Raw genomic sequence first — 60,948 nt, 5'->3', positions numbered from 1 at the left:
ATTATTTTATATTCCATTTGAATCTCATCGACTAATATTTTTGGCTCAAACTAATGTGAATTTAATTATAATACAAAAAATATTTATGCAAGTTCGGTTATTAACACGACAACACCGATATATTAAATTTGCGTGGTAAGTGTTAGTTACAAATATAACTGTCTAGAAAAAAAAAACCTGTGTTATCATTTTCTGAATGTCCAAAATATTATTTAAAATGCAATTTCGTTTCATGTGTACAATATTGGACAAAAACACAACTTTAAATTATGATCTCAGCTGAAAATATAACTTGAAGTTGTGATTTCCGGTTGAAAATACAACTTTTAAGTTGTATTATTATCAGAAATTAAAACACAACACGAAATCGTCGGGTTACGTTTTTTTTTTTTTTTTTTCGGTAAACAGGGGTTACCTTTTTAAGTGTTATTTGAGACAATTTTTTAGAAAAAAACTTTGAAACTTATTTGTCTCGAATAATTACATTCGGGACGTTTTCTTGCCATGCTGTTGGCTGTTGGTAGGGACGAAAGGACAGAGGAAAAAACAGTGAGGGGTAGTGCCTGTAAATTTTAAAGTAAAGCGAAGCGGCTGAGAATCAACGAGAACGGAGAGATGTCTCTGGAACCACCACCGTTTCAGGAAGCTTCCAGATGCGACGTCTGCAAATGCAGTTTCAACACTTTCCGTCGTCGGGTACTTTTCTCGATCCGACCCGATCGCGATTCATTCACATATATAATCATCTGATCTATTTTTTCTAGCTTACTCTTTTTTAATTCTGCGATTATGATAATAATCATGATTTTAGTGCTCCCTGTTAACAATTTAGCTAGTAAGTTGCTCGACTCAACTGTATTTGTTCCAAGTAGCTAGTTGACTTTGAACAATTATTCGGTTTTAGTGTTACTTTGGTAGTAAGGTAGGATCAGTAGTTTAGCATATTAAACACTTGCATCGTAATTACCAACCATGACTACTCAATTGCAAAGTGCTTCTGCAAGTCCCGTGCTGCCATTGCTCAACTTCTCGAAACCACCTACTTCCGACCTCCCATGATGCTACACAACGCCCCCTTCTGACAACTGCATAATTCTTGTTATGGATCCAATTTCTTAAATTCAGTATCACTGTTAGACAACCCCCCCCCCCCCCCCCCCCCCCCTCCCCCGAAAAAAAAAATCCTTAATATTTTAAATTTTTTTTTTTTTTTAATATTTTAAATATTAAAATGCCAAAATGTGAATAATCGAGGTGTCACTGGTATTCAATAACTGAAAGTGTACTTTGATAAGCATGCTTGTAACTCTTTGCATTTCCATGTATATTTTTACCTTCATAAGCTTGCAAGTTCATTTTCTTTATCTGGCTATTGCCTTTGGTACAATACTGAAATTGAAGCAATCCTGATTCCTGATAACTTTTGTAGCTCATTTGATAGTCTGTTTCGTATATTTATTCTGCAAACTTCTGATCCCATTCGTCACCTCTTTATCTGTTCTCAACTCATATATTTTGCAGCATCACTGTAGATGTTGTGGCCGAACTTTATGTGCTGAGCACTCATCAACTCAAATGGTATTCCCTCCCTCCCTCTCGAAAAACACCCACATTATATAGCTGTTTCTTGCTGTTATTACTTTTATTTCTATCTTCACGTGCTATTTTTCAGGCCTTACCACAATCTGGACTTAATCACTCCTTCCCTCTCTCCCTCTTAAAACACAATCACATTGCACATAGCTGTTTCTTGTTATTACTTCTATTTCTTTCTTTCACGTGCTATTTTTCAGGCCTTGCCACAATTTGGTCTTCAATCACTGGTTAGAGTTTGTTCTGATTGTTATAATGATGCATCTAGGTAATTTCTCGCAGTTAAGCGTTTTCTTTTTTGTAAATTCAGTTTTGGCTTTATACTTAAAAGAGAACCAATGAATTATGAATTTTAGGTATTATGTAGATTGATTAGATATAATTTGAACCTAATCTTCAGAAGGACGGATAAATTAATATACATAAATTTGCTAAGTGGGTTATTGCTTGTTTCCTGTATAAGGGCATCGTATAGAAAATATATGTCATTTTTTGTATCTTAGGCTTTTGGAATGATAACTGGATGAAAGTATACATGTGCATAGTCATGGGTGTACACACTTCTAGAACACCTCTTGATTGTATGGCAATTAAGCTTAGAAAAGATGTAAAACAAGATAAACTATTATTTTATAAAACAAAATAAACAATTTTCTTTTTTGGCCTCATCAATGAAGGAGCTTAAGGCAGGTCTAATCAATAGTGATTATTTATTACTGGACTTGAGATCATAGGAGGTTGGATCTTTCTCAACGTGGTGTGTAGTATGAATATACATGAATTGACAACTTCCTATTTGTTGGGATTTGTGTACAAGTTCACATTAATCATGTCTATTAAAATCCTATTACCTTTATATAGTTTGTCACTGTTTTGAAGTTTAAATACCTGTAGTCATTGCAGAACCCCAGCAAAATAGAGGCAGGGGGTGTGAGACTTAGTTCATATGGAGTCTGTGTCTACAACACTAGGAGCACCGGAAAATAAATTGTGGAGCAGCCTTGATTTTGGGCTTTATCATGTCTAATTGTATCTTCGATCTCATTTCGACTGTGAAGTATTCTGTTAACTTTGGTTACCAATGAACTTTTTCCAGACGAGGTTGCTTGTACTTGGCGGTACATTTTACTTAAAAATTAATATATCTACTACTTAACAAAATGTAAAAATAAATCTGTAGCCAGTTATTCATCCTGAATTCTTCATTAAGCACAACTTTGGCACACAGGGACAAGAGGGAATTGTTTAATATTTTTCAAATAAGTTAAATTTTGAAAGGGAACCATAAAAAACATCATATTCCGTTCAAAGATGTGGCCCCTTATTTGTACATCTCAATCATAATTTATATGCACGTCTCTTTCCAGCTGAAGCATTTAAGTAAAAGAATCAGTACTTTCTTTTCTGTGTTTACAGGTGTCCTGGGCTGTCTTCAAATATTTTAGTTATGTACTGCACTCTTTTTTACAAAATTATTAATATTTCTCGCTCTCCCTGTACGGCTTTACCACATTATGCTCAAAGAATAATTAATCAAAATTAGATGTTTACAATTATGTTTTCTGTTGTAGGAAGAAAGATGATACTCAGGCTTCTTTAAGTACTGTCAACAATGTCAGTGATTCAATTTCAAGATTAGATATCAGAGCAGTTGCAGAGCCCGAAAGCAAACTTCCTATCAAGCAATTAGATGTTTTAGAATGCACGTGTGGAATGCCTCTATGCATTTGTGAAGCTCCAGCTCCAGCTCCAGTTCCAATTCCAGCAAGAGATGTGGTATTCAAGCTTTTAACAAGCATTCATCTCTTCTAGTTGTATCTCAAGTTAACTCATAACACTTGTGGACTTGATTTTATTTTTTATTTTTTAACTTGCAGAGTGGAGTCACGTCCAGTTCTACATTTCAGTCAAACACAAAGCCCAAAAAGTCTGACTCAAAGCCAAGGAGTAGAGGTTCTGCATCAAATAGCAAGTAGGTTACATCTGGCCTTATTTATTAGTGCTATGTGGTGAACTTTATCAATTTATAGGGCTCAACATGTGATAGACAAATTAGATAACAGCTCCGAGCACGACACTGGTTTCAATTATTACGACTTAGATCTCTTTTCCCCTAGGAAGCATGAGTGCGGGTGCGGGTACGGGGGTGCGCGATACGGGGATACGGGAATTCGGCAAATCTAAAATTATGGGGATTCGGGTGCGGGGGGATTCGGCAAATATTAATATATTAAAAATATATTTTATATATGTATTTGAAGAGTTATATTCATATTTAAACCAAATAATTGAATAAATAAGTTCAATATCCTTAACAATATACAATATAATTATTTAATAACACAATTATCACATTATAAGGTAGTTAAGTGATAGATTATTCAACTAATTACAGAATTAATCATATAAAAAGAATCCCCAAGAATCCCCGAGTATCGAAGAATCCCCAAGAATCGAGTGCGCGGTGCGGCGGGTGAGTGAAGTATATTAATATAGTATTTGAGAAGGAACCAGGACACTTATTTTTTTGGGTTAAAATTTATATAATGGGGGTAAGCTAAAGTATTTAAGTATATACAAACACATCACGACAACATAAAGCGGATTGAGGCTGCTTGGTGTCCCATACAGGTGCTTAATATTGCTAAATATCTAATTAATTATTTTAATTGCTAGATCATAATCTGCAATATTTTGTTAATTTTCATTATATTCTTCTGCCGCATCATTCTCTTATTTGAAGAAGAACTTTTTAAATAAAAACAAATTCATAATCTTGGAACGAGGTTCCACATGAGCAAGACATGAAGTTTTGGAAGCCCCCGGAGATCTGAGTGTATGAGCGGCATATTTGAATTTACAATAATAAACTCATTGTAAACTGTTTGAGAATTTCTTTAACATCTTAAAGGCGCGACAGTAAATTTTTGGCATCCTCATGGGCGATTTTCATATCATTAACTTGTACTTTTCACGTATAGGAAGAACCAAAACATCAGTTTGAGATTTTAACAGTCTCTGCATCATTAATTTAAGTATCCGAATCATCTTCGTGATTGTTATCACTTGTAATATTATTCAAAGCTGTCACGTGTGATTCCTCCACAATACAAGGTTTTACGGGCTTTATCAACTTCATGCACAACTCTCCAAACAGCTTAATCTTGTTCATATGCTTTGCATAAATGTTAATTTTATATCTTCATTTCATCATATTTAGACCATGAGGATATGATTATCTAATGACGCCTTCAAAAGTAATAGGTAATCCCTCAAAGTTGCGTAATTTGAACCTCATTGACGGATTTGTATAAAAAGACACGTAGGTTTGAGATTAGACAAATCCAGGTTCTGCTGCAATTGTGCTTTCATCTCGATTGCTTGTTGATTTGTAATGAACTTTGACAAATGGTGAGGGTAGAATAGAGGTTGGAAAAAATTAGGTAAATCAGGAAGTACTCAGAACCTGGGCTCCTGATACCACTTAATGTAGGACAGGGTTAATAATTTGGTATCTAAATAATGTACTTAGATAAAATGGAATACATAACAAATTACAATTTTTCCTGAGTAATAATATAAATCAAAAGTAATTGATCTTCTAAATCCTTCACATAAAAAACTAAGTAATCTTTGATTTTGAACCGTATCCCTGCTCCAACTTTGTGTCCCTTAATTGTTTAGTTGTGCACGGCACAAGAATATATGTAGTAATAGAAAATCTGAATACTGATAAGTCATAAATAAAAAAGACACCTTTAGAATAGTCCAAAGCAAAAGGCTATCATTGAGAATGTCCCTTTATTAATTTACAACTCTTTTTCTTCAGCTTCCATGTTTTCTCGTGAGTATTAGTGCCCTCTTATTTAAGAATGATCATGAAATACTTTAGTTGGTAGGTTTGGTTTGCACTACTGTACTTGCTATGCTTCAAAATGTTATCTTCCCCACATCAGCACATCATATATAAATTTGTATGGTTTCTTCTTAGCACAAAGATTCCCTATAAGTTGATTTCCCAATTTGTATTTCAGTCTTGGTCCTGCAAGCAACAGTAGCTCAAATAGCTTGGAGTCGAATAAACTTTACGAAGTTAATGGAGAGGTATAGAAGTATATTTAAGATCTTAGGACAGATACTAGTTGGAATATGTTTGAAGAAGGGAATAAGCATTGCTAGTAAGTTACTGATACTTAGGAAGTTGTTTATTCGAATTGTTTATTAGGGATTAAGAGAGGCTATAAAGAATGGTGACACAGTTGCTGTCAGGAAGCTTTTAAGTGAGGTATTCTAATTGCCATTTCTTTTATACCTTTTAAACATGCCAACCGGTTCCCTTTCTGACTGTTATTTACTACAAGGGAGTAGATGCAAATTACCGTGACAAGCAAGGGTTGTCTCTATTACATCTGGTACCTTTCTCGCTCAATTTTGAAGCAGAAGTATCAAGTAAATTGTTTGACTTAACATCATATGACTGGTTTATTGTATACAGGCTGCAGTTTTTAATCAGAGTGACATTGCTTTCGTCCTCATGGACCATGGAGCGAGTATTACGTGCAAGAACTCACAGGGTAAAATCCTGACTTCATTTTTTATAGAGGTGTTTGCTTGGATGACTGGTTGTTGGGTTGGTCCTTAGGTGGCTGTTGCTAGTCTTGTTAGTTGTCACTTTATGTACCGGAAATATTTATTATAACTTAAATACTTAAAATAAATTAAAAAAATAAGATTCATCCTGAGCAAACCAGTAACGTAGTTTGCAAGATGTGATTCAGGGTTCTGGATAACAGTATGTGGGGAATTATTTTCTTTTTCATCGTTGGTGTGAGCTGCAGTAATGTCTAATAAACCAATATTTTTTTTTCAGGGGAAACGCCACTGGATTGTGCTCCAATTACACTCCAAAACAAAATGAAGAAGAAGATAGAACAGGGGATGTAACTTATATTCAACACTATTTAAGAAACCTAAACTTATAAGCCCCTTTAATGAAAGGGGACTTTATATCTGGATAGCTATGCAAGCATTCTGACGTCTGTCTATCGATTTTGCCAACGAGAACATATTGTATTCCTTCGTTTTCTTCCCTTGGAAAAGGTTGTTCCTTGTTGACATTGGTTATGAAATGAGTAGACTGCACGTTTATCATAAAAAAAGTATGATGCCAAGCTAATTATTAGGAAAATGTTTTACCAGACATTACACAAATACGCAGCATAGATTCTTTTCTAAATTAACCAACATTCTATGATTTTGAAACAGTGAAGTAACAGAACTTTATTAATATAATTCAGATTGATTTAACTATCTAGAATTACACATGATCAAATATTCTAAATAAACTCTGCTTCATGGTGTTACCTAGACCCGGCAATTTTTCATACGACACGAAAACACGACATGAAAACGACACAAAAATTTAGTGTTTGTGTTTGCATTTTGAGTACACGACACGAAAAATACACGAACACGAAGTACACGACTGAGATGTCGTGTCAGTTTTGTGTTTATCTTCGGATACACGACACGACACGAGGTACACGAAATAAATATAATTTTATAATTAAATATTAAAATTTAATTATAAATATGTATATTTATAATAAATATATATATATTTTCTTTTAAAATAATGCATAGTTTATAATATTGCAAGTATAAATGATTTATATATATATATATATATATATATATATATATATATATATATTTCATACTAATTTGTAATTTTTTTGCCTAGAAATCTAATATTTACATTAATTTATATATTTATTTATATTTATATTTGATTTTACACGAAACACGACACGAGAACGACACGAAAACGGAGGTACACGCACGAAAATACACGAACGTTAAACGGGTCGGTTTTGTGTTTAGTTTTTAAGTACACGACACGAAAGTACACGATCTGCACGAATTGCCAGGTCTAGTGTTACCTCCCAACATGTTCCAAAACTTGACGCAGATAGCTAAAGAAACCTCCACGGGTAGAAGATTATCAGGGTGACATTCTACTGGGAGTGGAGTAACACACACATATATAAGTTTGATTAAATTTTTGGATTAATGTATGCCAAAATAACAATTTTCAGCATTTGACCAAAATATGAATATTTTGTAAGGTGCCCTAAATATCCAAAAGATACTCTCCAGTATCGCGGAGTGATTTAGGATGATACGCAATAAAATTAAAAATCAACATGATACTGGGATATGTTTGAAATGGGATCACAAATTATTGGCTAAAATAATTTGGTTGACAGTGATATGTAACATAATTATGATATTATTAGTTCGGTACATGTTTAAAGCTATAAGATTAGATAATTAGATGCTTGAAGTAATCAAATTAGGTGTTTTCACATATCCAATCACAAATATTTTTTACAAATATAGATTCTTGTAGGAAGGATGATAACAAATAAAATCAATATTATTTTTCACTACATTATGCCCCTCGAGAACAACCTTCTCGAACAGGGAAATCCAGCATTGGTATTTTCATCGAGTTAGACAAACATAACACTTTACACATAATATTTTATGAAAGTCTATTTCCAACTCAAATTAATGATAAGTGAAACGCTTAAATAATAAAAAAAATGTTTGTATCTCACTACAACAAGACCTAAACTTAACACAACAATAAACTTAAACCTAACACAACAATAAACTCTCTATCATTTGTATCGTCGGATAGTGACAAAACTAGAAACATTCATTCACGCATATGAGAACATGTCCGCGCCCTCCACAAGCTATAATGCTAGTTATTAATTACTAGTTAAAATTAATTTAGTTTTTGTAGACATGCGATCATATTTCCGACCTTCCGGATTTGTTCCTAAATTCCAGCTATCAGATATATAAGACGAGATACCGATCAATTTAGGGACTTCCTGAATAGTACCAAACAAACGACCCCTTAAAATATTTCCGCATAAATGTCAGTGAATCCGCTACACTGCATTTAGCAATATATAGGATACATCATCATCTATGCTGCATTATGTAAAGCGCATCTTTAACTTTAGTTAAAAACATATACACACTCATCTTGTTATTCTAGGCATTTAGAATTCAAGTTCTGCCAAAAGGGTAATATCCCTTCACTTTGTAATGTTTGGAACACACAGCAACACCTCAAAGAGCTAATGGAAACATCTATTATGAATCATGCAGAGGTGAGGTATAAATAATGGTACAACAATCATTTATCCGCCAACCACATTTGTTTAGACTATAGAGTGTTGAGATACTGTTTGAGGAGTAAAAATGAAGAGCTCACAGCCGTGTGCATCTACTTGGGCAGTAAATGATGCCGTCACGCCTTCCATGATATCCTGATGCTGAAACCAAACTAAATAGTATTAGGCCACATCTTATTAGCTCGAATGAGTACAACAGTGACTACGTACACAATCTTATGTAAATATAATAATTGACGCCAAGTTCCACACTGTATACTTCCGAAATCATACAGATTCAGATTTCAGAAATCTATCTATACAAGACTAAAACCTAAAGAGTGATATATCGAGATGTCTTTCATATGCCAGAAAAAAAAAATCCTCCAAGTTGGGCATAAAATCAAATGATCAACAATGACTCATGTTGAGGGAAGTTTAAACACAAAAAGGATGTTAGAATGTATGGTCAACTGGAATCTATTATAAATCGACAAACAAATTTATGATGTGCTTATTTGCAAGTGCTTGTGTGTGTGCGCGCGCGCGCTTTGTGTTTGCGCAGTCGGTGTTACTCACCCTCCACAAGTCCCTTACTGACACGCTGACAAATGACTGTATTCCAAGCACATCCCATGTAACTTTAATTGTAGCAGCTTTCGAGCACCGATTCCAAAAGGCAACCACCACTCGATTACCAGAAAGAGGTCCAGCCCATACCTGAATCATAGACGGTTAGAGAATCTCTAATGGAAGCAACACTTGGACACTATAATGCTGGAAGTTCAACTCTAGTTTGGTGTAAAACGAACTGCAATGCAACACTTTGATGGAGTAAAATTTACACCAAGTGAATAGTTTTGCACCAAATTTGTTGTCAAATATTTCATGTAGTGCAAGTTCTACACCAAATTTGGTGTCTTTCACAATCCTAACTATAACCTCATGTTTATTAATAAAACAAATTTGTTTCTACTATGTCCCATTTATATTGTATTATATATAAACAAAACCACTACTTTCAAAAAAGTTAAAAAAATATTTCTTTTTAAAATCAAAAGATTCCTTTTAGTATAATAGGTTTGTTTTTGTTGTTGCTGTAAATTTTATACCAAAAGGTGTAATTAGTGTAATGGATTGGAGATGTCTTTTGTTTTGACTTAAGTGGGAGGAAGTGCATACAATTCTTGGACTGTTTCTCCAACTAGGAGTTCGCATCACTTTAAGACATATCTCCCTCCCTCCACTCCAACTACTCTAGCTAGTTTCGATTCACAACAGATCTCACAAGCATCTGTATTATCAGTATGACCATTTATTAAAGGTTACAGATTCTATTTTCACTACTTTATATGAATGGTGTCAGAAAAATGCAATGCCACAGCTGATCATATGTGATCTTAAGCCCAGCCTCTTATGTTGTTCATCTGCACCGATCGATATCCTTGTGGATGGGATTACAATGACATAGGATCAGAAAGATCACAGATGATCATGTCCCAATATATGATGCCTTGAAACTTTTACCCAAAATAAACCAAAGCAGTCCCTTATCTATAATCCACCTGTAAGAAGTTATACCGTGATCTTTATTTTCTTTTTTATATTCTGTTTTAATATTCAAGCAGAGAAAACAATAGTTGCGTTCTCTATTTATATTGCCAATTCCCTTTCTGACTCGTGTTTACTATTATTATTTATTTAATTATTTTTGGAAAAGTACCCTTTCTTTTTGTCTCTTGAATTTTTTTTTTTTATGGAGCTAGCTCATCAAATTTAAATTTGAGAGAGAGAGAGATGGGCAACACATACTTTATTTAAAGTAACAAACTTATACATAGTAGAAATTTTGCTGAAATAGAAATTGAACTGGTATAAAAAGATCACAAAAGCAGAACCTGTTGGCAACCATCTATTCCAGTAACATTAACTTTCCTTCCTTGAACCCCAAGTTCATCTGGAACATACATATTTCATTTAGTAAGCAGACATGCTAATAATCAATAACACACATATAATAAGCATAGTAGACTCCTAACTCCTAATATTTTTAGCAGAGTGTGTAAACTAAACTGATATCAGACTCAAAATTAAAATCGTGTAACCACTCTCTTATCTAAATGTATGTCATGCTCCACTTAAAATCAGCAATCAACTTCTGAATGAAGAGGCATATCAAATCACATAATATACACATTAGGCCTTGCTCCTGAAATCTGTTCTTCAGTTGTTAGAGAATTGGTCACCTAACAGTTGCAAACTACACGGACAATATGGGAAAGGAAAGACTACACAAAAAATGCATGCACACTGATAGTATAATACATTGAAATATGTCGGCAATCTTGTTACCTTGGTTTATTTCAATGACTTCCCTGTTTGATAATATTTCTAATGTTTCTGTACCCATGTTTCTTACATCACAGCCAATCAGAAGCGGAGCCTGCAAAGTTGGGCAATACAATACCATAACTTGGAATGTCTATATTTAATGCAAAGAAACTATCTTGGTCAACCAATAGATATATTTGGAAACCAGACATAATACAACAGTTTATGCTCAACCTACAAAACCTGAAAACTGCCTGAGCATGAGAAATTTGTGATAAAGAGAGATGGTTTGGCAAAAAACACATATAAAACAAATAAGGCTGAGCATGTATTAGATGAATATGTTAAAAGGACATAAGATAACTAGAATAAGGTGCCAAATAACTTAATTCCTTTCTATTTAATTGATCATACATATTCAATTTTGTTATTATACTCCCTCCGTCCCATTTTAACTCATGTTTGACTTTTTGACACGCATATTAAGTTGTAAAATACTGACAACAATGTTTCAGTAAAAGATTAAAAATTCAATACTGACAACAATGTTTCAAGCAAATATCGATGAATAGTTTAAAAAAAATGATAACAACATATAATATTGTAACATGTAATCAGAGAGGTGAAGATTTCAAAATCTCATCAGTTACACTACTATAAGAGAAAACTGATACACGATACAAAAGTCCCGTTTTTTTTTTTTTTGCTAACTCAAGTCTCATAATTTTAACAATGAGCTTGTAATTTTTATGGAAAAAATTTAGTAGAAGAGTTGAGGTGATAAAAAAATAGAAAGAAGCTATCTTTCTTTGTCAAGGGTTACGTATTCGTAGATGAATTGCAACAGGATGCAATTGCCAGACTGCCGGAGCAAGAGCTCCTTGGCTATTTCATATTACTAATAAATGGAATCTATCATTTTATCAGATCCGTGACACTTCAGCAACTTTCCACTATGAAAGAAATTTAGAATAGTCAGCAAGTTGGGAACTATTCCTACTCTGCTAATGTGTATGTAGTATAGAAAAACTATAAAAAAAAGTCAGTGGTTATTAACAACTAATAAATATATATAGAGCACAGCTGTTACAGGAGATTAAGAGTGAACACCTTCATCAAAGCCCAAATGCTAAAATGAGCTCGATATTCCTGAAAAGTCATCCCACCATTACCAACTTCTAGCATATCTGGATCTGTCAGAACAATACATATTAAGAAGATTCAGAAATCCTTAAAAAGATAACATATATGGGTTAAATATCAAAGTGGCAACTGAAGTGGACGTCATATATAACTTTGCTCACCGATCTTAACGGGATATCATTTGTATCATTAAAGTCATAATAAAAATCAACAAGTACCTCTAAATATGGGCCCGGGAAGTAAATATATTTTTTTATAAAGTTTCACATTATACTTGAATGTTACGCCAACCAAGTAGAAGGTTATGGCTTCTAGTATTTATAATAATATATTTAGATTTTATCAAGTTTATTTACTATTTATTTTTTAATTTTATAGTTATTTTCTTTTTTTAATTAAAAATAAATAGTAAATAAACTTGATAAAAACTAAATATGTTATCAGAAATACTAGAATTCATAACCTTGTACTTGGTTGTGGTAACATTCAAGAAAAATGTTTATTCATATGATACCTCGTAAAGATCGGTGGGCAAAGTGATATATGACTTCCACTTCAGTGATCACTTTGATATTTAACCTCAAGATATACATACATGAGTTACGTATCCTTATTTAGTTAGTAGACATCCCTACCATTCCATCCTCCGGGTCCCGCATACCCAGCCCACTTGTCATTCAAATCAGCAATAGCAGTCATGCTACATATGAATAACCGTAAGACAACTACATAATCGGAAAATTAAAAACTCCAGCCTAGACAAATAAAAAATGACAAAAGCAAAAACCTATCAAACATGTATCTAATACTAATTTTTTGTGGTGCCTTGTTAGGTGTAAGGCGCTTAGGATTAGCACCTGATTAGACCCAATCTCTACCTGATCCGGTCAAACCTCGACAAATAACAAAACACTTGAGATCTTAAACTCAGCCCTATTTGCAATTCACTACGTAGTTGAACTCTTGAGTTTTACTTGAAATTAGTCTCGTTGGAGACTTTGATTTACAGATTTTGGTGGATTCAAAGCTGCTTGCATTAATTGTGTGTACTTTTGAATCTAAAACCTCTATGCTAGTTGGTTATTAAGCATAATTATATATTTTCAGTAGGGTCATGTTCAAGAGAGAACCATTAGACAGAGAACCGTTACCTTATTTCTAATATTAGTTAGGGTTCTGCAACGGAACTGCGCATGAAAAAATTGTCTTATTTACGTATTATATTTTGAAATTACTTCTGAACACGCACAACGATGCAAAAAAACATGTATTTAGATTTAAATCTTGAAAAACTATGTAAAATATAGGGTTCTGCAGCGGAACCTTAGTGGTTCTACGGTTCTATTTTAAGCATTGGTTCTCTCTTGAGCGCGACCCATTTTGAGTAATTATAATGTTAGTAATATATATTTATGTATACTTATTCTTCTCAAACAGTCTCTTTATGTTAATATAGGTTAGCCTACCCAGCAACCTTGCTGCAGGACTTCCCAAACCTGCTGATGTGGTGCCTTGTACACTAGGTACAACCTGTTTATTCTTTTTTAAAGGGAGCACCATATCGACCAAGTGGGTAGATTCAACCCCATGCGCATAGGGTAGCACTTGCAACCTTGCCAGTCTCCTTGGTCCTACTCAAGTGGACATGGCTGTCACCTTGCGATTAGGCTAGCAGTCTAGCACTTGTCTTCAGAACCATTAAGGGAAGATATAAAATGGTAGATGGATCATATGGCTTAACAGGTTTTGTTGGCTGTCTGATGAACTAGTTAATTGTTAATACCATAAAAGATTAAATAGTAATAAAACATGGAAGGTTTTCCTTATCACATTGATAATCTTCCTTAACACACAGCTGTAGGCTATAAGAGACTGAAGATTCAGTGAGAAAGCAGTAAACCTTTTCCATGAATCGCTAATGTCATCCGTTGTTCGCCAACTATTCCCCACATTACCAGCCCACAGTGCAGGGTCATCAACACCCCTGTCAATGATTAGAATCGAAGCAAGATTTTTAGCAAATAGTGAATTAGATACCTTAGACATTGCAAAGCAGCTGTTTTGGTATTACCATTCACAAATTGAATAGAAAATGGCACGCCCAGTGGCTTGTAGAGCATCGCGCATCACAGGATATCTAGAAATATCCATTATAAATATAATAAGTGTTTTGCCTAAATTTATTAATGCCATTAACATTAGAAAAAGGCTGAAAGTAGAACCTATTCTCTGCTTTGATGCCCAAATTAAAACAGTTGTCATACTTCAGGTAATCCACTCCCTGAATAACACGACATCAAACATGACTGGGCAAGTCTAGGAAGAGTACAATTTAGTTCAGTGTCCCCTCCTATCCCTAGGGGAACTATTTTAAAGAATACTAAGCAAAGTTCAAATGGGCCATAAACTGTCATTAATCTAACAACAATATGTTCTATGATATACAGTACCAGGACATGACATCGATGATTTTATTTTTATTTATTTATTTTATTTATTTATTTATTATTATATTTTTGGTTTTTTTTTTTTTTGCGCGGGGGGGGGGGGGGGGGGGTCGGAGGAATAGGACCAGAAAATTCACTCCTACAGCTATAAATTTCAAATAAAAAATAAATAAAATTGATTCTGATCCTTCTTTTTTAGTTATGCACAATTACATACTAGTTAAGCTACAAATTTTCTTTTGGTAATATGCTTTAGGTTTTAATTTAATTCCCATAAAAAAATTGAGCAACTATGGATATTTGATAACTGTTTAATACATAGTGAAGCTGCTTCTCAAGTGATGTAATCTCCTTGAAACATCCTCTGTATATTTTTGGGGAAAAAATGTTTGTCTTTCATCGGAAAGGAATATGCCAATTTTTTTTATTGCCTATACTTTAAATTTTAATAGAAAACTAAATAAGGATTTATATTAGGATAGAATAAACTCCTTGCTAGTTGTTATGGCTTTATTATACATATCAACAATTATACGGGAATCAGTGTTCAGTACTTCTGTTCTTAGTTGAGTAATATATTTCCTTTTAATAGTTTAACTTTCTTTCCCCAGAGGGATGGTTTGCACAAGTAAATAGACACGCCAAATGAAATCAGATAACGAACTTACCCAAGAAGCAAAAAGCTTTGCATCATCATTTTCATGGAAAAGAGATCCAGGTCGAACTTGACATGTGAATGCCCTGCAAAGTATAACAAGGTGAAATTAAAATAAAATAAAATAGATCCCAGTCGCTGATTCAATGCAGAGATAAAAGATATTCCTACCCAGCATCAGAGTAGATACCAAGTTTGAGACCCTTTTCATGTATATAGTCAGCAAGAACTTTAATTCCAGATGGAAAGGTTCTTGGATCAGGGACTAATAGACCCTGAACAACAAATTAGCCATAAAAGCATTAAGCACAGATACTAATGTAGAAATATGACTTGAGAAGATCAGAAAGAAGAAAAGGAGTAGAAGAAGAAGATACACTATCATTTTAGAGAAACCAAAAAACGTTAGTAACCCCCCAATTTACTCTAAAACGCTCATCAATTCATAATATTCATCTATTAGATCATAAAGATTGCGACTGTTAAAAGAGATCCTGATTCCTAAAAGTTAACAACCTAGTAAAATCTTGACGGTTACAAAACTAGGAAAAAAATAATTGGTTCTGATTTTTCAGTTGTTGACACATATATCCAATGATCTAGTGGTTATTATTTTTCATCCCACAGAAGGATTGTCCTCTGACTGCTGTGCACATGTCTGAGACAGAAATTAGGATTTCAGCCTCCGGAAAAAAATCCAGTACCGTACAAACAGCGTATTAATTGATAAAATTGTGGGAGGGGGAATAAAATTAACTAACCTCCGCGCTCCGTTTAAAAGAAGACCAGCAATCATCTGTGGGCAGAGATATAATAAGTCCTACTTTGAATCTTTCTCGCGAAAAGCAAGGACACTGACAGAATAATACCTATGTTTACGTATACATAGCCAAGCTCCGCCAAACCAGAAGTAACAAGGGCATCAGCTGCAAAACATTAACAAATTAGTTCTTGAAAGGAAGTTGAGTACCTGAGAGAGAGAGAGAGAGAGAAGGAATTTGGAGGGAGGGGGAGAGAGAGGGAGAGGGAGAGAGGGAGAGAGAGAGAGAGAGAGCTAATATAGAATAGAATAGAGAATAGTGATGCAAGAGTGGATATAAAGAGTGGGAAGACTGAATAGTATCCAGTAGTGAAAAGCAAGGCAAGCACCTGTTTCCTTGATAACAGTCTCGTTGATGTTGCAAGCAAAGAAATTCCAGCTATTCCATCTTACTCTCGCAAGTAGACCAACTAAATCAAAACCAAAGAATGGGTGTAGTGTATACAGAGATAGTGTAGTAATTTATACATACCCCATTTGAGGAGTTCGAGCTAGGCCGTTGTTGAGTCCCAACTTTGTGGAGCTTGATGGATCAAACAATGGTGGAGTAATCGGCAACACCCCTGCTCCTGCTGCTGCTGCTGCTACACAACTCATCACCCACACGCTCAATACGTAGATTCCTCTGTTTTCCATACTACTTGTTTCCGGTTTACTCCACCGCACTTCAGTCAACACCACTAGGTCCTTTATCTTCCACCTCTCGTTAGATACAGGTGTGACGTAAATACAGGTGTACATATTTTTTTTTATATAGATAACTTAAATCAGAAACCGCGCGTTGCGGCGGCCTATAAAAATTATATTAATGATTCAAAATTAATATTTGTAGAATAAAATAAATGTGCGGAAACTTATCAAAATTATATTAATGATTCAAAATTAATATTTGTAGAATAAAATAAATTTTATATTATAAACATCTCGATGCAATACCAATATTAATATTTAAATTACAAAATTGGACTACAATTCATGAGTGAAAAATGATAATAAATTTCTACATGTAATTAACACTTTAAAGTACAACAAATTTTAATTTTAATTATATCTTTTAAAAAGTAATCATGTCTTTGATTAAGATTGTCATTAACCTTTTCAAGACATATACATGCCCTCACCATATGTGTAGAACGATCCAAAACCCTACAACCTATAGGAGTATTTATAGGTGCAGACAGACTTGTGTGCTACTCTTTTCCATAATTAAGTAATATGTAACAAATTCAGATTAAAAAACTTGCAAGCTACCATATTCCATAAATAATCTGAAACAGAATCAGATTAATTTATGTCAAGATATATACCATATCAATTAATCTGAAACAAAAAAAGTAGTTTTTATTTTTAATATTTTTCATCCAAAAATTCCAGAAAATTAAAAAATAAAACGGGGTATGTGAGAGGCGTGCACCGTATGTGTAGAACGATCCAAAACCCTACAACTTATAGAGGTATTTATAGGTGTAGAGAGACTTGTGTGCTACTCTTTTCCATAATTAAGTAATATGTAACGGAATCAGATTAAAAAACTTGCAAGCTACAATATTTCATAAATAATCTGAAACAGAATCAGATTAATTTATGCCAAGCTATATACCATATCAATTAATCTGAAACAAAAAAGTAGTTTTTATTTTTGATATTTTTCTTCCAGAAATTACAGAAAATTAGAAAAATAGAACGGAGCTATCTGAAAGGCGCCACCTACACGCCTCTCGCTTCTCCTTTTTGATATTTTCATCCAGAAATTACAAAAAAACAAAAAAATAGAACGGAGCTATCTGAGAGGCGCCACCTACATGCCCCTCGCTTCTCCTTTATATAAGTATATATTGATTAATAATGTCAGAGTCTGGGTGACAATTGATACTGTGTCATTTTAGAGCCGAAAGACGTTTATAATATATTTTGGGAAATATTATAGAGTAAATGACAAAGTGGTGGCTGAGGTTTGTCGAATTTTATAAAACGATGGTTGAACTTCAAAAACTCCGAAATAATGGCTGGAGTTTACTTCTGCCTTTTAAAAACGTGGCTGCCGTCCATTGCCGTTAGTTTTGCTCCGTTAAGTCTAAAACGTCAAATAAAATGAAGGGTATATCAGAATATCAACCGACTATTTATATTATCAAATAAAGTTTGGGTCTTTAAACTATGCACACCAACTGTTTGATGAAATCTGAAACGTTGTCGGCGGTGACTCATGGAGGAAAAAAGAGAGGACGGAGACAGTTGTGGAGGGAAAAGAGAAAGAAAAAGGACGGCCGCACGGGTGTGTGTATTTGTAGATGTAGGCAGGGGATCAGAGGTTGAGTTTGGCGGAGATGATGAAGGATAAAGGGCCTGTGTGGGATAAGATCGTCGAGGAGAAAGGCTTGGTGCCGACAAAATTAGAAGAGGTTGCAACTTAGTGGTTCGCTGATGGTATGTTTAGTGGTCTATGTCCATTGAACTCGATGAACAAGAGTAAGGAGCATGGATTTTTTGGTTTTCGGAATTCAAAATCTTGCTATATTGGATAGATAAGATGAGATCTTATAGAATTGTTCCATAGTTTAATTACCATACTCATCTTCTCTATTCTTATGTTGTTTGTGTCAAATTGTCAATAGTGTAGTGTCTAGGATCTTGGATAACAGTAAGAATAGATACTTTAGAGTTCCAGAACAAAGTTAAAGGTTACAAATCTGGCCGCGAGGTCGGGTAGCGACAAGGCTGAGACTAGTCGTGGTGGTCCTGAGTAGAGAACATAAGGATGAGACAATAGGAGGCAAAAGGAGATTGATGGGTTGTCAATCTGTTTTTACCCTTCTTCTTTTTATTTGTTTTTTTAATTTTTTTAGACTTAATGGCCAGATTTAACGGACCTTGACGGCAGCCACCTTATTAAAAGGCGGAGGTAAAGTCTAGCCACCAATTTGTAGTTTTTGAACTCCAACCAACATTTTGTAAAATTTGAGAAACTACAGCCACCACTTTGTCATTTACTCAAATATTATATCCAGAGCAAAGTTTTAATTTTCAGAGCAAACAAGTATGAAAAGACAAAATTGACCCCGTGCATACACAATAACAGCAAAAGAGAAAAACAATGTGAGGGATAATTTCGTCTTTTCATGGATTTTCAGCTCTGGATATAAAAATTTGCTCTGAATATAACATTTCTCCATGGGTTCATTCATAATTCAAATATTCATTTTAGGATTTTTCTTCTTTCCGGGATAAAAAACCGCATATAGATATTAGGGCACCATCACCCGTCATATAAAATAATATGTAAAAGTATTCGGGTCGCGCTCAAGAGAGAACCAATCCTTAAAATAGAACCATAGAACCACTAAGGTTCTGCTGCAGAATCCTAAATTTTAAATAGATTTTTAGGATCTAAATCTAAATACATGTTTTTTTCTTGTTTTTTCATCGTTGTGTGTGTTCAACAATAATTTTAAAATATAATACATAGATATTGACATTTTTTCGCATGTGAAGTTCTTCTGCAGAACCCTAACTAATACTTAAGTTCTGCTGCAGAACTCTACATAATAAGGTAAGAGCCCTACCTAATAAGGTAAGGATTCTATGGTTCTCTCTCTAACGGTTCTCTCTTGAACATGACCCAAAGTATTCATATTTTCATGTTTACATTCAAAGATATCGTGATAGTGCAATTTCGGTAAATATAGGGCAACAATTGCTTTTAGTCAATACCAGGGGTTGCATTTTCCAATTAACTCATTAATTTATTGTAAGGGATGCACCCCAAACAAGCATGTCTTTTAATAGATTTGGCGAAGTTTTCTCCTATTATTTGCATTAAAATTAGTATAACTCTTATTATTTATTAAGAATATTGATAGATGGTATATTAATGATATTTATAAGAGTGGTTGATTGATGCTGGAGCTAATGTGCATCTTTGTGCTGATATTACTCTGTTTGTATCTTATCAACAGACTAATGGGATGACAATGACGATGTGGAATGCTAGTGTTGATTGAGTTCTTTGAATAAGAAACGTGGACCTGAAATTTGCTTCTGGGCATGTTCAATCCCTTATTAGAGTGCATCATGTTCCCGAGATTCGTAGAAACATTATTGGTGGAGCTGTTTAGTGAAAAATGGCTTTGAACTTTCGATGAAATGTAATAAAGTACTCCCTCCGTCCCAGCCATTTGTATACAAATGGTTGGGACACGGAGACTAAGAATAAGTGTAAAAGATGAGGAAAGTTAGATGAAAAGTGGGTATAGTGGTGGGACCTACTTATATTTAATAATAGATTTGAGATAGTGGAGGAATGTAGTGGGTGTAATAGTGTTTATATTATTATAGAATGGAGATAGTGGAAGAAAGTAGTTGGTGTAATAGTGTTTTATATTATTAAAAGTTACTATTTTTGGAATGTATACAATTGATGGGACGTCCCAAAAAGGAAACTGTATACAAATGAATGGGACAGAGGGAGTAGTTATTACTCATACTGGTTTATTTGTTTTGGCAAAGGTTACTTGTCGAATGGTTTGTTTTTAATAAATATGGAGCCTATTTTGGGCAATTTATTAATGATAATGTTTCTCCTTCTGTTAATAATATTGAATTATCTGGCTTGTGGCACTCTAGACTTAGTCATTTAAATTTTGATGCTCTAAAGAATTTGATGAACTTAGAGTTAATTCCAAAGCATGCCATTAATAAGAGAGCTAAATGCCAAGTATGTGTGACAGCTAAACAAACAAGGAAACTTTTTCATAATGTGGTTAGGGATTCAGACTTGTTAGATTTAGTGCACTCGGACATATGTGAATTTGGTGGTGTGTTGACTAAGGAACACTATATATGGATATTACATTACCTTCATAGATGATTGTAGTAGATATTGCTGTGTTTATTTGCTTAAACATAAAGATGAAGCACTTGAAAAATTCATTATATTTAAAACTGAAGTTGAAACACAAACTGGTAAAGTACTTAAACCTTTGAAATCTGATAGAGGTGATGAATAAACGGGAAACGCCTTTAATGAATTTTGCAAAAGCAATAGTATAATTCATGAGGTGACTCCACCATATACACCTGAGTCTAATGGGGTGGCAGAACGAAAGAACAGAACTTTTAAAGATATGATTAACAGTATGTTGATTAATTCGGGTTGCCTAAGTATATGTGGGGAGAGGCTCTGAATACGGCTTGCCATATTCTGAATAGAGTCCCTCTGAAACATATGGACAAGACACCTTTCGAATTTTGGAAAGGCAACAAAACTAGTTTAAAGTATCTTCGTGTTTGGGGGTGCCTTACTAAGGTACTTGTCCCCAAACACAAGAGAAAGAAACTAGAGCCGAAAACTGTTGATTGCATCTTTTTGGGCTATCATGAAACCCCTACAGCTATGGGATTTTTAGTATTAAAATCTGACATAGATGGTATAGTGGCAAACACGATAGTTGAGTTTCATGATGCAACATTCATTAAGGATGTGTTCCCTATGAAAACTGGTATATCTCAAGGTTCTTCTAATGATGATCCCACTAACACATCTAGTTCCATTTCCGATCATGTGGAAAGGATGACAAATGTGGGGGCAGATCCTGCTAGTAGCTCTACTCCTAATGAAGTAGAGGAACCAAGAAGGAGTAAGCGTGCAAAGATAGTTAAGGACTTTGGAAGTGATTTATCACTTACAATGTCGAAGACGAACCTTTGACTTTCCGACAAGCAATGGATTGTTCGGTGTCTAGGCATTGGAAAGGCAGTGTGAAGAGTGAAATTGATTCAATTGTTTCTAACGGAACATGGGAGTTGGTTGACCTCCCTCCTGGGTGTTCAACTATAGGATGTAAGTGGATTTTCAAAGGGAAGATGGAACCAGATGGCTCAATAGATAAGTATAAGGCTAGATTGGTTGCTAAGGGTTTTAGGCAAAAAGAAGGCATTGACTACTTGATACATACTCTCCTCTTGCAAGATTGACAACAATCCGAATGTTTGTAGCATTGGCTTCTGTACATGGTCTTATCATCCATCAATTAGATGTAAAGACAACTTTTATTCATGGTGATCTTGAAGAATAGATTTATATGGATCAGCCTGAGGGATTTGTTGCATCCTATGGCTTGAAACAAGCACCTAGAGACTGGAACAAGAAGTTTGATGACACTGTTTTGATTTCGGATTATATAGTTAATTAATGATAATGACAAGTATGTATACTATAAGGTTAAAGAAAATGAACATATTGTATTGTGTTGTACTTGTATGTGGATGATATACTATTGTTTGGAACCAATATTGTATATATTGTATTGATGGCACTTTGAAACGAAGGATATGGGTGAGGCTAATGTGATTCTTGGATTCAGATTGACTCAGTCAACTGAGGGAATAACCTTGTCACAATCTCATTATATAGAGATATCTATACTTGAGAAGTATGATTATTCAAATCGTAGAATTGCTAGTACACCATATGATCCTAAAGTTGCTCTTATCAAGAATGCATCAGGTGTGCTTGTGTCTCAGTTAAGATATTCCCAGATTATTGGGAGTTTGCAATATCTTGCTGATAGTACTAGACCAGATATTTCATATTTCATATTTCATGTCTAAGTTAGCAAGATATACCAAATAGAACTCATTGGGATGCTCTAGATAGAGTACTTAGATATTTAAAAGGCGCCATATATCTTGGGTTGCACTACAAGAGATATCCTGATGTGCTTGAGGGATATAGTGATGCAAGTTGGATAGCTAAGAAGTTAGGTTCCAATGAAGTGACTAGATATCTGTTTACCCTTGCGGGTGGAGCAATATCCTGGAAGTCCACTAGACAAACTATAATAACTCGGTCTACGTTTGAGGTTGAGTTGTGTGCATTGGATGCCACGGGGACAGAGGCTGAATGGTTACATGGACTTATGTTTGTGTTACCTATAGTAAGTCATCCGCTACCGGTAATTTCTGTTCATTGTGATAGTCATACAACTATCGACAAGATCAGAAGTTCCAAGTTTAATGCTAAAACAAAGAGACACATCCAAGTTAGACTTAAGTCTATAAGGGGTTTGGTGTCTCATCGGACTATTGCTATTGAGTTCATTGGAACTCCAGATAACATAGCTGATCCCCTGACTAAAGGACTTGAGCATGTTGTCCTTAAGTCGAGGTTGAGGATGGGACTGATAATCCATCATGATTCATCTACAACGCGAACCCAATACACCTGAGAGGAGATCCCTCGAAGTGTATTCAATATGGTGATAACAAGCTGTAAGGATGGATCGATACTCGGTAGTACCTTTAACTACAATTAGATATTGATGTATCTGAGTCTATCCCTAATAAACCTAAAAGGTACTATAACTGCAAGTATAGCAAGAGTTTTTAGAACTCTGAATGGGATTAATTCATTAGACGAGATGGTAGCAGTACATCTCTGGAGATGTCCAGCTAAGCGAATGTAATTATGTGGTCATAATTAGAGGAAAAGGTTATTCCTTGAAACATTCGACGAACAGAATCGAGACACGACCATTAATGTCTCAAAGCCGTCGATCGGCACCATAGCCTTTGACTTGTCATCGTCTATGAAGTGTGGTTACATCCAACAGATAGAGATTTAAGGTGAAACAATCCATCTATATCGGTAGCCACCGAATTAGGGGACTTAGGAGGTTCAAACCCGGAAGGATACCTACTTTGAAAAACAAGTCATGATGAAGACTAATATGCATTTATGTATAGATTTGTGGGGGATTGTTAGAAAATGGAAAGTTTGAGGCATATCTCTAATATGTTCTTGATGTAATTTCCGGAAACTAATAGTTGGAAGTTGTTTCTTGCTACGAGGACTTAGACTTTCATGTTTGGATCTAAGACATCTTCTTAGTGTAATCCATAAATAAATTGAGATGAAAAGGCTAGCTTGAAATAGGTGTGGCAGATTGAGTTTTGTAAAAATTTGAGTACCACATAAATTAGATAATGAGAGGTTGGTTGCTTTATATTACCTTACATACAAGTGTGGTGCACAACTACTAAGGCATGTGAGGGTGCATGTGTTAGTGTGCTCCATGTGGGTGTGCATGATATTATCATGCAGGGGTGTTCATCAAACCGCCCACACCGCATAAACCGCCCGTCCCGCTCCGCACCACACCGCAAAATGCGGTTTTTCTTTTTCGTGGTGCGGTTGCGGGTTGAATTTTTAACAAACCGCGCGGTGCGGTGCGGGTTGCGGTTTGACATTATATAAGCGCGGTTCAAACCGCACCGCACCGCAATCTTCTAATATTAAAAATATATCACATATAATTAACAATATATTTATATTATATAGATAGATTATTTTTTATGATGTTATCTCCTATGTGTGTGTGTATATGTTCAACTTACTCAACTTAATTTTTAAAATTTTAAAATATAAATTATGGTTAGTTCTAGGATGACAAATTAAATATTCAAATGTTTTCAATAAAATAATTCGTTAGTGTTGAAATCTTTTCATCTTCATCATTATCATAATTATATTTTAGTTTGTATTTCTTTTGATGAGTATCGCAACTCTAAAAACATATATATATATATATATATATATATATATATATGTTTATATATATATATGTAAATCTATTATAAAATATATTTTTAAATACATATAATTTGAAATTATATTTATATATCATGCAAAAGTATAAATTTTTTGAACGTATAAACCACACGAACCGCACCGCACCGCAATTACGCGGTGCGGTTTACGTGGTTTTTATATTACACGGTGCGGTTGCGGTTTATGAATTTCTCAAACCGCATGCGCGGGTTGGTTCGCGGTTTTGGGAAAAACCCGCACTGCGAACACCCCTATTATCATGTGCCTCGCACGCACCCAAGCGCGCAGCCTAGCCTCACCATGTCATGACTCAGACTCGGGTAGGGTCGAAGAGCGATTTCGGAGAATGTCTTGGCTTTAAAGGCGAGTAATTTTATTATGGAATAAAATAAAATAATTATTGATTTAATATTATTTTCATGTGAATATACTGATTAATTTATTTTTTGTTTTTATATTCAGAAAAAAAAAGATGTCTATTGTGAGAAATCATAATTGTATATTCTGTGTTTAAAATAATCAAATATTTTATTTTAATTGATTTTTATTCAGTTATGTTTTAGTTATATATTATCTACATATAAAAACATTTTGTTTAGAGAGAACCCTAACCTCTTCAATCTTTTTGTCTGTCTGCCTCTCATATATACATACAGATTGTTCTCAAACAAATTGACATATTGATCATCGTTGATCGTTGCCGTGTCTATGAATGGATCGGTGTGAGCTGTTTATCCTGAAAGCGAAAATTACAGCAATCCATCACAACGTAAGTGGGGCAATATTTACTTCAAGAACAGTCTAGTCTTTATTGTGAGGCTACACGATTCAACTGATTTTCATATCACGATCATATAAGATTTCGTCTTTTCCTATTAAATTTTAGTTTCTGATTTATTTCGTATTTTCATCTTCATGATTTGTTTCATTATTCAGTTTGGCATGTTCTTGTTTATATATATATAACTGCTATTGTTTCTTGTTTTGGTTTTCCAACAACTTCAAGTCCAATTATTTATAATATTTTTAAAAGCGAGCCCGTAAGATTCTTGAAAATTATCATAGATGTCATAAAGTCACCATAGAGCCCTGTAAGTATTCGTTTTCTTTTTTGAATTACATAATGCACCAAATTACACATCTAAACTAATGTCCAACTATTTTCATTGGTTTGACCTCTCGCATCTCAGCCTCTCCAATTCCTTTACCATTTGCCAATGTTCTAACGACAAGCATGTTTCACCAAAGCTCATTGAAACCAGACGCCCCATAGTTAGTAATCTGTATAAACAGATAATAAAATTACCAAAGTATTTCGAAATGGAAATGAAACTCCAGATAGTCTGGCTCGATAGCGTGAAATCAGATGAGACATTAATGCACTAAATAACTAACCTGCTAAAGTCTGAGCTGCCTAAGCTTCGATTTGCTTGCCTAGCTGCAACTAGGTCATCTTCTACCCTCTACAATATATACGGAAAAAAATTGAAATCAATAGATAAACTATATAAAAAAGCCGGCCTACTGCAAATCTATGGGTATGGGGTAATGGGGATAATGAAATGCTCTGTACTGCCACTGAGTCTTTTCTTCGCACATGAGGTCAAATAGTAGAATACAGAATCTATCAGTAAAAAATTTCACATCCCATGAACCAAGAAATGTTTGATAGAATACAAATATTGTAGAGAACTCAGTCGCAAAAAATTGAGACCCAGCATGAGCATTTCAGTTCAAACATATAATCCAGATGTTTTATACATTGGAAAGAATCTTCAGCATAAATCAGATTTACTTATTACTCTCAACAGAAGCAGACTGTCACGACATGCATGCTAGTCTGACAGCAAAACAATTCCCATTAGAAACTTATGGTGAGTACTGAGCTGAAGTGCTTTGTGCTCAAAATTAATAACTGCTAAAGCAAGTACCACAGATAATTGATAGGACTTTCTTTGGCAGTAAAGATGCCAAGCAATAAAAAAAATCAGAGTGCACCATGTAAATCAAAAAAATAACTTTGAAAATGAATGAGCTTTTTTTTCTTTAAAGAAGAGACTGGCCCTAGCGATTCATTCTTAAACATCAAAGCTACAAAACTGTCAGCAAAAAACAAAAATAAAAAATTATCTAATGGAAGCAGATACTCAAGTGTTGATTCTATCAGAAAGATTAGCACATATTGACTCACCAGCTAAAACCACTTCAGTACATAAAATAAAGGGTAACATAACAAAGTAGCTCATACCTTCTGCATTTCTGAGTCGATAGAATGCTGCAACGATCTAAAAGTCGCCAAGTAGCATCTCCAAGCTTTTAGTGCTTCCATGTCCACACAATCAGAAACACGAGGGGGTTGTGGGCGGAAAGGCAGAATGACATCAGCTGGCAAGATGTTTGATTTCCCCTCTGATAGAATCAACACTTGAGTATCTGCTTCCATCTCCATTTTGTAATACTTAAAATCATAGTCCACCTGAAGAGTGTACACAAAATAAAGGGAACATGATTAAAGATACAAATGTTGACATTTCTAAAGATTTGAAATCCATAAATTATATTCTGGTTTGGATGGTAGTTTGAGAGAGTGGAATCAAAGAGGATTTTCCTAGGCATTATGCAAAAAATATATATCAAACTGAATTGGAATGCAGATTTACCTATGTACAGAAAAATAAGTACACCAACGTAGTACATACACACAGATATACTTTGACTCTTACCTTCTGGGACTCTAACAGGATTTTTAGCAATCTTATATTCTCAACCCCAACAGAGTTGAGAGTACCAGTCTGTAACTGAGTCTCATCTACTGTTAAGTGGGTACCTTCAGTTAGCTGCAAAAGCCCGGGCACCAGTCTGAAGAATTCGCCATATAAAATGTAAGAAAGCTATAAAACATGAAGAATTTAATATATAAAAATGAAATAAAGCAATAAAACTTTTTCATGTCATGTAAACAACCACAAGGGATACTACTGTTCTATGCTTGCAAGAGCTTACCTGTTTGTATTGTAATCCTTAGATGGGGCAAGTGACACACTGTTCAAATGATCTATTGTAAGAGGCATACACATAGTAAAGGGAACAAGATTTGCAACTGCAGCTTTGATCCGATTTCCAAACACAGTCAAAATTTCCTTATTAAAGCAAGTAAGATTCAATGACAACTTGCCAACAGCCACCAATCCAACCCTAGTATGCACCTGAGGATTACATTTTTATATATTAAATTCTAAACTTAACTAAAACCGAGTTCCATTGTGTAACAGCATCTATGAGAAATATGAATATTATAGTTATAACCACCCACCCCAGACAAAAGGTGCAGTAACATGAAATGAGCAGCCAGCTCATCATTTCCCAGAACAGAAGTAAGATGGCCCAAAAGTGACTCCCGCACTCCCTTCACCATACTGGATTTTGGCTGAATATTTAACAATTGCAGGACTCATATGACCAAGGTATGCAGAAAGGTCAATTAAACAAAAGAAGACGGATGAAAATATATTACAACTGAAAAAATCTAGTAACCTCCAATATTAGTGAACCAGAAAGGAAGTCATGACTAGTGAGCTTCTGGTGTACAATGCAATGAAGACGAGGTACCTGCAAAATTTAAAAGTCAGATACCATTCTGATATCAATTTTTTCTTTCTTCTATCTGAACTAAAAGCAATTACCAAATGACTAATCCAGTCTGTTCAGTAGACTATATTCAGACTTGATATACAACCATTAAATTAAAACCCAAGAAGGTGTTAATACAAGTTTTCTGATGTAGATATTAGAACCTGAAATTTTGCTACAGATACTTAACATACAGACTGTTCATTTAATTGTAACCATGTATATGATACTCTAGTTAATGTTCGGAAATCTCACATTTTATTTGTTTTAAACAATTAAAAAATATTGAATACATACCCAGGACAAGTTTCAGGTTTAGTTTGAAAAAAGAAGAAGTATATATTCAAATTAGGGTTGTGAGAGAACTCTCTCCTTGTAGCTATTGATTATGGTCCTACTGCTGCAGCAGTTATGTGGTAATATACGAGACTTTCACAGCCATGCTATTTCATAAACAGCCTTTGTGAGTAAATGGAAGCAACTATATTAAGCCAGCAAATTGAGGGTGATGGCCACAGGCAAAAAGCCTCATCTTCATGCCTACGAATATGATAGCGTCAGTGTATACTACTTACCTGTACAATTCAATACAGGGTATAACTTTCCCAGTGATGGTTTCTTAGTTGGTTCAACCTACAATGCCAAGATTCTATGATTTAAATCAAACTCCCTACGAACATATCTAAAAGATCCCTGTATTACCATTCAATCAAATTAGATGATCAAACAACATATAGGAATAAAGACGACCTGATAAGTCCCTTGTTGTCACAAGGCCAAGTTGTGGCAACCACTGATATAACTTCAGGTTATGTTACCAGTAAATAGTTGTTTTCATTTTGTCATTATTTCCATTTAAAGACTAATTCATACACCTCATTCATCTGATTTAATCATTTAGCGCTTTCATTTAGTTTCAACCAGTAGGAAGGCACGGCCTTTAAAATTGGTCAGACTACGTTCACAGAATAGAGGACAGGGCAACACTTTAGATCCTAATATACCTTGCAATTGAAAAATACCATACATCTCATAAAAAACATGATCAATAATAGTATGCACAGATGTTTACTCTAAGAATAAAAACAAGTAAATATTACCAAAAGAAATAAAAAGACAAAGATGGATCAAGACCTTGCTAGGAGGTAGATGAATCAAGGCATCCTCACACAACCCATCCGATAACTCATCAAAAGTATCATCATCTGCGGCAAGCTTCGGATCAAAAGTAAGAAGACCAACAAACTCAATAACGTCATTCAGCTTCAATTCAGACTCCGGAGTGTCATATATCTGCATTTCATATTCGATGCGGAAATATATTACCAGATTTTTTCATCGTTAATGCAAGAAAACTTCAATATAAGTACAATTATCAATATTACTGACCTTAACTACACAAGGCAAAGATTTGATGTCAAAATTAGGCACCATGTCGGAATTAGAAGTAGATCCCTCCGAAATACGCTCTTTCGGACATAACTGGGAAGAGTGCATGTTCTCTCGCTGATAAAAAATATATTTAGGACTACTGTTAATACCAGATTGTACTATACAAATGAAATCTTAGATATTTAATACTTGTTAATGAGCCATTACAATCCAAAACTTTTTCATAGTTGATATAAAGAGCATACATAAAGTATAGAAAGTAAATGTAAATTTAACATTGAGAATACAAATTGTTTATCATAATCAAGGAAAGCATAAGTTCTTACCATCTTTTTCATACAAGTAGAATCCTGAAAGTCTTGATCTGATGCCTAAAAACAAAGAGGTCAGAATTGTGAAGTCGCGTAACAAGAAACCAAAGAGTAAGGCATTATAAATAGTTTGCATTCACACACTTATCAATGGAAATATGGATCAATGACCATAAAAAAGTAGGACCCCGCCACATAGCATGGCTCTGATGTTAAAAAAATAAATGAGATGGAACCACCGTTATCTGGACATAGTAATTGGAACTTTGAGATATTTGGATTACTGAAATTACTTGGATATCCATGTCAGCACAATCTTCCCTCTGACGCTTTTCCCCGTGTGGAGACGTATTATTCAAACAAGGACTCGTCACAAAATCAGAATAGGTTTCGGCCCATATATTCTGACCTGGTACCTACACAATGTGAGTTCAATAAGTGATCCCATTTTTACTAACCAAGTCTGTTTGCCTTGACCTAATTCCAACACTAGAAACTGAAAAAGGACTTCAAAAGTGCGACGTTGCTCGTTCCCAATTTTAGGAACGTTGAAACAAAATTATCAAAACAATTTAAAACCTTCCAAATGCGAGAATCGGACAAAGCCTCTGAAGGATATCTATAATTGTATCATACTAATAAAATGTTCAAACATTTTAATCCATCAAATTGGTAAAAGTGCTGAATAACAATTTCAGTAATCTATATGACTATGACAAGATCTATCATTGTATCATACATAAAAAAACGGAAAAAGAAGAAAACAAGGGAGAAAGTTAGTGGTAGGTTAAGAACTCACGGGAACACAGTAGAGCAATCTACGCTCCCAAATGCGAGAATCAGACAAAGCCTCAGAAGGAAGATGAGAAACGTCAGTGAACTTGTTGGTTGTCCAAGTTCCACCATCCTTCAATCAGAAATCAGATATTATTATTATTATTTAATAGAGTTAAGGTGGAAAAAAATGACAAAGTTAAAAATATCATATACCTTGTGAGCGCCGACATAGAACTCATTACCGAGCATGTCTTGAATCATTCCTCGATAACGAACGAGTGTATTGGGTTGAAGGTGAGGGAGAGTTGTACGGTCAAGTATGGGAATTGAACTCATAGAAGGAGGTGATGGTTGATCAAAGAGGAATTGGCGGAAGAGCTGAGTGGCTCCCCAGTCTTTTCCGTCGACCAGAAATGGGGGCTCCCCCGCTCTCATGGCTTTCTCGAACGTCGACCTCACTGCTCCCACCGGGTTCCCGATCAAATCGTATTCCCTTCCTACCATCTCTCTCTCTCTCAATTCTCTCTCGCTATCTCCGTTGTTCTTTCTCCGTCCCAACCCTAGCTAGCTTTTTATTTCCCCTGCCCCTTTCCCGCCATTTTTTCCACCCCTTTCCCGCCAGATTAAATACATGTATATAAAACCCAACTAATTAGATGTCGAGGATTTGTACGAGATTTTCTTAATCAAATCTCAGAGAGTTTATATTTATATATATTTTAGATGATTATCTATTTCTAATATGATCTACATTTAATTAAATATTTATTGATTAGAGCTTAATATTTTATTGAAAAGGGTAAGAAATCCTAAATTGAAAGGAATTTGGAACAAATTAGTAGAAAATTCGATTTTTTTGTCTAACCACGCAATCATTATTATTTAGGATATATCCAGGGGCAGTTTGGTTCTACTCCGGAAAACGAAATGGGATTCTGAAAAGAAAACGAAGATAAAGAAAATGAATGATACTAAATTGTATTACCTGTTTGGTTTTGATCCAGAAACAGAATGAAAAGTTATATGATTATTTTTTTATCTAATTTGTTAAATATCAGATAACTTGCAAAAAGTTAATGATATTTATGTTTATAATGATATATTTATTTTTATGTTTATAAATTAATATATTTTATTATTTAAAAATATTATTATTTTGAATGGCTTGATTTATAAATTATATCAAAATTATTTTTAATTTATAGAAATTTAATTAAAATTTAATTTTGATTTTCAAAAAAACATTTACATATTATTTTTTATTTTTAATGATTTGTGAAATAAATTATAAATGAAAATGAAAAAAGAATGAAGAAAGGGAAATGAAATACCTAGTGGGGGTGGGGAATAGATAAAGAAAGAAGTTGTAAAGCATAATGTAATATGTAATGTAATGTCGATAACTCAACAGTAGATTAAGAACAGGAAACAATAACTAAGTATCGTACAGGAATCTACAGAGTTGAAGATACGATTCAAGAAGATGAAGGCAATCAAGATATCTGAGACGTACAGCAAATCACTGATAGAAGTTCATTAAAATGTTCAAGCCTCGGTGAAGAATAAAGTCAAAGTGGTTTCTGATGTCAAGGATTGTCCAAAGATCAAGATTCTCAGTTCTAGAAGATTCAAGTACATCCACTCAGATTATTCGTAATCAGAATCACTGAAGCAATACTCAAGTCTAGTGAGACTGATTAAGTATGTTGTCAAGAAAAGAAGACGGAGAATTAATTCTGTATTAGTCGTTCGTGAACCAGACCAGTGCACAGGACGTCAGTACGTGTGAATTGGATTCGAAGGATTCAGTCAAGGATAACTTAATCAAGTCAAGTCAAAGCCTCCTCCAAATTGATTAGTAAATACTTATACGTATATATGTATAAGTGTTCCAACCCGTTCTATTTTTGGAACAAGGAAGATTTAAGTATTTAAATCCTTCCTTGCGCCAAAATGGAACAAGGAAGATCTCTCCTTGCGCCATAATGGAACGAGGAAGGATTTAACATTTAAATCCCTCCTTGCGCCAAAATGGAACAAGGAAGGATTTATATTAAAAATCGTTCCTTGCGCCAATTACAGTATTCCTTGCGCCAATTTAATATTAACAATTCTTTTGAATTGTTTCAACTGGAACGAGGAAGGAATTATTGTTTAATTTATTCCTTGCGCCGGTTGATTCATTTAAACAATTCTCTTGAATTGTTTTGGCGCAAGTTGAAGGAGGAACGAGGAAGGATGGAACGAGGTAGCTCTTTTCTGATTGGTGGAGAGCTTCCTTGCGCCTAGCGCAAGCACAAGCTGAGTTTGTCCCCAAAGTCTATAAATAGAGCTTTGTGTTCTCATTTGAGAACAACTACACACTTTGTAAAGTGCACACAATATACACATTCTCGAGAGCAAGTTAGAATATCATTTTTAGTCGAGAGTTTGTATTAGAGTGCTTGTAGTCTCTGCAGCCGACATTCGTGTTGGAGTTTGTAGCATCCGAGGATTATTTTTAATATAAGAATATTCCCCGACTTGCTGGAGTTGTTTATTTACGATTGATTTAACTGGACTTAAACAGTAATATTCCGCAATCGAATTAATCGAAGAATTTGGTATAGACGTATTCAACCCCCCCCCCTTCTACGTCTGATTGGACCTAACAATTGGTATCAGAGCTTAGCTGATCGATATACAGATCTGAGATCCGTAACCAATCTGAAAAGCTAGCTGTCCGTACAATCGTAATTTTATCTGATAACAATGTCGACACACAAGTTAGGAATCAAAGTACCTCCATTTGACAAGGATGACTACAACAACTGGAAGATGAAGATGCTGCTGTACATCAGAGTTGCTAATCCCATGTACATTGGGATTCTGGAAAATGGCCCGTTTGTGCCAATGAAGATTATTCCTGAATCTGTTGAAAATGGTGTTCGTATTCCACAGAAGTCTGTTCCCAAAGAGAAAAGTGAATACACTGACACTGATAAGGAATACGTTGCACATGACCATAATCTGCAACTCATAATTGTTGAATCAATGACCAAGACTATGACACATCTGATACTAAGTCTGAAAACTTCAAAGCAGATGTGGGACACTGTTGAGGCATTGATGGAGGGATCTGAAGAAGTCAGGGAAAATAGATACGATATGCTAATTGCCAGATATGAAGCATTTCAGGCAATACCTGGAGAGAACATTTCTCAAATCTATGAAAGGTTCATGCTGTTGTTGAATGAACTCACCCTACATGGAAAGACTTATCCACAGAAAGAGATTAACAGAAAGTTCTCATTTGTGATGCCACCCCATCTAGTTGTAAAGACAGAGACCATCCGGGAAAGAAGCGACTTCAGAACCATGACTTTGGAAAAGCTGTTTGGAAAACTGAAGACGTTTGAGATGGAACTTGAACAAAGAAAGATCATATATGGTGGTGGATCAACAGAATCCAAGAGTATGGCCTTACAGAAGACCACTGCACTTATTGCTGATCAACCATACTTTGGTTATCAACAATTAGTTGAATATGGTATCAATGATCACACTGTTGCTCAGAGTGATTGTTCATCCATCAAAGCTGACTATCCTTCTACCAATACTGAGATTGTAGAAGCTGAAATTGATGAAGTTTCTGGAGAACCGGAGGATGAGTTCTACACTCTGGAAGAGCTGGAGCAGCTGGAAGACAAGTCAATGGCTTATATGGCTGCAAGGTTCAAGCATATCAAGTTCAGAAAGAACCCCCGGTACAAGAAAGCTTCAGGGAACAAGTTTCAGGGTAAAGGAGGATACTCAGGGTCAGGGTCAAAGAGTTCTGGCAGTTTCAAATCTAACATGTATGACAAGAGCAAGGTCAGATGCTACAACTGCAATGACTTAGGGCACTTTGCAACAGAGTGCAGGAAACCCAAAGCGGCTCCTGTCAAAGAAAGAAGCAACTCATATGATAAGAAGAATTCTTATGAGGATCTGAAGAAAGAGAATGAGAAGCTAAAAGCTAAGTTGGAAGCAATGGTGGCCAAGCACAAAGGAAGGGCTTACATTGCTGAGGGAAAAAGCTGGGATGACACAGATTCTGATGATGAACCTGTCCAGAGCAATTATGCTTTTGCATTAATGGCTGACACTGTCGAGGAATCTCCATCTCAGGTATCTCTTGAAATTTCTGTTGATGACATGACTACTGCTGATTATAAAAAGACTATAAATGAACTAGGTCAAGAGATGTATAACTTGCACACTAGTTTATTAGCTTCAGAATCAGATAACTGTAGTCTTTCTCTAAAGATAGCTAAACTTGAAGAAAGAGTAGATGAATTAGCTTTAGAGAAACTCATGAACACTAACCTTAAAGATAGAATTGAATATCTAGAGAATAAGGAGAAGTGTAGTGCAGAAATTGAGGAGTCCCTTAGGTCTCAGATTGCTGACCTAGAAACTAAGCTTAGGGCCTATCAGAATTCTGCTTTTCTACAGAAAGAGATCTTGGATAGTCAAAGGGTTGATAAGAAGGTTGCTATTGGCCTTGACTATAGTTCTTTGGAAAGAGCTAAAAGAAAGAAGAGAAAAGAGAATGAAGGCATATTTGTTTCAGCAGGAACTGAGAATGCTCCTGAAGGAACAAATATACCTAAAATTCTGAAGAACACCAAGACCCCTATCTTTAGAATGGCACAAACAGAACCTCTGATAGAAGAAGACCTTGTCATCAAGGAAGAGTTGAAAAATGAGGAAGTTGTTAAGCCTCAAGTAAAACAGGAATCACAAGATGTACCTTCTAATTCCCATGTCAGAGATGACTCAGATAAAACTGGATTAGGAAGTACTAGTTCCAACAAAAAGAATAACAACAGGAATGGCAAGTTAGATCCTAAGAACACCAATTCTAGGAACTCTAATGCTAGAAAGGTTTGTAATAATTGCAATTCTACTAATCATCTTACTCATGCATGTAAAGTGATTAAAGTAGATAATTCTGTCTCTAGCATGCCTAATACTGTTAACATGAATGCTGTTCATTTGCCATGTGGTAGAGTAGGTTGCATGCTATGTGCTATGAATATGATGTCTGCATGTTTTACCATGTTAAATGCATCGTTTTCTGCATCACCTGCCATGAATATGAATATGCCTGCACCTTCTGTTGCCCCTGTGGCAAAGACTGCTTGTCCTTCTAAGAAGAAGGAAACTCCCAACTCCAAGTCTAAAAGCACTTCTGCTAAGACTAAAAAGGAGAAGAGTCCAGTCACCTCTGAACAAGCACATGTTAAACCAGTTTCTGTTGATAATCCTGTTTCTACTAAACCACCTGGACCCAAGAACGTCTGGGTACCAAAGAAAGTTTAATCCATTTGTGATTGCAGGGCACAGGAAGGAAAAGTAAAGTTGTGTGGGTTCTTGATAGTGGTTGTTCAAGACACATGACTGGAGAAAAGTCCCTGCTCACAGATGTGGTGATGAGAACCGGCCCAATTGTAATCTTTGGAGATGACAGCAAAGGATTTACAACGGGATATGGTAAGCTGAAAGTTGGAAATGTCATCATTGAAGATATCTCTCTGGTGGAAGGACTCAAGCACAACTTACTGAGTATCAGTCAGTTCTGTGACAAAGGATACGACGTAATCTTTCAGAAGGAAGTTTGCTTAATCCAGAACCGGAAGAACAAGGATCTTACACTCCGTGGTGTAAGAAAATCAAGTTTGTTTATAGCCGACATAGACTCAGCAAGTAAGGGGGAGGTCAAGTGTTTCTACACCAAAGCCTCTGCTGATGATAGTTGGTTATGGCATCGGAAGCTCTCACACTTAAACTTTAAGACTATGAACTCTTTAGTCAAAAGAGAACTTGTGAGAGGATTGCCACAGAAAGAATTCTGTCAAGAAGGACTCTGTGATGCATGTGAAAAAGGAAAGTCAAAGAAAGCATCACACAGGAGCAAAGGCATGACTGACATTGGTTCACCCCTTCAACTGATTCATATGGATCTGTTTGGACCAGTCAACATTCCTTCTATGTCAAGAAAGAGATATGCTCTTGTGATCGTCGATGACTACTCAAAATACACATGGGTATTATTCTTACATACAAAGGATGAAGCAGCACAAGTCATCATTGATCATATCAAGAAGATTGAAAAGGAAGCAGATTTGCCAGTAAGGGCAATCAGATCAGATAATGGAACAGAATTTCGAAATGTTGTTCTTAATGAATTCTGTACTGATAAGGGTATTTCTCGTCAGTATTCAGCTCCAAGAACTCCACAACAAAATGGTGTCGTAGAAAGGAAGAACAGGACCTTGATTGAAGCAGCAAGGACAATGATTAGTCAATCAAGACTTCCAATCTATTTCTGGGCTGAAGCTGTGAATACTGCTTGCTACACTCAAAATCATACCCTGATTAACAAAGATTTGGATAAGACTCCGTACGAAGTAATGGCCAACAGAAAACCATCACTGAGTTACTTTCATGTGTTTGGTGCAAAATGCTATGTTCTTAAAGAAGAGCATCTGGGTAAATTTGATGCTAAAGCTGAAGAAGGCATCTTTCTGGGTTATTCCTTAGAGTCAAAGGCCTACAGGGTTTATCTGATCAATGACGACAAGCTGATTGAAAGCATCAATGTAAGGTTTGATGATACCAAGCTCCCAAGTCTTCAAAAGGAAAATGAATCTAATTCTCTAGAATTTGAGAACTTAGATGACATCTATATTGGAGAAGATGAACCTGAAGCTGATACTAGAGAACCTAATGCAACTGAAAGAATTGCTGATCCTGAACCATCTGGAGGAAGTGTTGGTAACAATACAAGTGATCATCATGATCACAGTGGTCAAAGTGGAGGATCATCAAATAGGATTAGCATCAGTTCAGGGGGAGCAAGTCACATTAGTGGATCTACTAGTCGTCACACTCAACACAACAGTGATTACGGTGAATCATCAAGATTGAATCTGCCAAGACCAAGGGTATGGAGCAGAGACCATCCCATTGAACAAATCATTGGTGATCCTGACACAGGAGTACAGACTAGAAGAGCAACTCAAAATGAATGCAACTTTGCTGGATTTTTGTCTCAGACAGAACCAAAGAAAGTTGAAGAGGCTCTAAATGATCCAGATTGGGTATCTGCAATGCAGGAAGAACTCAATCAATTTGAAAGGCAGAAAGTTTGGAAGCTGGTGCCAAGACCTAAAGGAAAATCTATAGTTGGCACTAGATGGGTTTTTAGAAACAAGCTGGATGAAGATGGTACTGTTACGAGGAATAAGGCAAGACTGGTAGCCAAGGGTTACTCGCAAGAGGAAGGAATCGATTATGATGAAACCTATGCTCCAGTTGCTAGGCTTGAAGCAATCAGGATGTTCTTAGCATTTGCTGCACATTCCAACTTCAAAGTATATCAGATGGATGTGAAAAGTGCATTCCTGAATGGTGATCTCGAAGAGGAAGTTTATGTTGAACAACCCCCTGGGTTCGAAGACAAAGAATTTGAAGACTTCGTGTATTTTCTCTTCAAAGCTCTTTATGGTCTGAAACAAGCCCCTCGAACCTGGTATGACACTCTTTCCAAGTTTCTACTTGAAAATGGTTTCACCAGAGGTATCATCGATAAAACTCTTTTCCATAAAAAGCATAAGAATGATGTAATTCTGGTACAAGTATATGTCGATGACATTATATTTGGTTCTACTAATGATCTTTTGTGCGAGAGATTTGCTAAACTTATGCAGAGCAAGTACGAGATGAGCATGATGGGAGAATTGTCCTTCTTCCTAGGACTTCAAGTACTTCAGAAGCCTGACGGTATTTTTATCTGTCAATCAAAGTACATCAAGGATCTTCTGAAGAAGTATGGAATGGAAGAGGCATCTTCTGCCAAAACTCCTATGCCAACTGCTGTCAAACTTGATCAGGACAAATCTGGTAAGTCAGTTGACATCACGAGGTATCGAGGTATGATTGGCTCTCTCTTGTACTTAACTGCTAGTAGGCCAGATATCATGTTCGCAACTTGTTTATGTGCTAGATTCCAGGCTGATCCTAAAGAGTCTCATCTTATAGCTGTTAAGCGTATTTTTAGGTATCTTAAGGGAACCCCCAATCTTGGGATATGGTATCCTAAAGATACAGGTTTTGATCTGATTGGCTATACAGATTCTGACTTTGCAGGATGTAAGATTGATAGGAAAAGTACTTCAGGAAGCTGTCAGTTTCTTGGACGAAGGTTGGTGTCATGGTACAGCAAGAAGCAACACTCCGTGTCTACGTCTACAGCGGAAGCTGAATACATAGCTGCTGGGAGTTGCTGTGCTCAAATCTTGTGGCTGAGGAATCAACTACAAGATTATGGATTCATGTTGGATAAAATTCCGATTCTGTGTGATAACACGAGTGCCATTGCCATTGCCAACAATCCTGTTCAACACACAAGGACAAAGCATATTGATATCAGGTATCATTTTCTTCGTGAGCATGTCATGAATGGAACAGTAGAGTTACACTTTGTACCTACTGATCAACAAATTGCAGACATCTTCACTAAACCACTAGACGAATCCACTTTCTCTAGATTGGTTGGTGAACTTGGGATGTTAAATCTGTCTAATTAAATTAGACAATCATTAACTGCAATTTGTTCGTAAGTTCACAAGTATTTAAGTGTCCATATTTCTAGGACTTGTGAATTTACAAGTGCATCCAGTATTTTATGTATTTATCTGCTAATTAGTTCTAATTGATTTGCCATGATATATGTGATTATGTGTTTTAATTGCTTAAATGGTAGATTATTATAATTAATTGCATAAATTGTTTAAGTGTTTTTATTCAATTAATGAATATAAATATTTAAATGATTCAGTTATCTTTAGTTTAAGATTAGTTAATGGACTTGAAGCAATTCAATGATTATTAGTTTCCATTAATTTAATTTAAACTAAAATAAGCAGCATAGTATATTTAAATTAAGTTTACTAAAGTCAATTTAGTTTAATTTAATTTAAATAATAACTGTGATTTTGTTTTTGTTTTAATCGAATGTTGTTGGTGCAACTTGACTTATCATATATATCTTCGTTCATTTTATTGTTTTTTTAAAAAACAAGTTAATGAGTTCCTTGCGCCATACAACTTATTTCTCCGATTAAAATAAATCAAATTCTACCTTGCGCCAGTTTTTCCTTGCGCCAGGGTTTATTTTCTTTTAATCTTTTATTTCCTTGCGCCAACTCCTCCTTGCGCCAGGAAATTCCTTTTATTCTACTTTATTTTTATTATTTTCTCTTCTTTTTGTTTTGTTCCTCGCGCTTTTTCTTCCTTGCGCCTTATCTCTCCTTGCGCCAGGAAGTTATGTTTCTTTTGTATTGTCTTTTATTATTTTAGTTTTCTTTAGTTTCCTTGCGCCACTTCCTCCTTGCGCCAGGAATGTTTACTTCTTTATTATTATTTTCGTTCCTTGCGCTTCTTCCTTGCGCCAGGAACCGTTCAGTGTTTCTTTTCTTTTTCTTTTATTTTTTTTCTTCCTTGCGCCTCTCACGCATGCATTCATATGCACTGTTCTTCTCAAAAATCATACTGTCGCCATTTTCGTTCCACAACTCACGAACTGCTGCCACTTCTTTTACTTAAAATCATATCGAAACTCTGCCCATTTTTAAAACCGATTGTAGTTTTGGAATCCCCTCGCAAAGCCCGTTCTTTTCATATAAAAATCTTTACGATCCGTTATCGTTTTTCGTTGGGGTTTTCAAGACTTTTCAACTTCCGGGCTTAGTTTCTACGTGATTTTGGTGTTAAAAATTTGCGATTCCGATACCATTAGTCTTAGAATTTCGAAAGGAACAACATACTTTAGTTTCATCAGATTTCGAAATTATAAGATTTAGGGTTTTTCGGCTCGTGTTTAAATTATTATTTTCGTACCATTGTGATATATTTGTCTCGTTTCTAAACAAACAAAATTTTCCTTCATTTTTAATTTATTTAAATTAAAAATGGCTGCAAATTTTGTAATTCCAAAGACAAATTACACTATTGTTGCAAATAATGATTTAATCAAACCGCAAAATTTTAAAAGATGGGTTCGTTTCTTGAGTGAAGCTTCACTTACACGTATAGCCATGACTCAACATTCACTGCTGATTAATGATTTACTTCGAGATTTTATGAACACAGCACGTGTTAGCGATGTTGATCAAGTTTTAGGTGTAAGTTGCGTGATTCAAGGTCGGAACATTACTATATCTGAGACATTGCTGAATGAAGTACTGGGACTTCCAACTGCCAATTTTGTCCCAGTACCCACTGAAGAGGAACGAATAGCATTTTTCAATCAGATCAACTGTTCACTTGATGATCAAGGGAGGTTACCTAAAAAGATATATGTCACTCATCTCCCAAAGGAATGGAACTTTTTCTTCTCATGTGTATCCTATGTCTTTGCTCCGAAGGTTGGCGGATTTCATGGTCTCACAACTTTCAATCAGAATTTTGGCATTGCCATTGCTGAAAACCGGCCAATCAACTTTGGACATCTGATCATGGAAGAGTTCCAAAGGACACTGACAGGACCTCGTACTTCAATGTTGTATCCACGATTCTTCCAGCTGGTCCTCAATCATGCATTGTCCACAACGGAGAAAGCTGCATATGCTCGTTGTGTAACTTCTAATAACTCTTATCTTTCTCTCAAACAGCTGATGATTCTCCATAACAAAGCCAATTATCCAAATAATCATCCTGTGGTACTAACCCAAGTACTAAGAAATTTCTTTGAGAATATGGATGTACAGGTACAGGTACCACAAGGACAGGCTGCTCCTGAAATCCAGGATGATGTGAATACTGAAGAAGCTGCTGAAGTTGATCCTGCTGCAGAGCCAGTGACTGAAGCCACTGAGGGACATGCTCCTATGGATGTTGATGCTGATCCAGTAGTCCCTCCATGTGAGTCTGATGTCGTCTCTGAAAGGGCTGTAAACTACGATGATCTATTCACAGACAATTACACTCCGGAGCAACCAACAGGTTCTTCTGAATTTAACCCTGATAATTTATCTTTTCATCCTGATGAATTGTGGATGAATATGCTAGACACAGATGATCCTCTTCTTCTACATGCCAATGCGTTTGCAATCCCACAAACTCATAACCAAGGCATTTCTTCACACACCTCTGAAGCAGAAACCTCACACCCCTCTAGCCATACAGCTACAAATTCTGAGAGAGAGGGAGAAGATCTTCTAAGTGCACCACTAAAAAGTGTTGTTTCCGACACTACCACCTTATCTCTTAGCACTTCAGGAGATCTACAACATGAGGCAACTGTAACACCGCAAATTTCATCACCACTACCAACTCATATCACTACTTCGCACAGCAAGGTGCACACACTTGATGAATTGACGGTTGCAAACACCTTGTCGACCATGTCACGGTCAGACACTGCTGTTTTTGATTCTTTCGAGGATCCAGTGCCTTCACAGGCAAATGTGGGAAACTTGGATGTTCTGCCACCTTCAACATCCTTGTCTACCCTCCTGGGAGGAACATTCCCAGATCCCCCACGGGACCCTTCACCCCTGGAAGGTGAACGGCAATCTGCAATTGTGCCCTTCATATCAAGAAGTGAGCCAATTGTAGAGGACTTGACTACAAGTCATTCGCTGTCAACAGCAGTTGTGGGAAACCAGGGTGCTTCGCCAACTCAAGGATCACATCCTTCGAGCCCTGTGTCTACCCACCTTGGAATTCCAATCCAAGATCCACCTAAGGACTCACTGCCTTCGGGTAGTCGGCAACTTGCTTCTAATGACTCAGATTCGTCTGACGAGGAAACCGAGGACGAGGCCTTACGAATCCTCATTGCACCTCCACTGACCTCTTTAAAAGGGGCTAGGGAGATTTCTTCTGCAGGTACATCTTTATTACTTGGAGCTGGAGCTAGTGTGAGTGTGAGTGATACACCAACAGAACATGTTAAACAGCACACCGCAGCCCAACCGAGTGATCAAAACTTGAGTGAATCGAGAGAAACACCTACAGAACGAATAAGTGAGGACCCTTCAAAAGCCATATCTTCACCTCCACCAACTGTATCACTTGCTCGATTCGAAGCCCTGGAATTTGAAGTTCGTCACTTAAAAGCTGAGAATCTTGTGCTAAGGGAAGAGTTACTGGAAGTCAAGACATTTTCTAGCCAGCTTGAACAAAGATTAGCAACTTTGGAAGCTCGATCTATTGCTTCTCAAATATCTCAGGAGGATAAATCAACTGAGGGGGAGAGAGTGGTAGAAAAAGCAGAAAAAGGCAAAGCCAAAGCTGTGTTGGAAGGCTTAACTGAAGAAGTGTTTGAATCTGCACTTGACGGAGTTCCACTTAATGATGAACCATATATTCCTGAACACGTTGAGACAGAGTTCATTCCTGGAAGTGTGATGAATGAAGAAGATTTGGAAGAAGGAGAAATCCCGCGAGTAGATGAAGTCTTTGTGGACGAGCTTGCATATCATGATGACATGTTTCCAGAAGAAGAGATTCCAATTACTAATCCTCAGGATATTCCTGTTGTCCGACAGCAAAGGCTTGAGAGAAACAGACTAAGGGAAAGGCTTGAAAATCAAAGACGGATACGTAGGGAGAAACTGGAAGCAACAAGGTTGAAACAAGGAGTTGAATGGGATATAGCAAGATCAGTGTTTGAATTTCCTGAAGTGGTAAAGGGTAATCATGATAAAGAAGTTCAAGAAATCTTCGACGTCTTCAAAAGCAACTATGAGAATCTTCATGAGTTTCACGAAGCGTTGGACAAGGCAATCACATCTGTATCTATCATGGTTATTCCTGCACATGGATGGTCCGTGCATATAACATTCATTCTGAATGGTGAAAGTAGAAGATTCAAACATGTGACGTGTGAGCTGCTGAGGAACTTATCTCTGACAGAACTGTTCGTAGTAAAAAACAAGATTATTGCCACTGGTGAGAAGTACAATGAAGTCTTCAGAGATAAGGTAGTGGAATGGCTTACTAACATCAGTGTAGAGATTCATGATAACCCTCCAGTGATCAAGTACTTCAAGGATAAGATGATCCAAAGCATTGGTCTGAAAGATGAAGCATTATCAGGATATCATCCAAGAATACTCAGTTACCTGGAAGGAGAAATCAGAAGAAAGTGTTCGAATACCAAAAAGGGAAGACTCACTGCAGAACTTCTATATGCTTATCGTCTGAACTTTGCGGCTCTGAAGAACAAAAGTCTTGAATCTGTTGAACGTGAACAACCATATCCACTGCCTCCTCTTGATCCTGAAACCCCTGATGTTGTGAAACCTGCTTCTGTGTCATACAATCCAACTTCCATCACCTTCAGAAAGTTCAAGAAATCTGAGCCTGAAAAGCTAACTCTTGAAGAAATTAGTGAGTGCACCTCTAAGTGTATCTCTCGGGCAATTCGACAAGTCAAGTACTCAGTGATCAAAGAGGATAAAGCTGTACTCATCCCTCTACTTGAAATTCTGAGAGTAAAGAAATGTACTGAGACTGCTCAAGACACCGAAAGAGTTCGTGCTCATCCTTCAAGACTGATGATGAAAGTGGAAGGAATGAATTTGAATATTCCATTCAAAAGGCTTAAGAAAATGAGGCACCTAACCTCTCTGGAGAAAATGCAAAGAAGATTTGAAACGACTCCTCCAGTAAATGCTTTAGAGGTTGGAGCTTATAACATCATCACATCCAGGATCAAAGAAATTGAGACGAAGTTAGATCAATTGAAAGCTGAGAAAGCAGCGAAGAAGAAAGCAGAAGAAGCCCTACTAAATGCAACAGCCAAGAAAGCAAGAAAAGATTAGCTCAGTCTAGAGGAGCAATTGGTCACATGTATTTATTGTTGATTTCTGGAAATTGTAATATATAATCCAGATTGTACTTAGTATTATTTCCTGTCTTAAGTTTAATTGCTTTTTCTATATCAGTTGAGTTATCCTCCTAAAGGATTTGCTTGTCGAACTCTAACAAACAAATAGGGGGAGATTGTAAAGCATAATGTAATATGTAATGTAATGTCGATAACTCAACAGTAGATTAAGAACAGGAAACAATAACTAAGTATCGTACAGGAATCTACAGAGTTGAAGATACGATTCAAGAAGATGAAGGCAATCAAGATATCTGAGACGTACAGCAAATCACTGATAGAAGTTCATTAAAATGTTCAAGCCTCGGTGAAGAATAAAGTCAAAGTGGTTTCTGATGTCAAGGATTGTCCAAAGATCAAGATTCTCAGTTCTAGAAGATTCAAGTACATCCACTCAGATTATTCGTAATCAGAATCACTGAAGCAATACTCAAGTCTAGTGAGACTGATTAAGTATGTTGTCAAGAAAAGAAGACGGAGAATTAATTCTGTATTAGTCGTTCGTGAACCAGACCAGTGCACAGGACGTCAGTACGTGTGAATTGGATTCGAAGGATTCAGTCAAGGATAACTTAATCAAGTCAAGTCAAAGCCTCCTCCAAATTGATTAGTAAATACTTATACGTATATATGTATAAGTGTTCCAACCCGTTCTATTTTTGGAACAAGGAAGATTTAAGTATTTAAATCCTTCCTTGCGCCAAAATGGAACAAGGAAGATCTCTCCTTGCGCCATAATGGAACGAGGAAGGATTTAACATTTAAATCCCTCCTTGCGCCAAAATGGAACAAAGAAGGATTTATATTAAAAATCGTTCCTTGCGCCAATTACAGTATTCCTTGCGCCAATTTAATATTAACAATTCTTTTGAATTGTTTCAACTGGAACGAGGAAGGAATTATTGTTTAATTTATTCCTTGCGCCGGTTGATTCATTTAAACAATTCTCTTGAATTGTTTTGGCGCAAGTTGAAGGAGGAACGAGGAAGGATGGAACGAGGTAGCTCTTTTCTGATTGGTGGAGAGCTTCCTTGCGCCTAGCGCAAGCACAAGCTGAGTTTGTCCCCAAAGTCTATAAATAGAGCTTTGTGTTCTCATTTGAGAACAACTACACACTTTGTAAAGTGCACACAATATACACATTCTCGAGAGCAAGTTAGAATATCATTTTTAGTCGAGAGTTTGTATTAGAGTGCTTGTAGTCTCTGCAGCCGACATTCGTGTTGGAGTTTGTAGCATCCGAGGATTATTTTTAATATAAGAATATTCCCCGACTTGCTGGAGTTGTTTATTTACGATTGATTTAACTGGACTTAAACAGTAATATTCCGCAATCGAATTAATCGAAGAATTTGGTATAGACGTATTCAACCCCCACCCTTCTACGTCTGATTGGACCTAACAGAAGTTGGGTAAACCTACAACAAAAGGCCAAAATAAAAGGCGCTAGAGTTTTAGAAGTCGGATTTGGATCTCAAAATCTCACATGAAGATAATTTAATTTTCTATCATTCTAGATGGGTTCGAGTATCAAAAGCCAAGTAAAATCATCCAAAAATAGTAGAGGATGTCAACTATGAATTTTGACTTTCAGAAACCTATTCAGTTTTGAAATTCCCTCGTATATTCCTATTAGAATTAAAGTACTTTTGTACGAAGTTATATAGACTATTACATGCGTATTATTGGGAGACAGTCATTATGAGAAAAAGTCAAAAGGAGGAAAAAACTTATACTTGGAGATTACAAGATCAACAACATAAGGGTAATTGTTACCTACCAATTCAAACAATGAATTTAGATTGTAGAAGGGGGTTAATATTATCTAATCAGTTTTAACAACTTTTCGAGATTAAATAATATACAAATACAAGAATAATAGATAATAAATCCGAAAAAAATTAAGAACAATAGATTTTCAAAATTTTAGGTGGATTAGGAATTTTCTATTAAAGAACTTCCCAAGCAAATTATACCTGACTGCTTACAAAAATATTGAAGAGCTAACTTTACAAAATAACTTACTAATATATCTTAGTTGCTCTTCGGTTCTTGATGTATTTGATACATAAAAATAATATATTACAATGTGTATATAGGTTTATGTTCAAGAGTGAAAGGCATATGTTCAGCCTATTTGTATTTAAAGAGGTACAACTCAACTCAGATAAGAAAGCTCAGTAAATAGCAAGTCATCGGAATCAGTACGAAGAACGTCAAATGATTTATGGAAATCATATGTCAGATAAGTTCCAGGATGCTGCTGCACGCCACTGAAAGAAGTTCATTAATATGTTCAAGCCTCAGTGCACAAATAATCTTTTGTGGCACGTCCAGGAGTTCAGAAGATATAAAGTTTCTATACTTTATTTTATCAGAAGATTCCATTTAATGAAGAAGTACGTACAAGACGAAGACTCGACGAACTAACCAAATTCTTATTGTTTATTTGACGAAGAATATTTGATTTAACTAGATACAGATGAACCAGACAGTACATCTATGTATCAGTTATCCAAATTAAATATTTGAAGTCAAGCAGAAGTGGTAGTTCGCTCGTTCGACAAATCAAGAAGAAATTATTCAAGTTTAAAGAAGACCGGAAGTTGTTCCACTGAAGATTGTGTGATTAAATATTTTAATAGACTATTATTTCACTTCTCAAATAATTATATTAATTATGTAATTTATTTATTAAATTAATTCACTCTCGAATTAATTTAATTTATGAATTTATATGATTAAATTAATTAAGTGAATAATTTTCTATTTTAATATACTATTTTATTTCTTTATTTAATCACAAAAACCACCTCAGCAAGACAATTCTGGATTGTCTTGCCGAGTGGATTCATCAAGCTTCCAAGACAATTCTTCATTGTCTGCCTTAGCCTTGATTGAATCAGCAAGACAATCTCTAATTGTCTTGCCGATTCATTTCAATGGTGTGCAAGACAATTCTTGAGAATTGTCTTGCCGAAGGCATGTGTAAGTCTGCAAGACAACCTCTTTGTCTTGTCTTGCCGAGAGACACAATTCCAGCAAGACAATCTGTTTGTCTTGTCTTGCCGAAGGCTTAAAGGTGTGCAAGACAATCCTCCATTGTCTTGCCGTTTGTAGTGTTTGTCTTTCTGACAAAGGAATTGTCTTCCCTTCCCTTTCGATTGTCTTTCTGACTTGGTTGAAGCTTGGTAGACAATCTGAGATTGTCTTCCCTTGCCTCTTATTGTCTTGCCCAAGCCTAGATTGTCTTACCCTTCTTGTAATTGTCTTTGCTAGCTTGTAATTGTCTTGTCTAGTGATTGTCTTGCATGTACAAAGCTTTGCCTATAAATATGGCTTAGTTTCTTCATTTGAAAGTGTTCATTCACTTTGTATTCAAAGCATTTGTAAAGCTTTCAAGTTGTTAGTAACTTGCTTGTTCGTTATATCCACAGTTTTCTGTGCTTTGATAACCCGGTTGTTTTAATCACTAAATCTAGAATATACCCTGTCAAATTTATTCTACGAACTTTAGTGGACATTAAAACTGAACCATTTTAATTATATAACGACTTCAAACATTGTTATATTAATTAATTATAATCTGATTAACAAATCATATTCAATCAGATTCACTTCCGCGACGATTTGGTACTGATTGTATTCAACCCCCCCCCCTTCTACAATCATATCTGGACCTAACAATTGGCATCAGAGAGGTTGATACCATTTTTCCGTATCAGATCCTATACACACTCTGTAACGTCCAAATATTTTTTATTCGGATTAATTTTATTCCAAAAATTAATTTTGATCTAAAATATTTTTCTTTCAAAAATCTAAATCTCTCCAAACACTATTCACTTTAAATTCCTAAAAAATGAGTACGCAAAAGATCAGTAGCATTAAAATTCCACCGTTCAGCCAGGAACACTTTGGCCTATGGAAAAGGCACATGTTTCTATTCCTCCGCACTGCGAACAGAAAATACATCGGGATTTTGGACAAAGGTGTTACTACTCCGATGAAGGTCATATTAGCACACGAAGAGGATGGTGTGTTGATACCTCATCAGGTCATTCCGAAAGAACTTTCTGAGTACACCGATGAAGAGAGTGATCAGATGAATTTAGATGATGCTCTTCAACTAATCTTGGTTGAATCTCTAAATCCAGTGATGTACAATGCTGTTGTTAATTGTACGAACGCCAAGCAAATCTGGGATACATTAGAGATTATCAACGAAGGCTCAGAGGAAGTTAGGGAAAACAAGAAAGAAATACTGATGGCTCAGTATGAACAGTTTGGTTCCCATCCCGGTGAAGGGATTTCAGAAGTATTTATCAGACTTAATAATTTGATAAATAATTTAAATCTGAATGGGAAATTCTACGACAAGAAAGAGGTCAACATGAAGTTTCTCTTAACCCTTCCTGAACATCTGGAACACAGAATCACTGCCATCAGGGAAAGCAGAGATCTGAATGAGATTTCTCTGGAAAGACTCTACGGAGTTTTGAAAACTTATGAACTGGAGCAAGTTCAGAGTAAACAGAGATATGGCTGGGGTAAAACACAGAACCATTCGAGAGCTCTAGTTGTTGAGTCACCTGTACTGGAAGAAAAGAAGAAGGATGTTGTTGTTCCTTCTGAGACTACTCAGGAATTTGTTGTACCTGAGATGGGTCAGACTGCTTCTACCAGTGGTGACGAAGAGTTCTATACAATGGAAGAGCTTGAACAGTTAGAAGATCAATCTCTATCACTGTTTGCCAAGAAGTTTGGAAACATGAGATTCCGGAAGAACCCTTCCTATAAATACAAACCTACTGTTAGTAAGTTTCAGAAGGGAGGCTATTCATCTTCTACAAGCAAAGGAGGATACAAGACTGGGATGGTGGACAGAAGCAAGTTTAAATGCTTCAATTGTGGTGAACCTGGACACTTTGCAACTGAATGCAAACAGCCCAAGGTTCAAGGAAAAAGAAAAGATTCGTATGATGAGCTGAAGCAGAAGTATGATGCACTGGTTAGAAAGCATCATGGTACTTCTGGAAGTCAAGGTTTCAAAAGCAAGTCTTATCTGGCAGAAGGCAAAAGCTGGGATGATACAGATAGTGATGAAGAGGAGCAGCTAGGGAATGTTGCTTTCATGGCTAACACTGGATCATCCTCACTTCCTCCTGCTGGAAGCTTTCAGGTAGATCCTACATGCCCTAAACTGTTTATGCAATTAGGACTTGAAAGAGATGATGCTATTAAAAGGATGAAAGCTGCTAATCTTAAAATTGATACTTTAGTCTTAGAAATTCATGATTATAAAATGAATGAGATGAAAGTATTAAAACCTAAAATAGAACAATTGACTATGGATTTAGGATTACAATGTGCTAAAGTCAAAGTTCTAGAGAAAGGTGAGATTGCCTTAAGACTTCAGCTAGACGAAGAGAAAGTGAAATGTAAAGCCTTTAAGGATGCCTCCTTAATAGTCAAAGAACTTAATGATAAACAAGAGATCAAGAGAACTGTTGGAATAGGCTTTGACTATAACAAATCTGTAGGTAAGGCTAGTAACATTACTCCTTTTAAGAAGAGTGCTGAAGAGAGAGGGATTCCTTTTGTTTTGAAAGATTCCCTTAAACCTTTGTTTAAAACCTCAGAAGCTGAACCTCTTTTAGAGACTCCTGTTGTCATTAGATATGAACTAAAACAGGAAGACCTTAAAATGAAAGAGAGTAATGAGATGAGAGATGAGATTCTGACAAACCTAAAACCAATTAAAGTGAAAGGCAATGTTAGGTTGCCTAAAGCTGGTTTAGGTGTCAACTCTGAGAGAACTAAATTCAACAAGCCCAATAATTTTGTTAATAGTATGAACAAGAACAATAGGTGTCATTCTACTGAGAACTTTAAATCTGATAACAAGGTTAGAGTAGAATCTATTGATGTTCCTACTGCTATGACTGATACTTCTGCTGTTCCTGCTTTTGATGCATGTCATAAATCTTGTAGTGTTGATAACTGTATGACTTGTGCTTTCAATTTGATGTCTGCTTATTTTAAAAATTTGCATGCTAAAAATGAAAACACATCACCTAGACAACACACAAACAACAAGCATGCTAGATCAAAGACTGCTAGTCCTACTCATGTTAGGAAGGAGACTTATGTTCCAAAGCCTAAAACTAAGGTTTATAAGGCTGTTGTTAAGGAAGTAAGTTCAGTCAAGTCTGAACCAAGTATCAGTCCAAGAGGCTCTGTTGTATTACCTAATAGAAATCAGTTCTTTAAGACTGCCGGACCCAATCAAGTGTGGGTCCCAAAGACTGTCTAATCAAGTTGTCTTTTGCAGGGTGCCAGTGGAGTTGTTCGTGTTACCTGGGTGCTTGACAGTGGAGCGTCAATGCACATGACTGGCAACAAATCCCTGCTGGAGGACATAAGAGAAGGAGCTGGCCCTACAGTCAGTTTTGCTGATAATAGCAAAGGTCGTACTGTGGGATATGGCAAGTACAAAATTGGAAGGATCATCATAGAAGATATTGCAATAGTTGAAGGACTTCAACATAATCTCCTGAGTGTCAGTCAATTCTGTGACAAAGGAAACGAAGTTCACTGTTTCTACGCCAAAGCGTCTGCTGAAGATAGTTGGTTATGGCATAAGAAGCTCTCACACCTCAACTTCAAAACCATGAACTCTCTAGTCAAGAGAGATCTGGTGAGAGGGTTGCCTTCCCTGGAATTCTCAACTGATGATCTTTGTGAAGCTTGTCAGAAAGGAAAAGCGAAGAGAGCATCTCACAAAGGCAAAACCATCAATACCATTACAGATCCACTTCATTTGTTGCATATGGATTTGTTTGGCCCCGTAAATGTTGCATCTATTGATGGAGGAAGATATGCCTTAGTCATTGTGGATGACTTCTCGAAATTTACTTGGGTTTACTTCCTGTCTTCCAAGGATGAAACTCCCCTGACAGTAATTGATCATATCAAGTTGGTTGAGTTGGAAAAAGGTGTTCCTGTAAAAGCTGTAAGATCAGACAATGGAACTGAGTTTAAAAATCAAACTCTAATCAACTTTTACTCTGAAAAGGGAATTAGAAGGCAGTATTCAGCACCAAGGACTCCTCAGCAGAATGGAGTCGTCGAAAGAAAGAATCGTACACTGATCGAAGCTGCAAGAACTATGATTGCTGAAGCAAAGCTTCCTCTGTACTTTTGGGCTGAAGCTGTGTCTACTGCCTGCTATACCCAGAATAGAACTCTGATCAACAAGGATCATATGAAAACTCCATTTCATCTGTATAACAACAAGAAACCTTATGTCAAACATCTTCATGTCTTTGGAGCCAAGTGTTATGTTCTCAAGGATGGTGAAGAGAACTTGAACAAGTTTGAGACAAAGGCTTCTGAAGCAATTTTTGTTGGTTATACAAATAATGCTTATAGAGTTTTTATAATTGATACTCTGTCAGTGAAAGTTAGTGTCAATGTTACATTTGATGACACTAAACTTCCAAGTATACAATCTGCTGATCCATCTGAGTCTCTGAAGTTTGACAACTATCCAGACACTGATTCAGATGATGATATACCACCTGAGGTTGCAACAGGAGATGACAACAATGATAATGATCCAGGCAATGGTGGAGGAAATGGCAATAATGCTGGAGATTCCACTGATGCCAGTGGGGGATCATCAAGTCAACCTGGCAACAACTCAGGGGGAGCTGATGGATCAACTAGTCACACATTTCAGCTTAATGATAATACTGCTGAATCATCAAGGACACAACTTCCAAGGGAAAGGATTTGGAGCAGAGATCATCCCTTTGATTTGATAATTGGTGATCCTGATGTTGGTGTAAGGACTAGAAGTGCTACGACAAATGAATGTCTATTCTCTGGGTTTCTATCTCAACTAGAACCAAAGAAAATAGAAGAAGCACTTGCTGATCCTGATTGGGTTCTTGCCATGCAAGAAGAACTCAATCAATTTGAGAGACAAGAAGTCTGGGCCCTAGTTCCAAGACCAAAAGGAAAATCTACAATTGGAGCTAGATGGGTCTTCCGTAACAAGTTAGATGGTGATGGCATTGTTGTGAGAAACAAAGCCAGACTGGTTGCAAAAGGTTATTCTCAGGAAGAAGGAATTGATTACGATGAAACCTATGCTCCAGTTGCTCGTCTTGAAGCCATCAGAATATTTCTTGCATTTGCTGCACACTCCAACTTCAAGGTATATCAAATGGATGTGAAAAGTGCATTTCTGAATGGAAAGCTAGAAGAAGAAGTATATCTGGAACAGCCCCCTGGCTTTGAAAATCCAGAGTTTGCTGATTTTGTATACTTCCTATTCAAAGCTGTCTATGGACTCAAGCAGTCACCAAGGACATGGTATGACACTCTCTCTGAGTTTTTAATTGAAAACAATTTTACTAGAGGTGTCATAGACAAAACTCTCTTTTACAAATTGCATGATAAGGATATGATATTTGTACAAATATATGTTGATGATATTATATTTGGTTCTACTAACGATAACTTGTGCAAGAGATTTGCTAAGTTAATGCAGAGTAACTATGAGATGAGTATGATGGGTGAGCTGTCCTACTTTCTTGGTCTTCAAGTAAGCCAAAAGGATGATGGAATATTTATTTGCCAATCCAAGTATGTCAGAGATCTTCTTCGAAAGTTCAATCTAGAAGACTCTTCATCGGCAAAGACACCCATGGCCACTGCCACAAAGCTTGACCAGGATAAATCTGGTAAGAAAGTTGATATCACAAGCTATCGTGGTATGATTGGCTCTCTACTTTATCTTACTGCAAGTAGACCAGATATCATGTTTGCAACATGTTTGTGTGCTAGGTTCCAAGCTGATCCTAAAGAATCACATCTTATAGCCGTCAAAAGAATCTTTAGATATCTTAAGGGTACACCTGGTTTAGGTATTTGGTACCCTAAGAATACTGGTTTTGACTTAACCGGCTATACAGATTCTGATTATGCAGGATGCAGGATTGATAGGAAGAGTACGTCTGGAAGCTGTCAATTTCTAGGACGTCGGTTGGTTTCCTGGTATAGCAAGAAGCAGCACTCTGTGTCTACCTCTACTGCTGAAGCTGAGTATATAGCTGCTGGTAGCTGCTGTGCTCAGATCTTGTGGATCAAGAACCAACTGAATGATTATGGTGTTGTAGTAAACAAAATTCCTATATTTTGTGATAATACAAGTGCCATAGCCATTTCCAACAATCCGGTTCAACATTCAAGAACCAAGCACATTGATATCAGGTATCATTTCATTCGAGAACATGTCATGAATGGTACAGTGGTGTTACATTTTGTACCCACGACTGAGCAAATTGCTGACATCTTCACGAAACCACTGGATGAATCCACTTTCTCTAAGCTGGTTTGTGAGTTAGGGATGTTAAATATGACATAGTTCTCTTGTATATATTTTTCATATGCATTATATGTTTTTGTATATTTTTGTGAATTTTCTGTATAATTATATCTATTTTATTAGATTTTATATGATTTTCTGTATATTATCTGATAATATTCTAATTAATTATGCATGCCTGTAAATTAGTAAATGATTTTCTAAGTGCTCATACACTCCCCTGTAATATTCTCTAGGCATTTAGATAATTATTTGTAATTATTTTGTATTTTTCAAAATTAATTAAGTATAAATATTTGATTTTAAGTTAATTCATTTTATTGAATTAAAGTTAAAGTCGTAAATATTTATATTTAACTAAAGTTGAAATTTACAAAATATTCGTGTATTATATACTATTGTTTTTATTATAGATTTTTGAGTTTAATTGCAAAATGTTTTATCTTTTATAATAATCAAAAATTTTTTTTTTTTTTTTTGATTTTCGGCAAGACAATGGTATTGTCTACAATTAGGCTCGGCAAGACAATTAGATTGTCTTGCTGAACCGGTTTTTCACCGATTTTCAAACAACTCGGCAAGACAATCCCATTGTCTTACCGAGTCTGTCTTAAGTCAGTTGTCGTATCAGTAAGACAATCAGATTGTCTTACTGACACAGCCTTTTGTCTGTTATACTTGTTCTCGGCAAGACAATTTTGAATTGTCTTACCGAGACTACTCTCCCATTGTCTTACTGCGTACGTGTATATATATTTCTTCAAGACAATCGTGCAAGACAATTCGATTGTCTTGCTGATCCTACTTCATCTTCTCCATCTGCCCATTACTATACACGATTTCCGTTCATTGTTTTCAAGTTTCGTAAAACTTGCTGGGTTTGATTCTCAAGCTTCATTGCTTGCTATTTCTCGATTAGTACTGTGTTCTAAACGAAACTCTGCCCGATTTTTGCGAGTTTCTGATCGATTTTTCAACTGATTTCGTCCGCTCCTTGATCCAATCGACTCTGTTTGTGATTGTTCCTGGTGATTCTTTGCTTATTAATCGATTTTGTGAATTGACTCAGTACCGATTGCTTGCTTACAGTAACTAGGGTTCTTGGTTGATTTGGGGATTTTTCGCAATTAAGGACTTGTTTGGTTGTGTAATTTGTTTAAGCCTAAGGACTCGTTTGGCTTGTGATATTCGAAGTTGATTTAATTTGACTAAGTGCCATTTTAATTAATTAACTTTTAATTCGAGATTATTCTAATATTTCGAATTAATAATTAATTAATCAAGTTTAATTATTAATTGAACTTTGCGAGATAATTAAGAATTAATCTTTTATTTGAAAATTTCTCGCTTAATTCAATTTTTAATTACTAAAAATGGCCGGAGAATTTGAGATTGCTGAGACCAACTATTGTGCTAACCTAAACCACGAGGATTGTTCTGATCGGTTCAAGAAGTGGATCCGCTTTCTGACTCAACAAAGTCTTGTCAGTACTGCACTAACCGCTGATGTTCCTATTCAAGTGCAACCACTCTTCGACTTCTACTCTAATGCCGTCAACTCTACAACTCTCGAGAATTATAAGTTGATTGGTGATCTACCAAATAGACGAAGGATTGTTATAACTGTCGATGATGTGAACCGGATTCTAGGGTTTCCCAGGAATAACTTTCAAGTGGAACCAACCAGTGCTGAGTTAACTCAATTCTTCCAAGACATCCACTACCAGGGACAGATTTTTCTCCCTAGAATGTCTAAAAGCAAATTGAAGGCTGAATGGGATGTCTTCTTCGATACCTTGGCAAAGGTATTTGCTCCAACTACGAGGCAGAATTTTCACAATATATCTTCCATGCTACAAATCTTTGGATTCTCCGTGGCTTACAATCGACGAATTAACTTCGGGAAGATATTACTAAAGGAGATTATCAGAAAAATGGGTTCTGTCTCTCAGAGATCCATTCATGACAATGACAAGGTGGAGTGTCACTTTCCAAGGTTCTTAATGCTATTCTTAAGTGACAAGATGAATGATGAAGATAGAGCAATGTACGTTGATTCTGCAGTGGTGCCCATTCTAAGAACTTGCACCAAGATTCAATCAAGACTTGCTAATCAAAAGAAGCATGAGAATGTGCCTCTTGTTGTGACTCCTTACATGTTGGAACAGTTTAATGTTCCCCTTCAACCTGTCCAAGTTCCTCAGCCACTACAACAACAACAATATCAACCTGAACTTCAAGATGACCAACCTCAGGAACAATCTCCTCCTCACAACTTCCAACCACTTCAACTTCTACAAGATTATCAATCATCCAGCCAATCCTCACATTACTCTCCCTACAACCCTCCTTATAATTCACCACAACAATCACCTCACCAATCTCAACATCAATCCCCTCCACAATACAACTTCTTCCCAGACCAACAAGCCTCCATTCTTCCCTCTCAATCTGCACCAACACCTTCACCTATACATACACATACCATTCCTCCACCACAATCCACCTCTCAGCCTCTGCCTGCTGATTCTGCTATCAATCCAGAGCTACAGGACTTCAGGACAGACTTACAGGTAGCTCAGGTACTTTCTAATCTCACTGATACCTTTAATATTGATATTGCAGATTTTGATTGTGATATTGGATTTGATTTCCAGACTCCCAGCATTGAACCTGTAAACACCCAGGTTCATAACCAAGCTGATGTTTTCGTTTCAACAACTGATTCTTCGTCAAACACATCAACCGACACTACTCAAACACCAGTTGTTTGAAAGGTAGCCCGGAAACGGAGTGGTAGTGCAATTCTGAGAGAACCCGCAGCTCTGTCTCATAAGAAGCAAAGGGTGGCAGAACCGGAGACAACTGCAGCCGCATCCATTTCCTCCCAAAAGGATTTGGACACTGACATGGTAAATATACAGTCTCTAGATTCATTCTCTCCACAGAATGCATTTATTGAAATTGGCCGTCCAACCGCGGTATCCTGTAAAGAGTCAAGCACACAACTAGCACTCACGCTAGTTGAACCTTTGTCTTTTGATTCTTCACTTAGAGAGAGCACAGATATTCAAAACTTGTCATATGAAAAACTTTCTGATCACTCTTTCTTTTTGGATCAGGCTATACTTGGCAACCTGCAAGTACTTCAGCCTTCACAGGCATCTGAAGGACAATTTGTTCCTTCACAACCTACAGTTCCATCTCAGGGAACTATGGTTGTCTATACAGGTACTGGTGACGGTGTGACAAACAAGAGTGAAATCAGGCAAACACCGAGCGAAACACATGCACGAGAGGATAGTGATAAATCTTTGAGTGTTCGTGAGGTGAGTGCACACACCAACACTGATCTGTTACAGGAACAATTGGCTGCTATGAAAGCTGAGATTTCAAGGTTGAATGCTGAGAATGCCAGATTCAGGAGTGGAGAGTTGGTAACTCTACAGGAAAAGGTTGTTGATCCTTCATATTCTTCTCTCAAACTGGAATTAGATGCTCATGTCAAGGGTATTCATTCTAGGATGGACAAGTTTGATCAATCTCAAGAGCTCTGTCTGACAAAGCTTGGAAACTTGGAGCAAACTCTGGCTCAAGTTATTCATCACTTAAAGCTTAATCCGTCAACAGCTCAGTCCACTCCAGAGGATCCCTCAACTAAGGGGGAGAAGGATAAGGAAGATAAGGACAAAGATGATCACAGCAATGCTGATGCTGGTGATAGGAGTAATAAGGATGATGCTGACAGGAGTGATAAGGGTGGAGAAAGAGCAAGTGGCAAAGAATCTTCTGAAGCTGATAAAAGCTATAAAAGGTCTAAAGGCAAAGAACCACTTCATCAATCTGAAAATGTCTTCAACACTGACAATTATGATGATTATCCCAAAGACATGGATGATGATGACGTATTCGATGCTACCTATCGTCAGGCTGAAGAAGAAGGTAAATTTGATGAAAGCTATTTGTTTCAGGAAGAACCTGTTGATCCTGAACACGAGGAAAATGTCAGGAAGTTCAAAGCAGAAAATGAAGCCAGGAAGCGTAAGCTTCGTGATTATCAGAAACTTCTGGAAGACAAGTTGATCACAGAGGAACAAATCAAGATTGAAAAGCAAAAAATCTATGATGCTGCGATCAAGCAGAAGAATCTTGAAATTAAAAGAAAAGAAGGAAAAGGCTGGGACATTGCTAGGAGAATATTCAATGGACCTCAAAGGGAAACTTTCGATGATAAGAAGTTCTTATCTCTGATATATGATCTTCGAGAGGTGAACCCTGATGAGGATGTGTTTATGCATGCCTTTGCCTTAGAACTGGAATATGTAACTACTGCTGTTAGGGGACTGCTAGAAGAATGGGAGCTGATTGTCTACACACGGAGAAATGGTTCATTCAGACTATCTGTCGAATTTCTCAAATCATTCTCCGTATCTGAACTCTGGGTACTTCGCAACAAAGTCAAGCGTTGCTCAAACTTGAATGAACTTCTTCGTGACAAACTGTTGGATTGTGCTGTTTTCAACAGTCCTCAGGTTGTTAAGAACCCTTACTGTGTCAAGTTTGTTCACTTGGAAATCCTCTGCACTGTCTATCTAAATGAAGAGGCTTTGTCAAAGTATCCTGCCAAACGTCTGGCTCTAGCATCCACCTTACTAAGGACCAAGGGCTTCGCATCTAAAGCTAAGTCTGATGCTGATGATGTAATCTCATCCTACTGCACTCGAAGAAACATTTCTCAATACTTTCGGAGGATGAAGAGTGTAACAAAATCTCAGCCATCTGACTTCCGTGAAGACCCTGTGGATCTGGAAGTTCTTCACCAGCTAGCTCTGGCTCGTGAAAGAAAGAAGCGTGGAGAATCCACTGCAGCTGAAGAGCCTACTCAGAATGAGCCTTCTACTCCAATCATTCACTATTCTGATGCTGAAGAAGGAGAAGTCACTCGTTCTGAGTGAATAGATTGATTAGGATATTTGTTAGATATGTTCAAGGAACATCCTTTTGTAATCTATTTGTGATCATGGTTTAATGTTTAATGCAAGCCATAAACTTTTGCTATTTACATTCTATTGTTTAAATCTTTGTCTTATCTGTTAGTTGAGTTATCCTCTAGGAAATTTGCATGTTATGTTAACAAACAAATAGGGGGAGATTGAAAGGCATATGTTCAGCCTATTTGTATTTAAAGAGGTACAACTCAACTCAGATAAGAAAGCTCAGTAAATAGCAAGTCATCGGAATCAGTACGAAGAACGTCAAATGATTTATGGAAATCATATGTCAGATAAGTTCCAGGATGCTGCTGCACGCCACTGAAAGAAGTTCATTAATATGTTCAAGCCTCAGTGCACAAATAATCTTTTGTGGCACGTCCAGGAGTTCAGAAGATATAAAGTTTCTATACTTTATTTTATCAGAAGATTCCATTTAATGAAGAAGTACGTACAAGACGAAGACTCGACGAACTAACCAAATTCTTATTGTTTATTTGACGAAGAATATTTGATTTAACTAGATACAGATGAACCAGACAGTACATCTATGTATCAGTTATCCAAATTAAATATTTGAAGTCAAGCAGAAGTGGTAGTTCGCTCGTTCGACAAATCAAGAAGAAATTATTCAAGTTTAAAGAAGACCGGAAGTTGTTCCACTGAAGATTGTGTGATTAAATATTTTAATAGACTATTATTTCACTTCTCAAATAATTATATTAATTATGTAATTTATTTATTAAATTAATTCACTCTCGAATTAATTTAATTTATGAATTTATATGATTAAATTAATTAAGTGAATAATTTTCTATTTTAATATACTATTTTATTTCTTTATTTAATCACAAAAACCACCTCAGCAAGACAATTCTGGATTGTCTTGCCGAGTGGATTCATCAAGCTTCCAAGACAATTCTTCATTGTCTGCCTTAGCCTTGATTGAATCAGCAAGACAATCTCTAATTGTCTTGCCGATTCATTTCAATGGTGTGCAAGACAATTCTTGAGAATTGTCTTGCCGAAGGCATGTGTAAGTCTGCAAGACAACCTCTTTGTCTTGTCTTGCCGAGAGACACAATTCCAGCAAGACAATCTGTTTGTCTTGTCTTGCCGAAGGCTTAAAGGTGTGCAAGACAATCCTCCATTGTCTTGCCGTTTGTAGTGTTTGTCTTTCTGACAAAGGAATTGTCTTCCCTTCCCTTTCGATTGTCTTTCTGACTTGGTTGAAGCTTGGTAGACAATCTGAGATTGTCTTCCCTTGCCTCTTATTGTCTTGCCCAAGCCTAGATTGTCTTACCCTTCTTGTAATTGTCTTTGCTAGCTTGTAATTGTCTTGTCTAGTGATTGTCTTGCATGTACAAAGCTTTGCCTATAAATATGGCTTAGTTTCTTCATTTGAAAGTGTTCATTCACTTTGTATTCAAAGCATTTGTAAAGCTTTCAAGTTGTTAGTAACTTGCTTGTTCGTTATATCCACAGTTTTCTGTGCTTTGATAACCCGGTTGTTTTAATCACTAAATCTAGAATATACCCTGTCGAATTTATTCTACGAACTTTAGTGGACATTAAAACTGAACCATTTTAATTATATAACGACTTCAAACATTGTTATATTAATTAATTATAATCTGATTAACAAATCATATTCAATCAGATTCACTTCCGCGACGATTTGGTACTGATTGTATTCAACCCCCCCCCCCCCTTCTACAATCATATCTGGACCTAAC

At 36.1% G+C, this 60,948-nt stretch overlaps 3 protein-coding genes across 4 annotated transcripts; 1 reads left to right on the top strand and 2 right to left on the bottom strand.

Moving 5' to 3' along the window:
* Window positions 1–458: 458 nt before the first annotated feature.
* On the top strand, window positions 459–6,706 carry LOC108214581 (vacuolar protein sorting-associated protein 27). Of its 2 annotated transcripts, none has more exons than XM_017386660.2 (10): window positions 459–696; window positions 1,522–1,578; window positions 1,794–1,861; window positions 3,165–3,369; window positions 3,471–3,565; window positions 5,628–5,697; window positions 5,819–5,878; window positions 5,955–6,005; window positions 6,089–6,167; window positions 6,464–6,706. In XM_017386660.2, exons 1-10 carry the CDS (start codon window positions 616–618, stop codon window positions 6,535–6,537), a joined length of 840 nt encoding a protein of 279 aa, XP_017242149.1. In that variant the 5' UTR covers window positions 459–615; the 3' UTR covers window positions 6,538–6,706. The 2 variants fall into 2 exon arrangements, with proteins under 2 accessions (XP_017242149.1, XP_017242150.1); XM_017386661.2 differs by having other exon boundaries at window positions 504–696; window positions 5,962–6,005.
* Window positions 6,707–8,595: 1,889 nt separating this feature from the next.
* LOC108215094 (alpha-galactosidase 3) lies at window positions 8,596–16,914 on the bottom strand. Its single transcript, XM_017387434.2, has 15 exons — window positions 16,655–16,914; window positions 16,512–16,570; window positions 16,232–16,288; window positions 16,124–16,158; window positions 15,534–15,637; window positions 15,376–15,448; window positions 14,483–14,541; window positions 14,332–14,397; window positions 14,161–14,244; window positions 12,896–12,960; window positions 12,228–12,310; window positions 11,139–11,229; window positions 10,685–10,743; window positions 9,366–9,506; window positions 8,596–8,948 (listed from the first exon to the last, which is right to left on the bottom strand). The coding sequence occupies exons 1-15, from the start codon at window positions 16,816–16,818 to the stop codon at window positions 8,835–8,837; spliced, it is 1,254 nt and encodes a 417-aa protein (XP_017242923.1). The 5' UTR covers window positions 16,819–16,914; the 3' UTR covers window positions 8,596–8,834.
* Window positions 16,915–25,836: 8,922 nt separating this feature from the next.
* LOC108211303 (mini-chromosome maintenance complex-binding protein) lies at window positions 25,837–31,467 on the bottom strand. The gene is made up of 13 exons (XM_017382862.2): window positions 31,114–31,467; window positions 30,923–31,030; window positions 30,417–30,539; window positions 30,139–30,183; window positions 29,810–29,926; window positions 29,555–29,713; window positions 28,325–28,399; window positions 28,104–28,217; window positions 27,794–27,996; window positions 27,514–27,649; window positions 27,039–27,266; window positions 26,186–26,253; window positions 25,837–26,071 (listed from the first exon to the last, which is right to left on the bottom strand). Exons 1-13 carry the CDS (start codon window positions 31,402–31,404, stop codon window positions 25,954–25,956), a joined length of 1,785 nt encoding a protein of 594 aa, XP_017238351.1. The 5' UTR covers window positions 31,405–31,467; the 3' UTR covers window positions 25,837–25,953.
* Window positions 31,468–60,948: the final 29,481 nt, after the last annotated feature.

The sequence above is a fragment of the Daucus carota genome, chromosome 3 (assembly GCF_001625215.2).
Source record: "Daucus carota subsp. sativus chromosome 3, DH1 v3.0, whole genome shotgun sequence".
Lineage (NCBI taxonomy): Eukaryota > Viridiplantae > Streptophyta > Magnoliopsida > Apiales > Apiaceae > Daucus > Daucus carota.
Note: the sequence above shows the minus strand (reverse complement) of the source record. Positions and strands in the feature narration are given on the sequence as shown.

What these genes read in the sequence shown, in the direction of transcription:
- LOC108214581 (XM_017386660.2), top strand. Translation starts at nt 616, where the DNA reads ATGTCTCTGGAACCACCACCGTTTCAGGAAGCTTCCAGATGCGACGTC. An exon ending in TCAACACTTTCCGTCGTCGG is followed by an intron (nt 697 to 1,521) that starts GTACTTTTCTCG and finishes TATATTTTGCAG; the next exon opens with CATCACTGTAGATGTTGTGG. An exon ending in AGCACTCATCAACTCAAATG is followed by an intron (nt 1,579 to 1,793) that starts GTATTCCCTCCC and finishes GCTATTTTTCAG; the next exon opens with GCCTTGCCACAATTTGGTCT.
- LOC108215094 (XM_017387434.2), bottom strand. Translation starts at nt 16,818, where the DNA reads ATGGAAAACAGAGGAATCTACGTATTGAGCGTGTGGGTGATGAGTTGT. An exon ending in CTTTTAAACGGAGCGCGGAG is followed by an intron (nt 15,638 to 16,123) that starts GTTAGTTAATTT and finishes TTTGTTGTTCAG; the next exon opens with GGTCTATTAGTCCCTGATCC. An exon ending in GGGACCCGGAGGATGGAATG is followed by an intron (nt 12,311 to 12,895) that starts GTAGGGATGTCT and finishes TTGTTCTGACAG; the next exon opens with ATCCAGATATGCTAGAAGTT.
- LOC108211303 (XM_017382862.2), bottom strand. Translation starts at nt 31,404, where the DNA reads ATGGTAGGAAGGGAATACGATTTGATCGGGAACCCGGTGGGAGCAGTG. An exon ending in GATTGCTCTACTGTGTTCCC is followed by an intron (nt 30,540 to 30,922) that starts GTGAGTTCTTAA and finishes CACATTGTGTAG; the next exon opens with GTACCAGGTCAGAATATATG. An exon ending in TCCTGTTAGAGTCCCAGAAG is followed by an intron (nt 27,267 to 27,513) that starts GTAAGAGTCAAA and finishes TACACTCTTCAG; the next exon opens with GTGGACTATGATTTTAAGTA.